General features: G+C 52.4%; 2 protein-coding genes across 6 annotated transcripts; both read left to right on the top strand.

Annotated features, from left to right (window-relative positions):
• The first annotated feature begins 12,494 nt into the window (after positions 1–12,494).
• LOC132249647 (zinc finger protein 135-like) lies at positions 12,495–25,649 on the top strand. Of its 3 annotated transcripts, none has more exons than XM_059725266.1 (6): positions 12,495–13,275; positions 13,368–13,578; positions 14,785–14,962; positions 16,146–16,272; positions 16,879–16,995; positions 19,582–25,649. In XM_059725266.1, the coding sequence occupies exons 3-6, from the start codon at positions 14,957–14,959 to the stop codon at positions 20,868–20,870; spliced, it is 1,539 nt and encodes a 512-aa protein (XP_059581249.1). In that variant the 5' UTR covers positions 12,495–13,275; positions 13,368–13,578; positions 14,785–14,956; the 3' UTR covers positions 20,871–25,649. The 3 variants fall into 3 exon arrangements, with proteins under 3 accessions (XP_059581249.1, XP_059581252.1, XP_059581255.1); XM_059725269.1 differs by having other exon boundaries at positions 13,368–13,837; XM_059725272.1 differs by lacking the exon at positions 16,879–16,995 and having other exon boundaries at positions 12,496–13,275.
• Positions 25,650–28,293: 2,644 nt separating this feature from the next.
• Positions 28,294–53,934, top strand: LOC132249645 (coiled-coil domain-containing protein 86-like). 3 transcript variants are annotated; one of them, XM_059725256.1, is made up of 11 exons: positions 28,294–30,250; positions 30,415–31,711; positions 32,315–32,380; positions 36,750–36,927; positions 37,139–37,254; positions 39,252–39,332; positions 42,881–43,062; positions 44,539–45,239; positions 47,817–47,885; positions 49,409–49,523; positions 52,520–53,934. In XM_059725256.1, the coding sequence occupies exons 3-11, from the start codon at positions 32,355–32,357 to the stop codon at positions 52,693–52,695; spliced, it is 1,644 nt and encodes a 547-aa protein (XP_059581239.1). In that variant the 5' UTR covers positions 28,294–30,250; positions 30,415–31,711; positions 32,315–32,354; the 3' UTR covers positions 52,696–53,934. The 3 variants fall into 3 exon arrangements, with proteins under 3 accessions (XP_059581239.1, XP_059581235.1, XP_059581244.1); XM_059725252.1 differs by having other exon boundaries at positions 28,294–31,711; XM_059725261.1 differs by lacking the exon at positions 47,817–47,885 and having other exon boundaries at positions 28,294–31,711; positions 52,520–53,933.
• The last annotated feature ends 15,708 nt before the right edge of the window (positions 53,935–69,642 follow it).

Genomic DNA, 69,642 nt, shown 5'->3' with positions numbered 1-69,642 from the left:
GGAACATGTGGGAATGGTGGCACACGGTAAGGAAAAGAACTGAGCAGTTTGTCATGAGAGCGGGTGGTAGAGGATGAGGTCAAGGTGGAAGAGCTTGAGGTGAATCTGTGCTCCAGTGCTGCTTAATGCCTCTGGAGTGGGGTAGGGCATTCGGGACTGAACTAGATGTCGTCAAGAGGGCCATGGAAAAGGGTTGCGTTTTTTTTCTGCTCATGTCGCATGGACAGAGAAGGGGAAGGGCTCATCCTGCTACTGTTGGATAGCCAAGTCCTCCTGGCTATTAAAAGGGTGCAGCAGTGCACTAGACTGCCGAGGGAAGCTGTGGAGCCTTCATCAATGGGGGTGTTGGAAAACGAGGTTAGATAAACACGGATCAAAAATGCTCTAGGAGTAACTATACCTATGCTCTACTCTGGCTCTGTCCCATTAGGCAACCAGCGAAGCCCAGAAGCATGCGGCTGGCAAAGAGTGGTTTTCTTACCCTTTGTGTGTGTTGTGGGAGGTATTTTCATTCCTCGGAAGCACTGGGTGTTGACTACCACCAAGGCTGGAGATTGTGCCAATGCTCCTGCCTCAAGTGAAAAGCAGAAGTCCATGGCTAAAGCGTCTTGGCCCCTTGCTCATGGTCATACTGATTTGCCACGTTTGGAGTGAGGAAGGAATATTAGCCCCTCATAGGGATTGACCCATATTGTGGGCATAGGTGCCTTCCTGTAGCAGGGGCACAGCCCTCTTGCTTGTTCATCGTTCTGCATCTTCTAACAACCCTTTTAGGAAAAGGACATGGGTTACTTGCCATGGCTTCATTTGTGGCGAGTTAGGGTTTTATATGTGGGGGTAGTTCTAGAAAATAAGGTGGGGATAGGCATGATCCTGCTTCAGGCCAGGGTTGGACTAGAGGACCTCTTGTGGACCTTGCCAGCTCTTTTACCTCCTTTTGAGGAAGAAGGGGTGCAGTGATCTGAATACGCTTGTGGAGGAAGGGATGATGGTTGGAAGGCGTGCAAAGATTTTACATGGGAGTTTGAGAGGAGGGAGTGGGGTGTGGTAAGCAATGGGCTACTGTGCCTTCGTGTTAAACCTGCTGCTTCCCCACTTGCTGTGGTGTGCTGTAATGGTTATTCTGATGACAGCCTGTCTCTTGCTAGAATATTGTGTGTGCTGTTCAGACTACATGAACAACTTCTTGCTCTCTACTAGTGGCACTCCAGCTTTGGTTCATACTGCTTTCAATTCTTTTCTTCTCCCTCAGTTTCATCAAGAAATAGTTGCACTATCCTTCTGCCTTCTGAACCCAAGGTGCCTTACCTTTAAAATAAATAAATAAAAGAGAAGGTCATTTTATATCTTCCTTTTAACGCAATTGACGGAGGTCTGGAGGAGAACCATTCCTCTTACTTGTGCACCTTGTACAGCTTCCTCTTAATGTCTTGCATCCTTGTCTATAATTCCTCTAATTCTTCAGTCCTCTTCGTCTTTTCCTGGCCCAAACAACCAGAAAATTCTCGTGGTTTTTTTTCTGAATCGTCTTCCACTACTCTAGCATTCTCCTCAGCATCTTCCATCCTTCATATAACTTCATGTTTCTTGACAAGCTTTCTCATCCTGCAGTATTTAACCATGCAACTTTTATATGCCTTTCCCACTGCTTGCACATTTGTGCAAGCACACTTGAATTCTCGGGATACGATCACTAAATGCAACATCCCAAATCTTCTTCCCAATCAAAATTCATTTTGATACCAGTACAACCTCTGTTCTCAACACCTTCCTCCCACCTGGTTCCTCTCTTGTGGCCACTTTCTCACCTGTGTGTGTTTTAAATGCATCTTAATTGATTATTTCATATAACGGGCTCGGTGAGCTCAAACATCCCCTCCCCTAACACTTTTCTCCAATTCATTTAGTTTAAGTCCCCCACAGTGTCCCCTGTCTATCCCCACCTACATTCCCTTTTTGGGGAGACAAGGACCCCAGAAGATGGGTAAAACTGCGAGTTATAGTTACTCTAGTGCAAGTAGGGATTTGTGGGGCCACAACCGTGGGCAAAGTAGAGTTCCTCTACTGTTTGAAGATGGCAAGATAGATCCACGGGACTCGAGTGTTGTTATAGCCCATGATAATTTCAAACTGTGGATTGTGACTTTTTTTCTGGAAAAGAGGGGCATATAAAGCTCTCTGGCAAAGATGTCTGTGAAAATAGCTGATTGGGCTGAGATGAAGGGCTTACGTTTTTGATGCTGGAGAAGGAGCACCGGAAAGGGTGTTTTCCCCCTCCCCCATCCGCTTTGAATGGCTACTGATGTGTTGGAAATGGAGGACCTGGAAAGATAGCTGGAGAATTGGGTGCAAAGGATGTTATGGGTGGAAAGGTTTTTTGTAAATACAAAATGTGGATGGGGTCTTGGTCGGTGAGGGTTATGTTAGAAGGGAATTTTGGCGGAGCGGTGCATCACTTGCTTTCCATCTACTAAATTGGGTCCACACGGGGGGGGGCGGGTATGTGAATTACTATGGGAAGCGTAAGTTTTGTAGTAAATGTTGGGTTGGGGGTAATCTTGCTGCTTTTTTGCATATATACAGTTGCTTTCAGTGTGTGGAATGGGGACACAAGGTGAACACTTGTATGAGGAAAGTTTGAATGCGTTGTTCATGGAAGGGAGGGATGCACTTGGAGAGAATGTCCTTTACCAGATGCCAATGTTGCATGGCCCAAGGGGGATAGGGAGGAGGATGAAATAGAGGAAGGTGAGAGCGAGTCACAGCCCGCTATAGAGGAAACTCCCCACGTCCGAAAAAAGGCTTCCATATATTAAAAGAAACGTGGGGTGGTGGGGGAGACTTTTGAGGTGAGGAACAGTTTTTAGAACGATTAGGGGAGGCGGGCATTTTATCTACTACCTCAGTGGGATAACTTGATGGAGCAAAAAAGAGATGGGAAGAAATCTGAGAAGGTTGTAATTGGAGGCGGGGGGTACAAGGATGGAGGGGGTATGGGAAGGGAGGGATTTTCTGTAATGAGCAAGCGTCGAGACATTCCACTGGGACGAGGCCAACAGGGATTAGAGAAGATATCACAGAAGAGAAAGAAGGTCAAGGGTAGGAAACTGGAAGATTAAAAACATCATGTCCCCTCGTGTCTTGGTTATGGAAGAGCGGGGAGGGAAGGAGGCTGAGATGATGCTTGAAAAAGGGGGAGGGTCAGAAGGAGGGAGGGTTTTGAGCCCCAAAGCCACCTTAACTAGGGAGGGGTCTAAAGGGAGGACTACTAGGTCTTGGTCTAGTGACTTGGTCATTTGACTTGGACGTGCCCCCCGCTCCACTGCTGTGGCTTTGGTCATCGATGACGATGCTCAATGAAGGCAGCATCTGGTTTTAAGTGGCCCTGCAGGCGGAGCCAGGTGGTGGGGAGAGAGGCTGCAAGGCCTGCCGGTAGCGAGGAAGGCCCCGGCCTGCCAGCCTCCCGGGCTCTCTGGGCACTGCCGTCTGGGCCGGGCGGGCTCCTGGCCCGTGCCTCTTGCCCACGCGCTGTGACCAAATCATTTAACGGTGCCCAGAGGGCCCGGGACGCTGGTGAGCCAGGGCCTTCCCTGCTACCAGCAGGCCTTGCAGCCTCTCTCTTCCCCATCCCTTAGCTCAGCCCGCAGGGTCGCTTAAGACCAGACGCTGCCTTTGTCCAGTGTCGTTGTCTTTGACAATGACCAAAGCCACAGTGGTGAGGCGGGGGGCACGTCCAAGTGAAGTCAAGTGAAATGAAGGCGGTAGACGGAGACCCGGGCGAACTGAAGCAAGGAGTCAAGTTGAAGCAGCACACACCTGCCAGCCCCCGCCCACACGGTGGCTTTCCCGCAGGAGAGCCAGCCAGCCAGTGAGTCAGTCGCCATGCCATAGGACCGGCCGCTGCCCCCAGGGGTCCCACTCCCGCTCCGGCCCTGGGCAGGTTATCGCTTTTCAGCCTCTTGAAGGCTCAGATCTGGGGGCGGTCGGGCTTAGGTCTGGCTGCTGCCTGGTCGGTCCTCGGGAGGCCGGGTGCCGGGGAGCATGGTGGAGATGGCGAAGGCAACGGTGTTGATGGAGGAGGGGAGAGTGGAGCGGAGGTGAGTAGAGCAAGCGAGGGAGCAAGATCAGAGGGAGAGCAGAGAAAGCAAACATGAGACAGGAGGAGGAGGTGAGTGGAGCAGCAGCCTAGGTGAGCAGACATCAGAAGAGGAGGGATGGAGCCAGGTGCGATGGCACGGGAAGCTCCAGCCGGGAGCGGGGCAGGGGTGGGGGAGAAGGAAGAGCCCTGAAGAGGCCGGACCGACTGTAGTGGAGGGCAGACGGCAGGAGACCCCCAGGCAGGAGAAGGAGGCGGCGGGGATGGTGGAACCTTCCAGGCTTGAGAGAGAAGATGGAGGGTCAAAGTGACCCTGTCCCCTGAGGGATTCAAAGGAGCAAAGGCCTTGATTTGCGTGGAGTTTATGGCATGGGTGTTGTTGTCCACGCTCAACGTGGACCCAGTGGACTTGAGTTGTGTCATTGCGTTTGACAATTGTAAACAATGGCACATGTCCTTTTGGCACGCTAAGGCTTGTACAGCCTTTTGGGAGGCGCATAAGGCGGCTGCGGAGAGAGGGGAGCTGGAGGCTTAAATTTCGAAGTGGGCCAAAAAGCGCGGGAGCCGGTGCTGTTTGTCAAGATGTACAATGATGTATTGGAGGAGGAGGAGGACATGGTACATTGGTTGGAGGAGAGGGTGCAGAGAGTGTTACATGTGGAGAGGGTATTTGACCGGTGGAGGGTTTGGACCAGGTTGTGGACAGCACAGGTGTTGCTGCACGAGGAAGTGGGAAGCCCTGGGGGAGTGCGGCATTTGCTGCCCGTGGTACAGATTGGGTCTCATAGAGGGTACGTTATGTATTACGATCAGCCCAAGGTGTGCAGTAGATGTGGGCTGGGGGGCACTTGGCAGCCTTTTGCCAGCTTACTGTTTGTTTCCGGTGTAGGGGGATGGGGCACAGAGCCCAGTTTTGTAAGGAAAAAGTGTGTACCGGTTGTAGGCGGGAGGCTTGCATGCAATGGGAGTGCCCATACTCTTATGCTAATAGAGTACAGGTGCAGGAAGACCAGGAGGAACAGAGGAGCGGACGGGGAGGTGGAGGAGGAACAGCTGGAGCTGTGGTCAGAGGAGGAAGAAATGGTCATAGAGGAAATACCAGATGGGGAGGAAGGGCAACAGGGTATTGAGGAAGTGGTGCTAGATTTATCGGAGGAAGAAATTGAGGGGGAGGAGAAGAGGGAAGAGCAGAAGGGAGAGGGGGAAGGTGGGGATCTGGTGTTGAAGCAGCTGAGGGGCATGGTGGAGCAACTGGGGACATGGGGAAGCCCAAGGGGGAAGACGGGGCAGAAGAAAGCACTTGAGCAAGGACAGGAGGGGGATTTAAAGGAGAGAGAGAAACAGTGGGGTGGGAAAGGGGGTAAAAAGGAAGTGGGAGTGGAAGCGGAGGAACTGGGGGAGATGGGGGGGGGAGAGAGGGAGGGGGAGAAAGATGGAAAAGGGGAAGGGGAGGAGGGGGAGGGATTTGAGTCCTGGGCCAGTGAAAGGGTTGGTAGCATCTACTGGGATATGGAGGAAAGGGATTGTGTCCCCAGCCGAGTTGTTGGGGAGTGGAGGTGAGGGGATAAGGGTTTTTACAATTAGTCTAAAGTTTGGAAAAGGAAAATGGTGCTGAGGGTCACTTCACTAAATGTGCAGAGTCTGCTATCGAGAAGGAGGTGGGTGAGAATGGGGGGAGTGTTTGAAAATGGTTACAACAGATATTATTTGTGTACAGGAGTGTGGGGTAGGGTGGGAGGAAAATTGTGTTTCTAAGGAAACGATGGGGTAAGGGGCAATCTTGGTGGGCGGGGGTGAAAGGGAATAGGGCAGCGGGGGTGTGAATTTTACTCAAGGCACGGGTGAGGGTGCTTGCTGTGAAAACTCTGATAGAGGGTTGTTTGCAACACCTGGAGGTGGGGGTGGAGGTGGAAATTTTCAATGTTTATGCACCTGCGGCAAGGGCGGAGCAATGGGAGCTTTTTCGTAGGTTGGGGATATGCAGGGGTGGGGGAGGGAATAAGGTGTTTGTGCGGGATTTCATTTGTATTATTGCAGAAAGGGATAGGGAAGGGGGTGTTGGGGCGAGGGAACGTTGGATAGTATGGGGAGGTGGCTGAGGAATTGGATAAGGGAAGAGGGTTTGAAGGATGTTTGGGAAGGGGAGCAGTTGGGGAGGAGAATTGATCCAGGGGGGAAGAGGGTGTCCCGGATGGATTTTGTATTGGTGTCAGATGGGGTGAGGATGGAGGGTAAGGAAGTGAGGGAAGTGGGTTTTAGGGACCATAGGTTATTGTGGGTGGGGGAAGGGGCGGGAGGGGGAAGGGAGTGTGGAGGTTAAACAGGAGAGTGTTGGGGGATGAGAGGTTATGTGGGGCTTTTCACATGGAATATAAGGGGTGGTGGACATTAAAGGTTCTGTTTCAATCAAGCTGGGAGTGGTGGAGGGTGGTAAAAGAAAAGGTTAAGAGGTGGTTTATAGGAGTGGGAAAATGCAGGGCTTGGGAAAAGAGGGAGTTGGGGCAGCTTAAGGGAAGGGTGCAATGTTTGATTTGGGAGGGCATGGGGGGAAGGGAAGTAAAACGGGAGTTGGGGGAGGCGAAGCGAGCGGTGGAGAAATAGTTTCTGGAAAAGGAACGCGAAAGTATCTCTTTGGCACGAGCACTGTGGGTTGGGGAGGGAGAGGGCTGGGGGAAATACTTTGCGGAAAGGGTAAGGAAGGGGAAAAGGGAAGTGGGAGCGATTGTCACAGGGGAGGGAGTATGGGTGGAGAAACAGGGAGAAGTGTTGCAGGAGATCACAGGATTTTATTCTGGGTTATATAAGAGGTGGGATGTAGATGGGGGGAAAAAAAGGAGAGGTTTTTGGGGGAGTTGGAGAGGAAGGTAGGAGAGGGGGATGGAGCGGAGTTGGAAAAGGACATAATGAGGGAAGAAGTGAGAGAGAGTGCTGGGTGGGATGAAGAGGAATAAAATTCCTGGCTTAGATGGGTTGCCAGTGGAATTTTATGTGTGGTTTTGGGAGGTGGTGGGGGGGATGTGGTGGAGGTATTCAGGGAGATTATGGAGACGGGGCGGTGGGGGAGGGGTTTGCGGTGGGGGGTGGTTTTGTTGCATAAGAAAGGGGATCAGGAGGTGCTCCAGAATTGGAGACCAATTACTTTGTTGAACGTAGATTATAAACTGTTCACTCAGGTGTTGGCTGGACGGATGGGGAAGGTATTGGGGGAGGTGGTAGGGGGAGATCAGACATGTGCAGTGAAGGGGAGGAGGATCACGGACACGCAGTGGGTTCTGCGGGATATGTTACACTGCGGGGGAGAGGGGCTGGAGGGTGGTGGCGGGGAGCGTAGATTTGGAGAAGGCATATGATAGTATAGAGCACGAGTTTTTGTTTGGTGTTTTGGAGCAGATGGAGTTTTCTGGGAGATTTGTAGGGTGAGTGAGGGCACTGTATGGAAGGGCACGGAGTAGGGTGTTGGTGAAGGGATTTTTGGGGGACGAGTTTCGGGTCGAGAGAGGGGTGCGACAAGGGTGCCCCCTGTCGCCGGGTCTATTTGTTTGTGGGATGGAGCCGTTGGCTCAGTGGGTGAGGAGGAAGAAAAGGGTGAGGGGGATACTGGTACTGGGGGCAGGGAAACTACGGGTGATGTTATATATGGACGACGTCACCTTTGTGGTTCGGGGTGAGGGGTCGGTGAGGAGGGTGTTAGAAGGGATCAGGGAGTATGGGGGGCGGCAGGGCCATGGGTCAATAGGGGGAAAAGTAAGCTGTTGGTGGTGGGGGAGTGGAGGGGTTTGGGGGAGGAAGGGTGGCAGGTGGAAAAGGACGGGATAAAAGTTTTGGGGGTATATATGGATGTAGGTGGGAAGGGGAAACGGGCATGGGAGGAGGTGAGAGGGAGGGTAAAGAAGGTCTTAGGGATATGGGGGATGTGGAGGTTATCATTTAGGGGGAAGGTAGGCATGATTAAACAGGTATTGCTGCCAATGATATTTTTCGTGGCAGTGGTGTACCCGCCAACCTGGTTGCAGGTGCGGCAGGTGCAGAGGGAGGTTTGTTTATTTTTCTGGGGAGGGAAGACGGAGAGGGTGGCAAGGCGGGAATTATACAAGAAGGAGGAGCTGGGAGGGTGGGGATTACCGGAGTTGGAGGCTTTTGTTTATGTTCAGTTTTGGAAAGCTGTGGTACTGTTGGCAAGGTTGGAAGGGAAAGTGGGGGAGTTTTGTCGGTATTGGGCAGGGACATCTTTGAGGAGGCTGGGATTGTACGGCGGGCGGTGAACAGGTTTGTGGGCGGAAAAACCTGCGAGGTGGTATGTACAGGTGTGGAACTTTTTGAGGGCAAAAGGGTTGGAGGGGTTGGGCTGTGAGGGTTTGGGGGAGGCAAAGAGGGTGTTGAGGGAGATCGGGGGAAAGGATGGGATGGCGGACATAGGGGAGTTGTCCTGGGCACAGGTGGGGAGGGGGTGGAAGGGAGTAGTGGGGAAGGGGTGGAAAGGGGAGCAAGAAGATTTCACCTGGCGGGTGGTGTGAAGGATTTTACCGGTGAGAGCGGAGCAAAGGCTGTGGTGGTTACTTCAGTTGGCGGAGTGCCTGCGGGAGCTGTGCACGGGGGAAGAAACAATCTATCGTGTGCTGTGGGAGTGTAGGTGTGGCAGAGGGTGGATAGGTTTTGTAGCGCAGTTGGGTGGGGAGCGTGTGTTACTTTTGAGGGGGCCATGTATGGGTTAGTAAATCACAAGGAGAAGGAGTGGGAGATCAGGGTTTTGTTACTTTGTACACAGCTGGCCGTGTGGAAGGTGCGGTGTTTGTTGGTGCAAAAGGGTTTATTTTTTACTCGACAGGAATGTGGCTAAGCGGTGGTGAAGGAGGGACGGGGTGGGGGTGTATAACCAGAAGCTTCTTTTGGGTGGGGAGGGGGGTGGAATAAATGCGATGGGTTGCACAGAGCTATGTACGCGGACAAAAGATATGGATTGTACCTGGGAATGTATGAGATTTGTGTTTGTTGCTTGGGTGTTGGAGTTCTGTATTGTTTTTGATACTTTGTTAATAAAAAAGGCCAGGCACAAGTCTGGTTGTTCCTCTTTCTGTCAGACGGGAGGTCGGGGAAAACGGAGGAGATGGAGAAGGATGGCAGGCGTGGTAGTGATTTGCCTGTGCAAGTGAGGGCAGAGCAGCAGGGGGTGACTGAGAGGATTGTGAGAGGAGAGATGGAGCCACAGACGGAGATGGTGTGGGAGAAGGGTGAACTGGTCGAGAGGGAGCGGAGCGAGTGGATGACTGATTGCGGGACAGAAGCGGAAGCAGGACGAGTGGAGCCGTTAGGTGCGAGAGCTGGCGGCGGACGAGAGACGGAGTCACCGGGATCTGATGGCGGCAGGCAGAGAAAAAACATTGGAGAAGAGGACTGCGGCATAGTTGGATGAGGAGGAGCAGGAGCCATTTTGGGGAAAGGAAGATTTCCTGCCCCCCCCCCGAAGGCAAATGAAACTGAGAGTAAAAGTATTTTTACTGAAAGAAGGCTTTGCAGGAGTGACTTGGCTCACGAGAACTGAATTTACAGAAAAGATATTTTTTAAAGATATTGGATTGAACCATAGAGATTTAAGTGTTGTAATTGCTCATGGAAATTATAAAGTGTGAGGGTTAACTCCTTGGAGAAGGAGAGCCTATGGTCACCCTTCCCTTCCACCTCCTAACCTGCCTGGACCCCGTGGTAAGTACCATCGCTGCCAGCGCCCTCAGAGGCTGCCTACGAGGGGATCGGGAGGCAGCCGACTGGATGTGACTTGGCCACCTTCCTCAGCGGCTCGCTGGAGGGCAAGTTCAGTAGAGATGGCGGGACTTTGCCTCGCTGTGGATCCAAGCCTGCAAGGCCACGCGCCGCCTTGGGAAATGCATCGGCTGTGCCTGGACCTGGAGCAAGGAGCCCGGAGTTGGGAGTCTCCTTGCAACCAGCCCCGTAGGCCGACCCTGTGACGCCCTGCACAAGGACCTTCCTGGAGAGGTTCCTGAAGGATGCCGTCCGCAACAAGTACGCCGGCGACCTGAGGGCCAAACCCGACCAGGGCAAGGTCTTCGACTCCAGCACTCTCCTCACTTGTGTAGATGCACCCTGTGGGGGGAAAACTGGGCCCTTTATGGCCCCATCCCAGCGGGGCAGAGGGCTGTGGCTGGCTAGGGGCTGTAGTGGGCTCTGCGGGCAGGTCTCTGGTGCCTGAGGGGCAGGAGGCTTCTCCCTCTCACTCCCACCTCCACCTGGGCCCCTGGGGTCTGCCCCAAGGGTGACAGGACAACCAGATCCACCAAACCCTCGTCCCCAACCAGGGCTGCAGATGACGGGCTCCTTTCCAGGCTCGAAGGTTCAAGATGCCTGAGGACATGGATGATTTTTCCTACCTTCCCAGAGGGCCCCAGGGGAAAACTCTGACATTTGGGTGTTCACCTTCCCCTCAGGTAAGGGTGGGAGGGACACGAACCACAGTCCTGTATGCGGAGGTGGGGGTGATGCAGAGGAAATGTCTCCCACACCAGCTAGATGCGGCTGTGCCCGGGCAGCGAACATTTGTATGGCAGGACAGGTGCTCTCCCAGGGCCAGGGCCAGGGCCTGACAACCTGCACTCTCACTCCCATGTTCCCCCTTGATGGACGAGGGTAGGAGGGGGGTTGGGAGCTAACTCCTGGCTTCGCATCCTATCGCGGATGGGGTTGCTCTGCTCCAGTGCATGTTACCTGGCCCCTGAGTGGTGGAAAGCTGGACCCCTCCGCTGGTGTAAACTAATTGCTTGGGTGTTTTTTGGTTTTTGTCCCCATCACAGCAACGAATGTGTGAGGTCTCAGGCAGGTCCCCTTCTCCCCCCCCCGGGCTGCTGGCCAGCTGCTCCTAGGTGCCTGCACCCTGCAGGGGGCTCGGTGTGGGCACGGGGGCTCCTCCTCCCCGGGGGTCCGCCGGCCATGGGCTGGCGGGGCTGGGAGCTGTTTGCAGCCCGCACGTGTGCTCGGTCCGGGCTGCGGCCGCGTCCACACCGGGCTGTCACGTGCGTCTGCGCCCCGCGGGCGGAGGGTAACGCCCCCCGCCGGTCTCGTTTACATGCGATTTGCATATGCAGATGAGGGCAATGGTGAAGCTGGTCTCTACCGCGGTCCAACGCGCTGCCGCCGCCTCCACGCGCGCCGGGCAGGGCTTGCAGCGCGGGCGGGGAAGGGCACTCCCCGGGAAGCGGTCTCGGCTGCGAGCAGGTGCCCACCCCCCGCCGCGGGCTTCCCCCGCAGTGCCGGCGGGGCGGGGCGGGGGGCAGGACGTACTGACCCGGGCAGGCGGGTTCCTCCCGTCCCGCCCCGTCCCGTCCAGTCCCTCCTGCTGCTGTCGCCCGCCAAGGCCGGCCCGGCCCGCGGGGGCAGCGCTAAGGGGCAAGTGAGGAGCGGGGCCCTTGCGGTGCGGGGCACCAGAGGCCCTGCCCGCCCCCGCTCCCCGCCCCCGCGCGGAGATCCGGGCTGGCACGTGCTGCCCGGCGCCGCCTCGCTCGGGGGGAGGGGGGGCGCGGCTTTCCGGCCGCCAAACATGATAAAGTAACTGAACTTCTTCGTGTTGAGGGGGCGGGGCGGGCGCCGGGCGTCTTCTTGTCATTGGCCGGCCCCGCTGCGTGTCCCGCCCCCCGGGAAACGAGAGGCGGCGATTTGCTGCTGCCTGCCCGAGGGGCGGGGTGGCTGGCGGTGCGGTCCCAGGTGCAGGTGTGGGCAGCCGGCGGGCGGAGCGGGTCGATGCTGGGTCCCGCGGGGAGGGGGTCGCACACGGTCCGCCTGGGCTGTCTTGACCCCAGAGCCGGGTGGGGGGGGCGGCAGTGCTGGCGGGCGGAGCCGCCCGCGCACTCACGCACGCGCGCACAGGCTGCACAGAGAGCTGGGCTGGCGCGTCCCTCCCCCCAGCGGACCTGCCCGGCGCTCCATCGCCCCCTCCCCACTCCTCCCCTCCCCCCGAGGCCTCCGGCCACCCCACTCCGCCCCCCAAGACCTCTTCCCCCTCCCACAAATGTACCTGCAGGGAGCTGCTCTCCAGCCTTCCCCACCGGATTCACGGCCGTGCGCGCGCGCGCGTGTGTGTGTGTGTGTGTGTCTGTCTGTGTGCGCGCGTGTGTCCGTGTGTCCAAGTGCCTGGTGCCCCCTGTGTCCCCCTTGCACGCCTGAATGCTGCCCGCCTGCAAAGGGAAACCCACGGTTTCCCAACCCCTCTAGACACTGTGAATTTGGACAAATGCTGTCCCGGGTTATGCAGCCCAGGACGGGGATTTGAGGTTCCTATTTGGGCACTGTCCCATCCAGCCAGGGAGCGGGGGTCACCCTAAGTGCAGGGCTGGGGGGAGGGAGCAGCTGTTGGGCTGGGGAAGGGGTGGAGAGCTGCGGCGGTGCCATTTCTCCAGCCAGCCCGGTGCCCGCATCCTGCGCTGGGGCTGGAGGGGAAGTGGGGAGGGCTCCAAGACTGCTCCGAGTGGGGTGGTCGGGAGCATCAGGGCTGGGTAAACCTCAAGCTGGGCCAGGGTTCCGGTCCCGGGTCTCGGATCCATGGTCAGATTTCTACTGTCTCCTTTCCCACAGGCGCCGTGCACAAGCGTACAGAGAGCGAGAGCCAAGGCCCCCGGCTGGGTGAGATCCCTCCTGGGGAGACGTGGCTGCTGCGCTGCAGCCCGTGGCAGCTGCGCGCCTTCCCTTCGCAGCAGGAGCTGGAGGAGCAGGGCCCAGGAGGTCTGCAGCCAGGGGCTGAGGGTGCAGAAGTCCCTCGTGTCGTCCAGACCAGAGCTGGTCCAGCACAGAGAGATTTGGGGGCAGGACACAATGCAGGCCATGCAGCCCCCTTGTGAGGCCAAGCTGCTCTCCACGACCCCACAGCTGGCACTGCAGGATGAGCTCCCCACCCCAGAGCCCTGGCGCGCCAGCTCTTCCACGGCCTTCGCTACCGGGAAGCCGAAGGCCCAAGGAAGATTTGCAGCCGCCTGTGGGAGCTCTGCCGGCGCTGGCTGGAGCCCCAGAGCTGCAGCAAGGAGCAGATCCTGGAGCTGGTGGTGCTGGAACAGTTGCTGGCCATCCTGCCCCAGGACATGCAGAGCTGGGTGCGCAGGTCCCGCGTGGCGACCTGCACTCAGGCTGTGGCCCTGGCCGAGGGGTTTCAGCTGGTACAGGTGGAGGACGAGAAGCTCCAGGTGAGAGCGTTTGGTTGGTGCCATTTGTATTTCCACGTGTCTGGGGAATGTTGCTTCCCAGCTCCCCAGTGACACATTTATCTCGTCCCCAGGTCACAGTGCATGTGAAGGTCGAGGAGGTGTCCTCAGACAAGATGCAGCCCACTGGGGCTCTGCTGGAGCCTGGTGATTCCTGGGTGCAGCAGCCAAAGGCTCATTGTGAGGACAGGCCTCTGGTGGAGGCAGGAGAGAGAGAAACCCCAGGGCCCGAGGACAAGCTGCCTCATGTCGCCAAAGAGGAGCCTCCACTTAACCTGGAGCCAGGTCCTTACCAGCCTTTTTGATGTGCAAGATTAACGTGGGCTCAACACCTAAAGAGCAACAGTTACCTCCCTCCACCCCCCGCTATTATTAGTGTTGGCTACTGGGTTTATGCCAGTTGATTTTGGGGGACAACTAAATAGAAAACAGGGACGGGAGTGAGGATGCAGGCTCCAAACAAGTGCTGCAAGCGGGGACAGCGAGCGGAGCAGAGCGGACAGTAGCTGGTGGCTCTTGAATGACTCCAAGGAGCCAGGGGCAGGTGAGATGCGGGATGAAGTCCTGGCTTGCAGTTAGGAGCCTGAGCGACTGTCCTGCTGTTGGGGTGAGAGACTCCAATGCCTGCCCCTGCCTGGGACAGGGCTGCAAAGTTGGTAACTGTGTGGCTGGGGTGGGACAGGGCTCTGGTCTCTATGGGTGGTCCAAGGCCCAAGAACTTTCTCACTGCCTGCATCGCTCCTCACAGAAAGATGCTTTACATGACTGGCTCTTGCCGTGCTGCCACGGTCACAATCAGTGATCTAATTGCTGTTCTAAGATCAGTGTTGTAATAATATCAATCAATAAGAGGCTGGTGCAGGTGATGAGGAAATGAGAGTCCCCAGTGGCCTCTGGCTAGTCCAGGTGCAGTTAACCCAGGCCTCTGTCCTGCTGCAGATCCCTGGGACAGGGGAGCCCTGGGAGCTGTCGGCATGTGGAGGGTCCCCAGGCGGGTGCGCCAGACCAGGCCCTTCCCCAGGCGAGGTGAGGAGGAGTGGTGGGTCTCCCCTTTCCAGTGGCAGGAAGCCTTGTCCCCCAGTGTAGAAATCTCTCTGCCAGAACCGTTTGATGGGTCCGTGCTCCAGCAGGTTGGCGGCTCTTGTTCTCCCGGTGCCCCTGGAAGCATTTCACGCGTCCTGGAGTAGGCTGGCCCTGCATTTCCCCCCCAACCCCGACCAGACATGTGGACGTGACACAGCACCAGCATCTCTCCAGATCCTTTCCCAGGGAGCGATACGATGTCACGGTGCTGTGATCACCACCTGCGCTGGGACAGTTCTAGGGGCTCATCTCCAGCCTCTTGCCATAGGATGATGAGTCTCCCATGTTCCGTCTCTTCCACACACTGAAGCCTCCAGCTGCTTTCATCCCAGGCCAGTCCAGGACACTAGTAGGGCTTTCGCCATGCCACCACCTCAGGGCTAACCTGTGCACTCTTCCCACCCGCAGGTGCTGGGACCCTGAGCAGAGCAGATCAGCAGCCTCCCAAGGAAGGGCCTGTCAACCTGGAGCTGCAGAGACCCTCTGCAGGGAAACGGGGACAGAGCAGCTCCCTGACACCTGGGCCAGGCCAGCTGCAGAAGGGGCGGGGCAGGGCAGGCCTGCAAAGCAGGGGGAGAGCATGGAGGTGAGCAGGGCACCAGCTCCAGGTGGGGGTGGGAATGCAGCTTGGGCAGAGCCCAGGAGGAGCCAGGGGTGCTGTCAAGAGTTTGGGTAGCAGAGAGACCTGAAGAGTGAGGAGTCTCTAGTGATGGAGATTGCAAACACCCCAGGCGGCATTAATAGCAGCGTGCTCCCGGGTGCAGAGCCAGGGGTGCTGGCATGGGAAGGTCTGGTCAGAGTCCAGCCAGCCAGCACCAGGAAGCCTGGGGTAATGGTCTCTACAGCTGAGCCCAGCAAGTCCTCTTCCGCCTGGCTAGGACCGGGGAGCACAGAGGGTCTCTGCCACTGATGCCAGCAGGGTCTCCCCAGCCCATCAGTTTGGTATGAGTGAGCAGCACACCTGGCTGCTGATTATCTGTGTTAGTGTGAGGTGAGGCAGAAGCCAGGATGGATTTGCAGCTTACAAACTAACTGAATCGGAGGCACAGCAAAGGTTTTTTCAATTCCATGCTCATTTCATAAATTGAAATTAAAGGATATGCACAGACCAGACTATTAAATAGAGAGAGTCTTTTGAATACCAAGTCTAGGGGGGCAGCGTGGTGGGAAGGTGGACAGTGCTGGGAGAGGGGAATGTAAGTAAAGACCCCCCCCCCCCCGCACAAAGGGGACACAGCAGCGAATCTAGTTAATTGGATAAGAATCCCTGTTTGCATTTATCCTAATTAGATAAGGTCCCAATTATCGTAATTGGATAAGGTCCCTGTTTGGGCCGTGCTTAACACAGCCCAGCCACCAGATGATTTCTGGTTGTACAACTCCATGTTCAGGTTTGTTTTGAAGTGTTTGGTCCAAGAACAGCTGCTCTGAGGTCAGCACTGGGAAGTCCAGTGAGGTGAAAGTGTCTTGCCACGAGCCTTTGTCTCTTCCTGGACCAGATGTCACCAGCAGGACCAGGGGCCTGTGGGGCACCAGCATGGGGCGGGGGTTGGCTATGGGTTGGGAGCAATTTTTTCTCTTATGAGAGAATTTGCAGTTTTTAAACAGACAAAACCAGGATCCTTGCATATCATGTGCCAGCTGAATAGCATACCCCCGCTCCTGTCATGGCTAAGCTTGCAAAGCACTGTAGTGCAGAGTGAGTGCAGACAGGGCCGTGGGGGCAGCTGGGGCAGGAGATACTGATGCTGTAACACTTGTGACTGCAGCTCCGGGAGGTGTTTGAGGACGTGGCAGTGTATTTCACATGGGAGGAGTGGGAGCTGCTGGAAGAGGAAGACAAGGAGCTTTACCGGGACCAGATGCTGAAGAACTACCAAGCCCTTGTTTTCCTAGGTAAAGCTCTGGTTCTTGCTTTGCCTTGGAGCCATGTGAGCTCTGAAGTGTTGTCTTCTCTCTGGTTTTAACAGTCTCATCCTCATGAACTTTTGGCCGGTGGCTTAAATCCCTTTGCTCCCCACTGCTCTGTCCATGATCAGACCTCTCACATTTCACACTTGTATATATTCCTCCTTCATTTGATCCAGCCACCTTCCTTGGAGTCTTCCCCCTTGATAACATGATTTCCCTTTGCCTTCTCACCATGCTCATATCATTTGCCATTCATTGGGCCTAAAAATGCACTAACAGCTGTTCCTTGGGCAGTTATTCTGAGTTCCTCCCTCTCTTGCCTAATGTGTCTTGTCCAAACTCATTTCCACTCATTTGCCTGGAATTACACTGGTGTTTCCTTTCTTGTGACCATATGTCCACTGCCTGGATGAAAAAGACCATCCTCTTCTCCATGCTGTGCCTTCCCTTTCATCCTAAATGTCCATCCTCCCTTGTCCTTCAAGTCCTTAGTATAATCCTTGAGTTCATTGGCTCCATTCCCCAAATTTCAGTTGCTTATTCTGCATCCAGTACCAGTGGATAAACTCTCTTTCAACACTGGCCAAACAGGATATCAAGGTCCCACACCTGACTTACTCTGCCGCATCCAGTCAGGACAGGTGCAGCTCTGGGTGTGTGACGATGAGGACTGTGGGGAAATCTCGAGGTCGGAGGACCTGCTGCCAGGTGAATTGTGGCTGTTCCCTCCACCCAACTCCCCTCTCACAGATGCTGCATGCCCAGGGTGAAAGGGAGCCTGGAAACTTCAGACCTGCTCTGTGCTGACATTTCAGGGTGCTGACCTCAAATCGCTTATGTTGTCATGTGTGCAGACAGGTGTTGTTCCACTCCTTAAAATTCAAACTGTGGAAACTGTTACCAACAGGATTCTTTTTGTCAAAGACCCCCAAGGGTTGACATGGCCCCTTGCTGATTTAACATTAAGTAAACTTTAATAGTAATTATTACAAGTGTCCTTCCTGTACTACGACCCAAAAAGTGGCTCCCTTAGACATTACAGCAGCAACCTTTGGTGGTGCTGGCCTCGTGTCCTCCGCTGAGTGTGGGAGATGTTTGTTTCTGGCTTTCCCGCTGTTCAAGTAAAAATTGCACGACTGCCCCCCAACTCCCCAGGCTAACAGCATGCACACAACACCCCGTTCCTTTGTCCATTACTTGAATAACTTTCTCGTGCCAAATTGCCTAATCTCCCCTTCCTTACCAACCAAACAGGTTTTCACCAGCGATAATTATGGGTAAGTTTTTTAATCTCTTCCAGTACTCACATGATGGTTTTCTTTGATATTTAAGATGGCTTTTTAGATCAGAGAAACATCCCGTGATCAGAGCTTTTGGGGTCCAGACATGTTCTCGGGAATTCTGTCCCTTCTATATAATGGGCAACGCTTTCCTTGTTGTTTCAAATGGATTGCTTGTGCCATTGGAGCACTACCAGTGCCCCTCTGCCCTGCAAGATGCTGGAGAAATGCTAAGGGTCAAAAGAAAACCAACAAAAGGATGAGAATAAAAACACAGTCAGTCCGCCCTTTTCGATCTTTGGCATGACTGATATTTTTGAGGCCCTGGAGGCCATACTCCAGGGATGTACCATTTTCTGTAGCCACTTTGCAGATATTCCAGAACCCATCCAGACGTTCTGCTTACATTTCATTGTCTAGCATAGTTAACACCACAACCACTTACAGCAGTAACGGTACACAAACACTGCCGAGCAAGCAAGACAATTACTATGCATAACACAATGAAGCTCGAGTCTTCTTTGTACCAAGTGAACTTCTTGATGATTCACTGCTGGTCCACATCCTGGAAAATGCAGACAAAAAAGGGAAGGGCTTAACCCCTAACGTTCATGTCATGGGATCACTTTTGACACTGTGGCTGGCCCTGGCCCTGCTGGAGCTCCTTCACAGATTCCCCTCTTTGCAGCTTGAGGCTGCTTTTTTAGCAATCTTTTCTGCTTCAAGTGACGGCTGCTGCAAGGTCTACCCTGCCACGCAACTTCCCTTCTTGGCGTTCACCAGGGGTTTTTCTGTTTGGGTAGGCTCCCCCTGTCCTTTTCCCAGCAAAGAGTAACCCACAAAGCAGTGGGAACCAAGGTTTTCAGGCGCTCTGAACTTGCCTTTCTCGGGTGTCAACATGTGGCATTTTGTAGAGACTGCCCTGCCACAAGTAGCCCCACCACACTAACCAGTCCCAGGAGGGTGTCGTTTTCAGGACTTAACCAGGACTAATCTTTAGGCTCTTCTGCCCTGGTTATCTTCATCCCTCATGGGCACAGCCTCTCACTTCTGGGTTTTTTGCGCCCCCCAGCCATTCTTGTTGGACAAGAGAGAGTCTGGGGCTGTCCCTGGTGTCTCCTGGTAGGAGTAACCTGGAGCACAGGATGTGTGTAATCCTGGTCTCAGGCTGCATGAAGTGGGTCAGTGGAGTGGGTGGGATTCAGAAGATTTCATGTTGTGACGGGAAGGGAATACCCCACTGTTTGTACCAGACTCTTCCCTGTGCCGTTTCCTCTCTGGAGCCCTGAGTGTCACAAAGCCTGAGGCTCAGCCCAGAGTCTGTGTGCGGGTTCGTGCCAAGGCCTTTGTCCCAGTGCAGATTCCTGTGATGTGGAGGCTGCCTGGGGTTCATTAGCAGAGGGAAGCTCCGTGAGATCATTCCCTGCATTAGACATTGCCCCAGAAACAGGCAGGAAGCAGATCACTGCTCCTTCCAGAAGGGAGACCACAGCTCTCAATCCTCCACTTCCAAAACATTTCTTGGAGGGATAATGCATGAAACATGATGGCTTTTGCTACCAAGCAGTGTAAGGCAGTGCTCACCACACACTCCTGGCTGGTGACAAGTCCCAGAAATGCACCCCGAGGCTGTTCACCTTTGTACCCAGATGCTGCCTTCTTGACTGCCAGAGATCAAGGGCAAGCATTGCAGATGGGTCTTGCCAAAGCACTGGGGCTTCTGGAGTGTGTCAGCCCAGTCAGGTGGAGGGCTCAGTGTCATCTCCCCCTGGACCCACCGGTGCTGTGGGGTACAGCAGCCCTTTGAGAGCCTCAGTTTTATTCATAGCAGATCCTCCTGGTCTCATCCTTAGCCTGTTAAAACACGATCCTATTCAGGTACTGTCCTTAGCATACATGTCCCACACGTTTCTTGGAGCAGGGCATGAGGTGATGGGGCTGGGAGCTGGCCCAGAAACTTTGAGAGTCTGGCAGCAGGGCAGGAAGTAATTTGGTGTTTCTTCCTCCCATGCAGGACATGCCTGGTTGCTGAGCAGAAGTGAGGAGCAGGCTCCTGAGGAAGGGCCTGGAAAGCTGGAGCCAGCCTGGGCTTCCCTGGGGAGTATGGGTGAGGTGGATTCCCTGAGCCCAGCGAAGGACCAATGGCACAAGGATCAGGGGATGCCCCAGAAGCAGGAGACTGTAGCAATGAATGCGGTCCCATCTCTAGTTGGGCATTGGAGTGAAGAAGGGAAAGAAGCCAGAAAAAGCCCAAGGTGCAGGGAAGAATATGTCATGCTGAGACACCTGAAGAGGCAGAAAGCAAAGGTCCACTGCAGAGAGAGACTAGATGCAAACCAAGTCAGTATGGGGGGCCTCAAAGGGAAGCAAGAACTCACTACTAAGCCCAGGGGGAGAGCCCACCCCTGCCCTCAGTGCAGGGAAAGTTTTAGCTGCCCCTCACTCCTGACTCTGCACAAGATAAGGCACTCTGGGGAGAAGCCCCATGTATGTGCCAAGTGTGGGAACAGTTTCACCTGCCTCTCGACCCTGGCTGCTCACCGCCAGATCCATTCTGGACAGCTCCCCCACCGCTTCACCAAAAGGGGGAAGAGCTTTGTGCGCAGCTTGGAGCTGTTCAAAACCCAGGATGTGCACAGGAAGAAGTGTCAGTACCGCTGTGTCACATGTGGTAAGACCTTCACCCATTTCTTCTCCCTGGTTCAGCACCGTCGGATGCACTTGGGAAGGAAGGCACACCGCTGTACCAAGTGCAGGAAGAACTTCATCAGCTGGCAAGGCCTGTTGTACCATCAGTGTGTGCAGAGGGGGCAGCAGCCATACTGCTGCACGAAGCGTGGGAAGAGCTTCAGGCAGCTCTCCAGCCTGACCAAGCAGAGGTGCATGCACACAAGGGAGAAGCCATATCAGTGCTCTGAGTGTGGGAAGAGCTTCACCTACCACTCCCACCTGGCCAAGCACCAACATGTCTACACAGGGGAGACGCCATATCAGTGCTCTGAGTGTGGGAAGAGTTTCAGCATCCCCTTCTGCCTGGCCCGGCACCAGCGCATCCACACAGGAGAGAAGCCACATCAGTGCTCTGTGTGTGGGAAGAGCTTCACCCAGTCCTCCACCCTGGCCCGGCACCAGCGCATCCACACCGGGGAGAAGCCATATCTGTGCTCTGACTGTGGGAAGAGCTTCACTCGGTCCTCCTACCTGGCCCATCACCAGCGCATCCACAAAGGGAGAAGCCACATCGTTGCTTTTAGTGTAGGAAGAGCTTCACCTACTCCTCCAGCCTGTTTTGAACACCAGTGAGTCTACACAGGGGAGAAGCTACATGGGTGCTCTGAGTATTGGAAAGGCTTCACCCATCTCTCCCAGCCATCCTGGAATCAGCACATCCACACTCAGAAGCATCCCTAATTCTGCCAGCAGTGCAGGAAGGGCTTGGAGATGTCTGCCTGCTCAGCACCCACCAGTGGCCGCATTCAGACAAGCACCCTCATGCTGGTGGACTGCAGAAAGAGTTCCCCCAGGCTTTGTCCCTTGTAGGGTACAGTGGGAGTCCAGAGCCCGGAGGCTGGCCCCCAAGGTACGATTGTCAGCGGGGGGGTGTTAAGAGGAAACACCTCAGACAGAGGTCAGCCCCGATGTGGGGTGAGGAGGAGATGATCTTTGCATCAACCTTGGAGCCTGTGCATTCCCCATCATTCTCTAAAAGTACTCCCAGGGGAAGAAGTGCCTTCATGCTAGGGTGCCCTCCCCCAGACAGCTGACTTCAAGTGACACCCGGGGACTTTTCTTGGCTGCCTCCCAGCTTTCTCCTTCCTCCCAGTCCAGGGGTTCTGGTATATGAGCCCCTGAGTTGCAGGGAGGAGTGCATTTATGGCTGGGGAAGCATTCCCTACCCTCCTCCCTGACCTCACCTTTCCTCACCACCACATCTCCCCTCTCCCAGACCTGCCCATGCCCAGTGGGCTCTGCAAGGAGTTGCTTCTGCCACTCCTGGAGCCTTTTTGGCCTGTTTTGCTTTTCAGCCTCTGCAGAGCTGTGCACCACAGGGTGTGTGCTGCTCCCCTGCCCTCCTCCCCTTCATTGTATTCTCTCTCATGCATTCCCTGCTACTAAAGCCCCAGAACTGAGCATACCACCCCTGTGGTTGATCTCTGTGTCCTCTCTGGAGCTGTGCAATGGGAACAGACCCAGGCGCGCAATCCTTTCCAGGGCAGATCTCTCTGTGACTTCCCAGCCCCTTCCCTTTCTAAATGATTCACCACAATCCAGAGATTGTTGCTAACCCTTGGGAGCAAGAGGTGGTCTGATCTACCCACCCTGCTGCTTCCTGACTGGCTGCTCCCACCCCTTTTGCCCTCTTCCCACAGCAGGACGCAGAGCTGGGTGAGCCAGCACCACAGCGTGAGCAAGTCTGGGCGAGCAACTGGCCAGTGGCTCAACAGGTGCCCCAAGCCAGCACCGTCTGACCTGTTCTTGCCCTCACCCACCACAACCACCCATCTGCACCATGGAGGTGACGGGAGGAGTGGGGGGTAGTCTGTGCATGGTGCCAGCTCCAGTGGGGTGTCTCCCCACCCTTGGGAGAGCAGGTTTTCCACAACAGTGACAGCACCCCTGCCAGCATGCCTGCAACATGTAATGCTGGGGCAGGTATTAGAGTCAGGACCGGTGGTGTGTGCTGGGCCTGGGGTGGGGCATTGGGCACAGCTGTCCAGCCAAGCATGGGGGAATCAGGCTGAGTTTGTCCCCTGTGGGGGTTGGTGGGTTGCACCACCTGGCCTTGCAGAGTCAGGCGCAGGGCTGGAGCTGGGGTCATTACTGCCATGCCCTGCAGGGCAAGGGGCACCGGATGCAGGGGGGTGGGGGAGGGACTGCACTGACCTGATGCAGATGCTGGTGTCTGTCCCAGACCCAGGGGCTGTGGTAGCTGGCAGGGGGTGTTACACCCTCACGCCCGCTGCAGGGAGCACTGCAGAGGTGAGTGCACATCCAGAGCCAGGTCGAGGAGGTTATATTGCACTTGATGTGTAGGGGCGGGGCGGGGGGGTGGTAATGCCCTCAAGCTTCTGCAGTGAGTGCTGCAAGGGTGAGATCTGTGTTCACCTGGGGCAGGTGTGAAGGGAGCCGGGGTAGGTAGGGGTGATACCTCATTGCCCTGCAGGGGGCATCATCATTGGGGGGGCACAACTCCACCTGTGGTATGTATGAGGCACACCTACTGGGGAGACTGGGGGGTCCACACTTACCTGGGGCAGGTGTGATAGGGGCTGTAATGGGACAGAGGGTGCTATACCGCCATTTTCCAGCATTTTCCAGGGTGCTATGGGGGTGTCTGCTCACCTGGGGCAGGTATGGGGTGGGCTGTCATGGGGTAGGGGGATGGGTGGACCTCCATTTCTTCCTCTCTCTCCTTCTACTTAAACTCCCCATCCTGTGCCCAAAAAAGCCCAAGCCCAACCAGTGACCACCCTCCCTGCAGCCCTGGGGGATGTCCAGGCTGGCCTGGCTCCATCCCAGGGATGCCTCCTGAGCACCAGGATGTGTCTGAGCCCCCTGGTCAGACCAGTACAAACTGGGGAGCTTTGCCTGCCTTTATAGTGTGATCCCGGCCTCTGCCTGGGATCCCTGGAGTGTAGATTAACAACCTGTCACAGCATCCAGAGGATGAGCACCATGGCCCCCTGCTTTTCCTGGGGCAGGATCAGGTGCGATGTCTGCTGCTGTGTCAGGCTTGTGGCAGTTTGGCTTAGAAGTTCAATGATGGGTTTGTCTGGGCTGGTTTGGACAGGGCTAATGCTGACTCAGGCAGCAACTGGAGTGGAGGTGACCTCTGCAGGCCCCCTCAGCCCCTCTGTTCTAGGATTTCCATGATGAGAACGTCTCCTAGAGCTGTGGCTCCCAACCATTTTAGACTGCGGACTGGCAAACTGCGGACCGAAAGCAGAACCTTTCATAGAAGTAATTGCATAGACATTAGGGCTGGAAGGGACCTCGTAAGACACTGGGTTCAGCCCCCTGCCCCGGGGCAAGAAGTCAGCTAGGGTCAAAGGATCCCAGCAAGAGAAATGTTTCTTGAAAGTGTCCAGAGTAGATGATTGCACCATGTCTGGGGGAGCCTATTCCAGGCCTTGGGGGCTCGGACAGTGAAGAAGTTTTTCCTTATGCCACCCTAAAACAGTCTTGCAGGAGTTTGTGACTGTTGGACCTTGTCATCCCCTGGGGTGGTGGCAGTGAGCGGGGAGCTCCCGCAGGCAGCCACAGTGGTGTTGGCAGTGTGGGGCGAGAGGGAATGAACATTGGTGGTCAGCAGTGGTGGTGGCCAGTGGTGATCAGGGACTGCCTGCAGATGCTGCTGGAGGTGATGGTGGCGATGGAGGGGGTGGCAAGCAGCAACAGCCTGCACGCACTGCCAGCAGCATCAGCAGTGCTTTTCACAGAGGGTGTACCGCCAATCTCAGTCCCATAGCTCGGACCCTCTCTTCATAAGGCCTGTTCTCTGCCCTCAGATCATGCACGTGGCTCTCTTCTTTCCAAATTTCTCCATGTCCTTCCTAAATTGTGGACCCCAGAATTGGATGCACTACTCCAGCTGCAGCCTCACCAAGGCCAAGTACAGCAGGAGGATGACTTCTTGGGTCTTGCTTGAGATGCATCAGTAGATGGAAGCCAGAGTTTTATTTGCTTTGCCGGCTGTGGTATCGCATTGGCGGCTTATATTCATCTTGCGGTCAGTCATAATCCCCAAGTCTCTTTTGGTCATGGTGCTAGTGCGTGTAGCATTGCTGAGCCTGTAAGTGTGATGCAAGTTTTTATTCCGGAGGTGGAACACCTTGCATTTGCCCATTTTGAATGCCAGCAGGTTTTCCTCTGCCCACCTTGCAAGACTGTCAAGATCAGCCTGGATCACCAGCCTATCCTCAAGTGCAGACACTCTTCCCCAAAGTTTGGTGTTGTCAGCGAACTCGGCCAGTCTTTTGACACCAGTGTCCAGATCGTCTAAGAAGACATTAAACAGTACAGGTCCGAGAACGGCACCTTGGGGGACACCAACCTGAGCAGACCTGGTCTCGTTAGCCTCTGTTCATAGGGAAGGCCCTCTGTACCGTTGTTCTCTGGACCTGCTCAAGTCCCCCTAGATCCTGCCAGACATGCAGGGACCAGACCTGGGCACAGGATTCGAGGTGTGGGTGCACCATAGATTCATAAAGGGGTATCATGATGCTTTCAATCTTGTTCACAATTCTCTTCCTCATCAGCCCTCACATTTTCCATTGTTTTCTTCATGGTTGCTAGGCATGGAGCTGATGCTCTTATTGAACTCTCCACAATCACTTCCAGGTCTCCTTCCTGTGTCTGGTTCGGGACCCCACACTTCCAGGAGGAGGTGGGCAGGTTGGACAGAGGCCAGCAAAGAGGGACCCAAAGGATGAGGGGCCTGGGAGGCAGGGGGAGAGGCTGGAAGAGCTCAGGTGATTGAGTCTGGAGAAGAGAAGACTGAGTGGGGTTTGACCCCAGTCTTGGGGCAACAACAGCGCAGATGGAGACGGGCATTTCTCCGTGAATGTCAGGGACAGGACTAGGAGCAGTGGTCTCCTGCTGCAGCAGGGGAAACTGAGGCTAAAGAGGAGGAGGAATGGGCTGGTAGTGCCCTGCTGGAGCTGCAGGGGGGTGGGAATGAACTCGGGAGCTGCCAGGTAGAAACCATGCCCCACTACAGGGGACAACTGGCCCTGCTCCCCCTCTCTGCCCCTGCTCACCACGTCCAGCACTCCGGGAAGGGTGTGCACACGCTCACCTCATGATGCCATACAGTGTGCACCCCACCCCCTATGCAGGAGGGTGGGCATATAAACACACGCACACCCTGTGCAGAAAGGGATGCATGTGTGCATGCATACACCCCATGCAGGAAGGCACACGTGCACACACCTGTGCAGCAGGATGGGCACACACACCCCATGCAGGAGGGCAAGCACACCCACATGCACACCCACATGCAGGTTGGGCAGGTGCACACTCACCCCCTCTCCCACAACTTGTCCCTGGGTGGGTGCAACTGGACAGTGGGGCTGAGGGAGGGGAAGGGGAGCTGAGGGAGGGGGCAGGGGTTGGGCACCAGGCTGCCACCTTCGCCTGCTCCTGCTGCCCCCAGTGCAAGCCCCACTGGGCGGGCACCACCCCCTGCTGCTGGGAAAACTGAGGCTGGAGAGGGGGAGGAGGGCTCCGTGCTCATGTGGAGGGGTGTGCAAGGGGCAGGGGAGTCCAGGTGTGGAGAAGAGAAGGTGTGTGCTCTGCATGTGCAAGGGGTAGAGGAGTCTAGGACTGGGGGAGACAAGGTGTGTGCTCTGCACGTGCAAGGGGCAAGGGGTTTGGGCCTGGGGAAGAGAAGTTGTGTGCTCTGGGTGTGCAAGGGGCAGGGGAGTCCAGGCCTGGGGGAGAGGTGTGTGCTCTGGTGAGGGGAAGCTGGCACGTGGATGTGGAGCAGACACATCCGAGGCACAAGCAGGGGGCCCTGTGGTGGGAGGGGTCCGTGCCCTGCCCCTGGGCTCTGGCAGGTCGGTGTGAGGCATGTGGCTCCCCTGCTCCCACAGGAGCCCCCAGACCCTCCTCTGCTGGGCTGGGCCTGGATATCCCCTGCCCTCATGGTCTGTGGACAGCTGGCCTGGGGCAGCCCCAGGCCGGGCAGCCCCTGCCTCATGCCCACCCCCATGGCAGGGGGGCCTCTCCCCTGCTGCCCTGGGAGGCAGCGCCCAGCAGCTGGGCAAGGGCCTCCTGGGCCTGGGTACCATGTGGCAGCTCCCCAGCACAGTCCTTGGTTCAGTCCTGCTCCCTGCAAGAGGGGAAGCCCAGTGCTGCAGCCAGCCCCAGCCCAGCCCCAGCTCCCGCGCCCCTTAGCACCAGCAGCTTTGGGTGCCGGTGCTGCTTGTCTCTAGTGGGTTATGGGATAGAGAAAATCCCACACAACTTACTGATTCGTTTGATGCACTGGCTGGGGAAATTTTTAGCTACTTGCACTATTTCACAATGATTACACTCTTAATTCATACAACACAATTTTATTTTAAATTTCTTTGCTACACATATAACACTGCTTAGCTTTAAGACATACCACAAACATTAAGAACACAATAACTACATATATCAGAAACAATGCTCCAAATGCACTTCCTTCCCAAAGAATGCTATAAGAATTAGTATTACAAAAACAACTACAATTACAACTCAAAGTTAAATTTGAATCAATACTATTATTTTTCATAATATACTTACAATCCTAGAATTCCGAGAAACCAAATCCCCAGGTATACCTTCATTCTTTAGTTCTGGTTTTAGGGTTGGTCTTAGCAGTGATAGGAACAAGTCCCCTTCTTTCAGTCCCTTTCGGGTGCTCTGCAGCTTCGTGTTCACAGAGAGGGTGGTTCAGGTGATCAGTCTGATCCGGCCCACACTTGCGATTCTTCCTTCGATGTTCTGCAAGTGAGGTTACCTCCAAATTGGGACAGTAGGTTACAATTTTTATTGAGCGAGTTGCCGTCCTGGGCTCCTCCTACCCAAACCTGTCATTACTCCCAAATTTGGGCTTGGATCTTACTTAACAGATTCTTTTGCTTGGTAATCAGTTTCTTTTCTTGACCATTTTAAGTACTTTGGGGAATTTCCATGTCATTGAGTTGACTTTTATTTCCAATCTTTTAAAAGTCTCCTAGGGTTTGATCTCTCGGAATGTGGGATGTTTGCTTAAGGGTCGTTTTTATGTTAACTTTGTTATAAAGGCCTCTAAAGATAAAATTCAAGAGTTAAGACTTTGAGCAAAGCTAGGACCTTCCACACGGACCAAAACAATGGCCTAGATAAGAAGATAAATCTTGTCTTCTTCCTAAACTGGCTAATGGGCAACTATTACAAACATTCAAACTATTTCATTCAATATGACAGCTCTGGGTCAAAGAAAACTCATCTCAGTGGTACTAGTCAGTCCTGGTCCTCCCAGCAGCTCCCAAAAACCCACCAAAACCCCCTGAGATTTAAACCTGAGCTGCTCCTAACCACCCCCGCCAACAAAATCCACCGCGGGGCAGAACGGATCGTGCCCACGGGCAGGACCTGACCTGCTATTTCAGTTGACACCAACACAGTAAAACAGGAGGTAGAAAGAAAAGCAAAGCCCTGAACGCACCAGACCAGAGAGAGAAGCCAAGCATGTCTCGGTGGGATGCTACAACGCGAGGGTGCAGCGGGACCAGAGGTGCTGCCCGGCTGCCCCGGCCCAGCCCCGGGGATGCGCAGGACACGCGGGGACCTGCCTGGTGCGGGCAGCGCAGCTCCGCCACGGCCGCCTGCCCGCGCCCACCTCGTCCTGCCCGGCCCGGCCCGGGGGCACTCGGACTGGGACCCGGATGGGACATGGGTGGAGGGGGAGAGATATAGATACAGATCTCGGTACCTTGTATACAGAGGCACCTATGTCTACTCCAATATAACAACACGGGGTCTGTGCCTGTCTGTCCCCACGTCCCGGAGCTGCAGGACAGGGCAAGGAGGCGTTTGCAGCAAGCGGGGAGCTGGGGGTGCAGCCAGGGGCGGGGGCAAGTTTGCAACGCCCCCCGGCTCCCACCGGCGTGCCCGGTCCGGGGGCTGCAACCTCGCACCTGCTCCCGCAGCCAGCACTCCCCACCCCACTCGCTTTGAACATAATACCCTTCTTTAAATTGCATGCATTGCCCATGAGACAAAGCTGAAGGATCCTTAACTAAAGCGGTGGAGCATTTACACTGCCTTCTCTCTCATCAGCATCAAACAGCCCTGGACAAACCGAACAAGGGGCCTGGGAGCGGCGTAGGGGAGCCCCTCCCCCCGCAAAGTCTGTGGCAGGACACCCCGCACGCGCAGATGCCCTGCACTACTAATGTGCAGCGTTGGGGGCTGGGATCCCCACCCCAAGAAGAGTTGGGGTGCACACGGGGCAGCGCGCGCCCACACCCGGAGCCCGGCCCGAGCCCGCACCCCCCACCCCCGGCACTGCGGGGAAGGGCGTTTGCAGCCGGCCGGGCCGGGCCGGGCCGGGCACTGCGGGAGGCGGCGGTCGCAGCCCCGCTTGGCCCGGCCCGGCCCGGCCCGTGCGCTCCCCCCGCGGGGCCGGGCTCCCTCCCCTCTGCTGCCCGCCGGCTGCGGGGCTCGGAGCGGGGCAGCGCCGGGGCCGGGGCCGGGGCCGGGGCCGGGGCCGGGCAGGAGGCGGCCGGAGCAGAGGGGGAGCCCGGCCGCAGCCGCCCCGCCGCCCCCGGCCCTGCGCCGCCCGCGACCTGCCGGGCTCTTCCCGGCACCCCGGGGGCTCCGGGCCTCCGCCGGCCGCGCTGCCCAGGCTGCCCCGGGGGGTGGCGGGGGCCGCCCGCGCCGGACAAGGACCCCGGCCTGCGTGTGTGCGCGTGTGTGCATGCATATTCCCGCACGCGGGCACGAGGGTGTGCGTCTCTCCATTCTGTATGTGCATGTCAGTGTACATGTGTCTGTGCGTGCATGCATGTGCGTGTGTCTGCGTGCATGTGCGTGCATGTCTGTGCATATGTGCATGTGTGTTGATGTGTGTGCGTGTGCATGCATGTGCATTTGTGTGTGCATGTCTGTGTGCACTCATACATGCATGTGCCTGTGTGCATGAGTCTGTGTGTGTGCATGTGTGCATGTGCCTGCCTGCGTGTGCATGTATGCTGTTTGTGCATGCGTGCATCTCCATGCATACATGCATGTGTGTTCATGCGCTCCTCTGCATGTGCGTGTGCCTGTCTGCACATGTGTCTGTGTTCATGGCAGAAGAGTATATTTGTGTCTGTGTCCATGTGCAGAGAGTGAGTGCCTACAGTGCGCTCCTGTCTGCATGTGTGCGTGAGTGCATGCATCTGTGTTCATGGCATGGAGAGCGTGTTAATGTGTCCTCATGCAGAGTGAGTAGAGAGCACACCTGTCTCTGCGTGCGTGCGTGCATGTGTATGTGTCTGTATTCATGGCAGGGAGAATATATGTGTGTGTCTGCGTGCCCACGTGCAGAGAGATGGTGCGTCATGAAGGACACGTGCCCACGGCGGTGACGGGAGCACGACGGTGGCGGCGGGAGAGTGGCGGTGCTAAGCGGGAGCTCCCGCAGGTGGCACTGGTGCTGTCAGCGGTCGGAGGGTGGGGGGTGGTGGCGAGCACTGACCAGGGGGCAGCAACACCCAGAGACCTTGCCAGCAATGTCGGCGGTGCGTTTTTGTAGGGGGTGCAGTGCCACGCTCAGGGGGGGCATGTGTACATGCGTGCATCCCTACACATTGCCCCTGTGGTAAGTAGAGTCACACAAGGAAAAATGGTCACAAACTGACAGAGAGCAGATTTAGGCTAGGTATCAGGAAAAACTCCTTCAGAGTAAGGGTGGCCAAAATTTGGAGTGGGCTCCCAAGGGAGGCGGTGCTGTCTCCCACCTCGGGGGTCTTTAAGAGAGGGCTGGATAGGCACCTGGCTGGGGGCATCTGGCCCAGCGCTCCTTCCTGCCCAAGCAGGGGGTCGGACTCGATGATCTGTTGAGGTCCCTTCGCACCCTAGCATCTGTGAATCTGTGAATCCGTGCTTAAAGTATACCATTTTGTCAGCCTTCAGACCTAGGAGACTTCACATTTTGTCATGAGAGCACGCTACCAACATCCAAGGTGGTTAGCACGTGGGCACTGCTTTATAGTTATTTTTTTTAATGTTTGCATGAACTGATCTCCCCAAGCTCACAAAATGACTTTTTAGTCTTCTACTTCACTTCCCTTTCCCAAACAAGGCCACGGAGCCACTATAACAAATGTATCTTGTGTTTCACTCTTAGTGACAAAAGGGATTTATCTAATCTTCTTATGCCGCTGCTTCTGTCCCTGGAGTAGCACACCAAGAGAGCATCGAATCACCAACTATGGGACTGGAAGAGACGTCGGGGCCGTCTAGTCACCCCCTACTCAAGGCAGGAGCACGCCCTACAAACCCGTCCAGCCAAGCATCAACCCTGCTCGTACGCATTGGTAAGCATGGAGATTGCACAACTCTCCGGGTAGCCCATTTCCGTGTTCCAAAAAACCTAAAAAAAATCACCCTCATATAGAGCGAAAGGTCTTATATCGAACCAAAATATCCCCTGCTGCAATACTTGATTTACTCTGAGTCTGTTGCTGTGGCTGAAGAAAACAGGGCACGTCTCCATCCTCTCCATGGCCACCTCTCAGGGATTTGAAGACATCGAGCTCTCGAGGACTAATCTCACAACACAGTCGTTCAACCAAGATACGTCCATCTTCCAGTCCGTTCATCCCAAACGAAAGAGATAGCGCCATTATCGTTAAGGAAGCAGGCAGGAAAGGTAACATGAGGATGGCAGAGAAGGAGCATTACCTCAAGGCGCAGTAAGCACATGATATCCATGAAAGAGCCTCTTCAGCCGCAGCTCTGGTGAAAGGGCTGTTTGTCCAAAGGCAGAAGAGGGAGATCCAGGGCACGGATCTGGTTAAACATTTCGCCCTCCAGAAAGGGAAAGGGCTTGAAGGGAAACTGAGGGAAGTTACCCATGAAAGCGGTGCAATGCTGAGAGACTGGGAGGATCCACACCGTCAAAGGGCCGACAGTAGGCAGCAAGTAATACAGTGTATTTTCCCACAGCTCAGAGCTGGGAGCCAGCGGGAGCCCCCCGGCCTACAGAAATAGAGGTTACGTCACTGCAGGGAACACATGTGAGATAGACCTGGGCCGTATGTTCTTGTGCACACACAATAAATGGTGTTCGTTAGGAGCTGTTGTTGGAGTCCCTTTCCTCATCCGCTGTCACAGTGCCCTGGAGGGAAACCCTTGCAGGGTCCAGGCCTGGTTGGAGTCCCTCCTTGTGAGTACCATCAGGTCGTGTGCAAGCCAAGCCCTGTCTCACACCCGGTGGCTGATGCAGCGGTGCGGCCGGACACGGCCGAGACGTGCAGGTGGGCAGACCCGGAGAACGTGACACGCATCACAATGGCCCCTTCTAGAACCGGCTCGTCGCCGTGCGGCTCTTGGAGACGCACACAGCAGGTCAACTGCTCCCGACCCGACACTGGTTGTTGTCAGGTCACACCCGTGTCCTTGCGATCACCCTGACCGCAAGGGTAAGTGTGGGCAAATGAGGGGCGTGTTTGCACCCACACTTGGGGAGTCCTAGGGTGGGTGACTTGTGGCTGGGGGTATTGTCACTTTTATGCTTTCGTTTCTTTCCTAAACATGACTTCAGTCCGCTCCAGTAGCAAGCCAAGGACTGAAGACTAGGTGTGTTTGCCTGCCATGGGGGGAGGCGGGGGGAGTGCTTGGAGCGATGGTGTTTGGCGGGGCAGGCATGGTGAGGGGTGCAGCGGACGGGGCAGTGAGGATGTGGATGGTTGCTTTAGGGTTTCCATATTTCCAGGTCCAAAATGCAGGACACCTGTCACATGGCGGAGGGGGGACGGGGGGATATGACAGCGTGGGGGCAGGGACATGCCAGTGCCCTGTCACTGCCCATGCTGTTGCCCCTCAGTGCCAAGCCACAGCCCCCGCCAGCCCTGCTGCTGCCCCTCACTCCCAACCCACTGACCCCAGCCCTGCCAGTGCCCCTCACCCCCAAACTGCAGTACCCTGCCCCCCGGGCCATGATGCTGCCCCTCACTCCAGACATCAAGTAACTGGGAATTACTGGTTGTGGTTTCAACTTGCTCTTCCTTCTTTCTTTCATACAGCTACAGAAAACTGGAGAGCTTGTTATCCCAGGATACAACCATGGGATCCTTTGGAGACACAGGAAGGTAAATCAAGTAGAGATGTCAATTCTCACTGTTATACGCTCTTTTTGCCTCGCCGAATTTGAGAGATTCAGGTGTTACTTGAAGAATGCAGTGCTCAGCAGATCTTCACAATGCGTGGTAAGGAAATGAGTAGTGCGTGTGGTCAAACACTCCTGTCGCTGTTGACAGCAGCACGTGATGTTAAATGTGATTAATGCCATCTCCGTGTAATGACTCTGTTTTCATGGCGAGGGGAAGGGCAGAGAGCTGCACTGGAAAGAAGATGGCCCAGCCAGGTGTCTGTGCATAGCGGTGGAGTGAGCTCTGGAGCAGGGCCAGAAAAGATCCCCTGAGGCCCGCAGACGACAATGAAGCCTTACTTCATTTTCATTTCCCCTCTTTATTCTAGGGAAGGAGAAGATGCTATTGAGGCTAACTTGGCCCTGGTTGAACACTGAGGAAAAGGGCTGAGGGCTCAACCCAACAAGAACAGTTTTTCTGTTGGCTTTTTTGGTAATTGAACTGACCCCTAAATTCTGCTTCCAGTTTCATTGGTTGCCGTCCATTGACTCTGGGGGATTTACATAAGCAAAACCTGATTATTAAAGTGTTTTGTGTTGGATGATAGCCTTGAAGGGTCTTCTTTGGGGTCTTCTTCTTTAATGCCTTAGTAGTCCCATCGATGCACTGTTTCTTTTCCAAGTTTCCTGCTTTAATCTATTTTAAAAATGTATTTCTATGTGTTTAATTGGGTGTCCAGCCTGGAAGAAACTCCCCGCAGTGGTGGTTCATAGCTTCATAGATGTAGGGTGGGAAGCGACCCGAGCAGATCATCGAGTCGGACCCCTTGCCCTGGGCAGGAATGAATACTGGGCTCATATGAGCCCTGGTACGTTGAAGCTCATGTGACCCAGCTGGGTAGTTATCCAGGCTCCTTGGAAAGACCCCCAAGGTAGGAGCCAGCACCACTTCCCTTGGCAGCTGGTTCCAGATCCTGGCTGCCCTGACTGTGACCCTGAGGGGTGCAGTCACCTCCCTTGGAAATCTTCAGGAGGAGACGGGAATGTCACCGCGCCGCGGTCACTTGACCCCCTGTGTCTTGTCCTGCCTGGTGCAGGGGTGGACCCGAGGATCGACAAGGTCCTTCCAGGCCTGACAGTGCATGAATCGACGAACAGTTTGCTCCCCACGTAACATCCTGGTCTCCCCTTCTCACGCTGGACTTCAGGCTCTGTGGGCTTCTTTTGGATTTCAATTTCCATTTTCTAAATGAGTTGATGCAAACAGTCTCCTAAAACTTGCTATTTAATATCATAACACTTTTCTTTCATGCCTTCCTGCTTCCTTTTTTTGTTAAGAGGTCTGGCTCTGTGGCAGTGTGCTCATGGTCCGTGTCTCCATTATGGCATGCTTTTGAAATTAAAGTAAGGATATACATTTATTTAATTTTAACTTTAGGATCTTCCCCATTTTTCTTTACACAATTCCTCTTTCTAAAACACAAGACCACGGCACTAAGTTGAAATATTCTTCTTTATGAATCCTGTGGTATTAATACCATTGGACTAACTCTGGGTGTCCGTCTTTCTACTGCCTGCTGGAGCGCGGTGATGTCCAGGCTCTGGCAGACTCGGTTCATATAGTTTGCTCCAACGTGCTGCATTTCCAGCATGTCAGAGCAGGCTCCCTGCCCGCGTATAGGAGCTCATAGTGACTCACTGAAATAATAGAAAAGTTTTTGCATTTTGCTTTTAGTAATGCATGCTTTCAGCAGTATTGTGCTCACCTTCTGTATCCATTTCTTCAGCTTTCATTTTAAGGGTTTTTGTCTTAAGAATGATACATTTCATCTATCAGTTATCAAAATTAGACTATATGCCATTAAGAAGAAAACAGTATTCATTCATGAGATGCTGCAGGAGATTTTCAATCGAAGACAGAAACATACTGTGTCCTAGGCAGGCATTTCTAATTCGTCATCCTCTCAGTGTTGCCTAGGCGCAAAGCTCTACTTTATAAATCCTGGGGGAATCTCACATCTTCCAGCAGTTTGGATGAGAGGTTTTTTCATGGACTCCTCCGCTCCAGGTTGCTGTGGCACAGGCTGTTTCCCTCCCGTCCATGTTACCCCCTTATGGTAATTCAGACCATTGCTCACATGAGAAAAGATGATCAGGACAGTGGTTACTAGAACTTTATTTCCCTGCAATGCAAGAAGTGTTTTGTCCTGCCTACAATGGAAATGCAAAACACGGAAATCTTCACCACTGTTTAGTCTTCCTGAAACTTAATTCAACATATCTCAGATCAGAGGACACAGAGTAAAGTAGATGAAATGAAGTTAAGTTAATAATCCTCGCATTTTCTTTTTAACTTCTCCCTCTCCCATTGACATGGATCTTCTGCCACCTTGGCTGCAATGCTTGTGGTTCCCCTGTCACTTGTTGTGCACATAATTCAGCACTAGTCCTTCACTCCTGGAGAGACTGTCCCATCATTTCAGACCTGTCCCTCGGATAACGTCTTTCCATCGTTCCCCCTCATTCTTCTCCCCCAGGCCCTAGCTATCAGGTGTGCTACGTGTCTGTGTATCTGCCGGGGGTGGCCGAAGGTCAGTGGTATGTCCAGTCTGTGTTTTGGGAAGCACTTTGCAATCTTTCAGGATGAATGACAATGCATGGATATAAAAGCAGGGCACAGTCATTAGGCTTGTGTCTCCACATGCAGGGGCATGCGGTTGCCACAGCAAAAATAGAGGTGACATAAATTTCCTTTATGCTGCGGTGCAAGCCCTTGCACATGGGATTGGTGCAGGGCAAGCTGTCTTGGGTGGGGGTGGGAGGCTGGAGCCAGCAGCTGTGCTGGCCCCAGCAACTTGACTTGGGGCCTCCCAGGGCAGCAGTGGCAGCAATCCTGCTGCTTGGAGCCTGCCCAGGTGCCAGAGCATAGCTCTGTCCAGCCAGGCTCTGTTTCTGGCAGCACACGTAGGTGCCATGTGCACTGTGCCACCTTTGATTTCTTTTGTTTTTTGACACCAGGAGCTCCCAGTGTCAAATTTGGGCACCACACTATAAATCTGCAGCATGGCAAAGGAGTGCATATGTGCCACGTGTGGTCTATGGGGCCTGAAACGGGTTTGAAGTACCACAAACTGCATGTGCACACTCATCGGGACACGATTGATGTGTGCAAAGAAGTGGCACAATGCATGTTGATTTATTTTTCTGTTTTTGTCTCTCTGATTTATTTTTGTTTTCTTTTGAAAGGTATAGATGTGCTTAGCACCCAGAGAGTGGCGGTAGCCGGGTCGTTCTTGGCCCGGATGGAGGTGGGCAGTGGGGTCTCGTGGGGTTTGGTCCTTCAACTGGTGTCATGTAATATTTTCATCAGCGATTTGGAGGAGGGTATGGAAAGCACCCTCTGCAAGTTCGCAGATGATACTAAGTTATGGGGAAAAATTAATACACTGGAGGGCAGGTAGCAGATACAGGCTGACCTGGACAGGTTGGATCAATGGGCGGAACAAAATAGGATTTAGTTCAACAAAGATAAATGCAGGGTACTGCACTGAGGCAGGAGGAATCCCCAGCACACCGCCAGGTTGGGGCATGACCTCCTCAGTGGCTCAGAGGCTGAGAGGGATCTTGGAGTCACAGTTGACTCCAAGATGAACATGAGCCGGCAGTGTAATGAGGCCATCAACAAAGCTAATCGCACCTTGTCTTGTATTAGCAGATGCATGAGCAACAGATCGAGGGAGGTGATGCTCCCGCTCGATGCAGCACTGGTCAGGCTGCAGCTGGAGTACCGTGTCCAGTTTTGGGTGCCCACTTCAGGAGGGACACGGAGAATCTGGGGAGGGTCCAGAGGAGGGCCAGTCGCATAATTAGTGGTCTCTGTGAAAGACCCTGTGAGGGGATGTTGAGAGATCTGGATTTCTTCGGTCTTTACAAGAGACGGCTGAGGGGCAGCCTCGAAGCCGCCTATAACTTCATCAGAGAGGATGGCAGGGAATTGGTGATGCGCTGTTTACCAGAGCACCCCAGAGAGTAACTCAGAATAATGGGTGCAAACTAGCGGAGAGTAGATTCAGGTTTGACATTAGGAAGGCATTTTTTATAGTAAGGGTGGCCAGAATCTGGAACTGGCTTCCAAGAGAGGTGGTGCTTTCACCCAACTTGGAGGTTTTCAAGAGGAGGCTAGATAGGCACCTGGCTGGGGTCCTCTGACCTCGGCCCTCTTTCCTGCCGAGGCAGGAGGTCGGACACGATGATCCTTCGTGGCCCCTTCCGACTCGACAGTCTATGAATCTTAACACCTAATCATCTTGGCTCCTTACACTACTGGAAGTAATAACTTCCAATTAACCAGGTTTTGAACTCCTCAACAGGGCAGAGCAGGAGGAGGGCTATGGGTGCAGCTGCATCCCTCTGCCTTCTTTCCTCCAGCGCCTCCGCACCCGAGAGCCGAGGCCCCGAGCAGGCAGCCAGGAAGGGCAGGAGCAGCTATTTGACAGCGGAGACTGGAGGACCTTGCAGGCTCAATGGAGGCAGCAGCTGCAGCTGCAGGTAAGTCTGTGGAGGAAGGGGACAGGGCCGTGGGTGGGGGGCAGATGGAGGCCCCAGTAGGGCTCTGGGGATGGGGGACAGCAGCCACTCCAAAATTCACCATAGCCCCCCGACCCCCCACCCAGCACCACTGCCACCCTCCCCGAGTTTCAGAGCGGGGAGACTGCTTGTTTCATGACTGATGTCATGATTTTCTTCTTTTGTTTCACAGGTCATGCAGAAAAATGTAGATGCTCTTCTGGAGGATTTTGGGAACATACATACATTTTTCGCAACATACAGGACCTTTGCCTCTCCTGGTGAGGTCCTAGAAATGCTCCTCAGCAGGTAAGAGCCAAGAGCTGTGGAGGAAGCTGTGATGGCCTTTAGAGGTGGGACGTTGCAAGAAATGATCTCAAATAGTTTTGAAGATGGCATACTTAAGAAGTTAATGCTATGCATGTATTTCTAACGAGCTTGAAAAAGTCAGTGTTTCAGTTGAAACAGGGTTGAAAATGCCTCCTCAGAGCTGAGTACTTCCTCAAACAAGGAGACCAATAAGTAAATTGGACTGCTTGGTTCCTTAGTGGAAAGAGAGGACAGCTGGAGGCAAGCAGTCCTCCAAACAGCTCAACACACTGCTGGGAAAATCCAGAGTTAACAAATCCAGGCTGTCGCTGTCCCTGTGCGTAACTCTTTGCTGCATGAATCGGCCTGTGCTGGATCAGGACCTTTCTATCTCGTCCCCCTGCTCTCTGCAAGTCCGTTCATAGTGTCTGAGGAAGGCCAACAAAAGTCTGTAGCTCTCTGAACAAGTTATTGTCTCAGTGCCACCCTGCCCTGCCTCCTGCCTGCCCCTAGCAGTGGTCTCCAGAACAGGTATAAAGCATACCATTAGGAACCATGTCTCAGCATTAAATTCTCCCACAAGCATATTTCAATGGAAAATGTGGGCAGCCTTTAATATGTATAGATTTGCAATGGCCAAGTTTTTCCCTACAACAGTCGGTAAAGAAGACTTCTATTTTTCCTAGCAGCAAATAATTAACATCTTTATTTTGCAACTAATTCTTCTAATGTAATGTCACACGAAAGGGTGGGCCAAATTGTACCATTTAGTTGCTGGAAATGCCCTGGTGTAGAAGGAAGCAGAAGAGGGAGGGGGACAGGGCTAAGACTTGACCTCCTTCCTGTCCTCTTTGTGGTGATATGCCACTGAAAGGTGATATCCATCTGAGAGTGAACAGCGAGAGGAGTCTCAATACTCTCACGACTTCAGAAAATGCGACAGCCCCTCTCCGCGTATGGAGAACATGAGGGGCGGAGGGGAAATCTTATCACAGCAGCCCTTCCCCAAAGGGCAGTCTCAATCTGGTCCTCAGCAGGATGAGGGTGGGCTGACAGCCGGAGAAGAAATTATGTTAAACCAAAGTCCTGTAGAAAGAGACTCCTTGGGGCACAAGGGTGCTAACTACAGGGGCTGCCTGCCTCCTCGCTCCACTCTGTAGCACCTTCGTGCCCGGCCAGTCCCTCCATTGCCCAGTGCTGCCCCCGAACTGGGACTGATGCTCCCTTTCAGCCTGGGACTCTTCTGCCCTGGCACAAAGTGCTGTGGTCCTGGGTGCACGTGCAGATGCTGTGCCTGGGAGCAGTTGACTCTGGCGCCAAGTGCACCAGAGTTTATGGCTCGCCTTAATGTCACGTGTAGATGCACCCGATGTGTAACAGCCTCTCTTTGGTGCTGGACTAAGCCAGCAGCCCTGGGGTGGGAGCAGGTCTAGTTATCACCGATCTATATGCAGTCTTCTCCTTTCTTCCAAGCCCTCCCACCTTTCCAAGGACAAGGTCTGCTAATCTAGCTCTTCCATTTAACCAGATCCCCCCTTTGCTGTCCAGCCTCACTATTAGAAAAAAAACATTTTATTTGAGTCTCAGTGAAAGCGTGATGTAGCCATGATAGTCCAGTAATTATGGGAAAGGCAGGGATTTCTGAAGAAACCTCTCACATCTTTTACTCTGCTCAGGGTCACAACGTGATCCTTGTCCCCCCAAACTGGCCAGATTTGGTTTCCTCTCTGACTTGGGGAGTGGTTTTCCTGCTGCTCTTTTGTGCTTTTGCAGACTAATCAGAATAGTGATAAGAACGTAAATGGATATGACAAGGACATTTTACTAAGGCGTAGTTACGTTCTTGTCCGTCATGATCTCTGATCACACCTGCTGGTCCTATTACCCTGATGGGCTGTGCAGTCTAGTGGTGCTGAAGAGTCTAGTGGTGCTGCCCTTCCAAGTATGTTGAGCTTGTTTATTAAATAACTCTCTAAAATATCCATTTTGATGTTTAGGCATGGAAAGCTGGAGACCTTGAGCTGCAGAGGAGATGAAAGTCCAGATTTCTCAGCGGACTCCAGGGCAGTCCTCAGGAAGTAAGTGTGCTGTACAGCAAAACCTCAGTCAGGATTCAAGGGATGTGGTAAAACTAATCATCTTTCATATATATATATATATATATATATATACACACACACACACATGCACACAGAGCCATCCTTATTGGTATCAGCAAAGAATTCACTGTATCATGCCTACATTAATTGACACAGATTGGGATGCTGCCCCAAAACTGAACAGAAACTGTCCTTTATTTTGGGGTCAATAATTTCTGGGGGACAAACAAAGCATGCTTGTTGCCCTTGCTTCTTTTCACCACATGTTATGCAAATATGCATGTTATTGTCTGTTGTGGATTTCATTTTCTATTCTGGAAATGCCGACATACTTTAGGGGGGATGTAGCCCTGATTGTGCTTGCATGTGATGCATGTGTGTATGTCTGTGAGCATGTGTTTGTGCATGCATGTGCCTGTGTGCACACGTGCATGTGTACATGCATGTGTGTGCACACATTTTTGGCATGCACAAGTGTGTGCTTGCATGTGTCTGTGCATACACAAGTGTGCATGTATCTGCATGCATGTTTCTGCATGACTGTATCTCTGTGTGCTTGCATGTGATGCATGTATGTGTGTATGTCTGCGTGCATGTGTTTGTGTGCATGCAGGTGCCTGTCCCCCAAATCCTACATGCTGGAATTGCTTAAGCATTGGTTAATTGGTCATTTGATTAATCATTCATCCTTGTGGATTTTTAAATTGTGTTTACATTTGGATGCTCAAAATGGTGAAACTGAACCTTTCTTAAATGAAAAAAGAAGATGTCTTCTTCTGCCTCTAGTTCCATACGGACCATTACTTAGTTTTTAAGAGGCAGGAGTCTAATGAACCTTCCCTCAGCACATCTATACATTGTCATCTGCATGCTCTGAGGTTTGGTATGCACTGGCAGTATAAAGGACTTGAAGGATTATATTTGATCCCCCCCTTGCTGATCCCGCTGACTCCCTTCAGCTCTCGGCAGTGAGCGTATGGCTCTGAGTTTCTCTATAAGAGTGCTAGCACAGCTTCCGGCAAGTAAATTAACACAGCTTCCCACATTAAGTAAATTGTCTTAACTCCCATGATCTTGCTTGTCAATGATTGGATTTAAGCAAGGGTTCAAGTAGCTTCAATTCTTTCATTTCTTTTGGGAAAAAACAAGTTCCACATCCTTTTCTGTCATGTGCCATCTCGTCAGTACCCCAGGACTAGTAAATCCAAGACGAGAGTCTAACTTCCAAGCCCTTACACAGCATCTTCCCTCCCAGAAACAACCTTTCTACAAAGTTTCATGAATAGGGTTTTTAGTTTTCCGAAGTTTAACATTGCTCATTCCTAAGACATTCTGGCAGGGGGGTGTTACAGAGAAAGCCACAGGTTTTCAAACCACACTACAAAACGATTATTAATACTTACCATTACACGCTATAAAATATCTGACCTACCAGTCCCACCATCGGGAAATCCTCTTAACTGGGTGGCTGTGGGGTTGTGAAGTGCGAGTATGGCATGTTCTGGGAAGCAGCAGCTGTTGAGTCTGGACCTGAGATGGTTGAAGCTCGATCTTATCTCTAAGTCTGATGTTAATAAAGTGCTGAATAACCTGCTTGTCTTTGGGTTTACTTGGGAAGAAATATGAATTAGTGGCTAAAGTAATGGCCTTGGAAACCAGGACTTCCTGAGTCTACTGGCCACTCTGGAACAGATGTGTTTTAATCCCCTATATACTTTGCATAAGGCTTTATCAGAGCCTCTGGAAACTGCAGCGGGGAGCCGCAGCCAGTCTTGGTCCCAGTCCTGATCTGGATGCATGGGGAGGGGCAGTTTGGGTCAGGGCAACTCCAGTCCAGATGTGTGGGGGAGGGGAAGGGAAGAGTGGCCTGGATATGGGGGATGGGGGAACAGCTGGATCCTCCCCCTCTATGCAACACTTGTCAGGCTGCAGTTGGAGTACTGTGTCCAGTTCTGGGCGCTGCATTTCAGGTGGGACGTGGACAGCATGGAGAGGGTCCAGAGCAGGGCCACCCGCATGATCCGGGGACAGCAGGGCAGACCCTATGAGGAGAGGCTATGGGACCTGAACCTGTTCAACCTTTGCAAGAGAAGGCTGAGGGGGGACCTGGTGGCCATCTGTAAACTTACTACGGGGGACCAGCGGGGTTTGGGTGAGACCTTGTTCCCCTGAGGTCTCCCTGAGTAACAAGGAATAACGGCCATAAGTTGCTAGAGAGTAGGTTTAGACTAGACATCCGAAGGCACTGCTTCACAGTCAGAGCGGCTGGGATCTGGCACCAACTCCCAAGGGAAGTGGTGCTGGCTCCTACCCTGGGGGTCTTTAAGAGGAGGCTCGACGTTTACCTGGCTGGAGTCATTTGAGCCCAGTTTTCTCTCCTGCCAGGGCAGGGGTCGGACTAGCAGATCTACAAGGTCCCTTCCCACCCTACATCTATGAATCTATGAATTGTAAAGTGGGTTTGCGTTATGCAAATGTGACTGATGTGCCGTGCTCCAGGAATGCGTGTAGAGAAGAAATCGAAGGAAACCTGTATTTACTGTCTCCTGATACAAGAATTTAGGGCCACCTCATTAAATGATGAGGCACCAGGTTTGAAACAACCAAAAGGGAGCACTTTTTCACACCTCACTAATTTGTGAAACACATCACCCCCGGATGTTGTGGAGGCCAGTACTATAACCAGGTTCAGGAAAAGATTGCAACTACCCTTTCAAAAGTTGTCAATCTGGGGCTGTCAGTCATAGGGCTTAGGGATGTCCACGTGCGTGGTGACTTAGCAAACATCGAGACGGAGGATGCATCTCTCTATTCACTTTCTCCTACTTGTCCTCCAAAACATCTGCTCCTTACCACTTGTGGAGACAGTGTTGTGAGATAGCGGGGCCTCTGCTCTGAGCCAGATTGTGATTCTTACGGTCCTATGTATCATGTCTGTACAGGAGAATGGGCATTATTCCTGCCTGTCTGTGGGAGAGCAAGGGGAGAGACTGGCAGACCTCAAAAGCTGTAGTAGTGACTTAGCTGAAGTTTACCCACTCAAGTAGGCATTTCTTCTTTGTGTGACACTAGGAGAGAAGCACTGCAGAAAGTGGCCCAAATGTAGCAAGAAAAAAAGAAAGCAAGAAAAGTAGAAAGTGAGAAAGCCAGGCAATTTGTGTGTTGTGTAAAGGTTGTGTTTGGGGCAGGATGTTCGTGTTTTCCTGTGTCTCTTTTACTTTGTTTGCTGTAATACTAGATCAAATTGGAGGATGGTGATATCGCTAATAATAGTTATAATTGTCCTATATTTTGCATCTTGAGGATACAATTCAGTGTTCGTTCACTAGTTTGATGAGTAATTAAGAGTGGTAAAATGTGTGTCAGTGAGTTTAGACCAGGATTACGGAAAAAGGTGCCCAGATCAGAATGCCTTGCTTGCTCATAGCAGAAGGAATAGATTCATCTTTTTATACAAGTTTGAATGACAAATATCACTGTTACAAAGACTGATTATGACTGGATTTTGTCAATGTATTTCTTTTCAGTCCAATCATCTTCTTCTTGAAAACTTGGCTGCACTTCAGCCCTGAAGATTTCAAAGAGCCGCCGAAGTACCACACACTGCAGAAAGTAATAGCACACCTGAACAAGAACGTCCCTGGCTGTGACGTTGAAATGGAGGCCAAACACCTCCTCCACCAGTTTCAAAACGAAGCAGAAAATGAGAGTAAGTTATATTTTTTTTCAAGCTATCACTTCATCATCTCCGAAACTGCACTAAAGAATTGCATTTTGGGAGGTAAATGTTAGCAACAATTATATTGCCAGGGCCTAATCCTGATATCACTTACACGACAGGATCAGGCCCTGTAGACTTTTGGGTTTTTCTGGCTCTGTCCCTGGTGAATCTCTCCTGGGAGAGTGGGTAAAGAGTGGGTAGAAACACAAATCTGCAGTGGGGAATCACAGGCCTGGTCGTGTGGATTGGAAACTGGCAACTTGGCATTTCAGAGAATTTGCCAGCGCACAAGAGTCAGAGCAGCAGCCAAGAGGCAAATTGCCTTTGCATTTTCAGCACCTTGGAAGTATGGCCAAAGCTGCTCTCTACCTACTTCTCCCCTTGCAAAGAGAAAAATCTCATCAGGTGTTACCGTGCTCTGACCAAAGGCAGCTTCAGGCAAAGCCTTTTTGTCGTGAAGCATGTCTTGCTAGTGACCACCATAGCACAGGAAGTGCGTGTGACTGTTGTTTCCTCTTTGAGCGATGGGCTTCTGACCTCCAAGGACAGAGAAATAACTTACATTCCAGGTCAAAGACCTGCTGAAACAATGGTGAGCTGTGGCAATATAAGAATGCTATATGTCCAGCGTCAAATTGACACACGGTCCTTAACCCAGTTAGAAACTTTCCTGTGGCAAATCACTTGCTGGGTATGCTTCTTGGACCTGGTGCAATGTGCTAATGTCTCGCTTTGGCACAGAAGTGAAAACAAATGATATATGAAATAGAGGATACAAAAGCAAAGCAGTATTTTAACCCCGTAAACTTGACCTGGTGGATGTTCCAGAAAGAAGGTGTTATTTTAGAATTGGGTTCACCGCCAGATAAACTCAGGCATTTAAAGGTGGTTAAAAGATGCATTGCATCCCTCAAAAAGGGAGTTCCCCGGCCAACTTTTTCTTCAGCCCCAAAAACATTCATATCTCCAAGGTTGCTAATAGGTGTCTAATGAGGTTCTGTCCTGGATTTGGTTCCAGTGGGCCAAGAAAATGTTCAGGTCTATGTTTCGATCCAACTCTTGTTCAAAGCAAGCAGAAGTTTCCAGGGGTTTTGTTCTTGCATTTATTTCTTGTAGTAATATTTGAAAAAGGTTCTTAAACTTTGAGTGACAGACACCTCACTTGACTGAGAAGTGTCAATGAGTTAGACTATAGGGGAAATGCCAGTGGAAATTAAGAGGTTAACATCTTGTAGAACAAGATTTAGAGTTGATTTTACTGAGTTAAGATAAAGAGAGAGAGAGGGGAGATGCCAGTTGGGGAGGGAAGGAATCAGAAATGGAGGACAGAGAGCTGATTTTTGTGAACAATTGTTAAAAATTCTATTTATGTGGCTTCTTTTCATAAACTATCCATACATAACTAAGGCTGGTACAGCCATTTTCACTCACCTCATTTAGCTCAAAATAAACTGGTGTATCTAGGCCAGCCTGAGGACCAGCCAGGAGACCAGCCAGGGGACCAGCCCAAGGGCCAGCCCAGGGAACTGCCTGAGGTCCAGCCCGGGAAGCAGCCCAAAGGCCAGCCCGGGGAGCAGCCGGAGGACCAACCTGGGGTTCATCCCAAGGACCAGCTGGGGGACCAGCCCGAGGGCCAGCCAGGGGCCCTGTCCGAGGACCAGCCCAGGGACCTGCCCGAGGTCCAGCCTGGGGAGCAGCCTGAGGGCCAGCCAGAGGACCAACCTGGGGACCAGCCCAAGGGCCAGCCCAAGGACCAGCCCGAGGCCCATCTGGGGGACCGACCTTGGGACCTGCCCGAAGTCCAACCCAAGGGCCAGCCTGGAGAGCAGCCCGAGGTCCAGCCCGGGGTGCAGCCCGAGGGCCAGCCCGGGGAGCAGCGGGAGGAACAACCTGGGGACCAGCCCAAGGGCCAGCTAGGGGACCTGCACGAGGTCCAGCCCAGGGACCTGCCCAAGGTTCAGCCCGGGGTGCAGACCGAGGGCCAGCCGGAGGACCAACCTGGGGACCAGCCTGAGGGCCAGCCCAGGGACCAGCCCGAGGACCATTTGGGGGACCGACCTTGGGACCTGCCCGAGAGCCAACCTGGGGACCTGCCCAGAGTCCAGCCCAAGGGCCAGCCCAGGGACCTGCCCGGGGACCAGCCCAGGAACCTGCCTCAGGAAAAGGTATGGTCTAGAACCTTTTGTTTAAAGTATTCAATTTGAAAAGGGGATGAGGAATTGCCAATATTTGTATTATAAATGAAAATTGAATTTCCACATGCATTGTTTACTCCTGTCCCCCAGAAAGCTGTTCATAGCTGTGACCAAACACAAGCGCACGGCTGCAAACAGCTTAAATGGCCCACTGGGTGAAAATCTGGCCCCTCATTGCATGTGGTGTCAGCTAAAGATGTTTCAAAACGTAGTGTCTTGTGTAACGTGTGTCTGCTGGGGCTCCCAACCTGTGGGTGTTTTCAGAATGGGAGGGGGGCAAGGGAGCAGAAGGAGTTGAGTCTTAGGGTTTTTCAGCCCCCGCTACAGAGTGGGGCCAGTGTATTACAGGCCCCCCAAAGTGGGGTGGCTCCAATTCACCCACTCCACCCCTCAACACCAGCTGCAGAGCCCCAAGAACGAGCTCCCTCCACTGCCTTTCCCCCCTCCCATTCTGAAACAGCCAACACTGGCACAGAGCTTGGCCCTTGTTGTGGAAACCTGCTTGCAGGCTCCCAGCGGGCAGCTAGATCCCCACCCCTCCAGACCAACAGTGAACTTCTGTTTGGTCTCAGGCAATGTAGGAACTCAGAACGCTTTGCAAAAATCATTCTGAGTTAGAGCTGGGAGCTCCACTTCTCTCTGCACCCTTACGGCACGTCCACACATGTGTGCTTGCAGCAGCTCAAATAGGAGCGGCATGTATTTGAGCCGGGGATTTCTGGCTCACCAAATGCCTGGCCACACCCTTTGGTGTGGGGCAAGTTGTGCCATCTGGGGCAAAATAAGCCCACCCAGCTCCTTCCAGATCTGCAGCGAGGGGGAGATAGAGCCTGGGGCCAGCAGCTGCTTGCAGGAGTGAGGTGGGACAGGGGGTGGGGATAGGTGTGGGGGGATTGTGGGGGGGCTGTGGGTGGGCGGGGACTGTGGGAGGATGCTGCTCAGGTAGGGTGGGTCCTCTGCCCCCCAACAGGGCATAACTCCCTGACACAGCACATGGACTGCCGCCCCCAGGACCACAGCATTCCCCCCCTGCCAGGCCCACATGCCCCCTGCAGGGCCCACAGCTCCCCCACATAACCTACCCCCACAATACCTCAGCCTCCCGTGCACAGCCCGCAGCTCACTGGCAGCAGCAGTGAGCACTGGGGCATTTGGGGCCTCCTGGCACATCCCCCCATGTGGCACAGCAGCGCGGCTCGGCACTGGCCGCTGCTCTGCCACATCACCTGGGCCCACTCCCGGAGACCACCTGTCATGCTGGCCCAGGTCCTGCGTGCATGGGCACCACGTGCCATCGGGTGGGGCCTGTTTCATGCACGCAGGACCCATCCCGCCTCAACACACAGTCCCCGTGAGGGGCACGGGGCACCCGCAAGTGACAGCATGAGTGGCCCAGAGCTACCCAAAAGCTCATGGTGCTATACTAAACCAGGCCAGGCCTCGACTGAGTTGCACTGCCCCCCAGTGAGGAAGGGATTGGGGCGGGAGCTAGGGCTGAGGCTGGGACAAGCTGCCCAGCTGGGGCAGGGGGATGTGGGACTTGGGGAGGGGGTTGGGGGTGGCGCGGCTTGCTCTGGGTGGAAGGGGGCAAACAGCAGCAGGGCATAGCCCCCACTCCCGGCACTGCTGCACTTGCATCCTGTGCCCCCTCACCCCGGATGGGCAACTGGCGGGCGATGCCCTACTGCCACTTACCCAGCCGGGGCAGAGAGGCACGGGATGTGGGCACAGCAGTGCGGGGAGTGGGGTCTATGCCCTGCTACTGCTTGCCCCCTTCCACCTGGAGCAAGCTGTATTTGCATTGTGCCCCTCCCTGCCATCCGTCCTGGCTGGGCAAGAGGCAGCGAGGCATATCCCCCACTCCCCGCACTGTTGTGCCCGCATCCCAGGCTCCCCTGCCCTCCTGCCCCTGTCCCATGCCTCCCTCCCCAGCTGGGCAGAAGTCAGAGGAGTCTGTAAACACAAAGGAGTGCAGAAGATGGAAGCAAAGTTTCCAGGGTTTTGGAATATTACTTTCCATATCACAACCTTGCCCAATAGGTAATGGCAGAGAAAGGTCAGTAGGCGCATCTGCCCTGCAGGAGCTCCTTCCTGAGCAAAGCACATAGTGCAGTCAGGAATGCTACCGTTTCTTTCAGCAGACAAGGTTCTTTGGGTAAAAGTGCTGTCTTTTATTAGACCAACTAAACACCCATTTCAAACGGCAAAAATCGATATCTTCCGTGTTTCAGGGGTGTTAGTTGTAGATGGAATACTAAATATGAATACTTCATTACAAATACCAAACCAAGTTACTCCTGGAGGTAGGACACCACCACTAACAACATTCAAGAACCAGGCATAGACCCAAAATACCTGCTTCTGGTTCTGCTCTTTCATCCCTACTGCTTCCATCATGTTTCTGACTTTTTCCCTTCATTTATTTTTCATTATTTACCTCTCTGAATGCTCATTATCTCCTTCATGCATACCTTCCATGGCTGCGTGTTCATCACCTCCTCCTTCCTCCACCTCTGATCTGCTCTGTCTGCACCTTACTCCCAGAAGAACGAAGACGCCTACATCATTCACTGCTCAGTGCCGAACAGTCAAGGTGCTGTGTACAAAGGCATTCTGGTAAGTGATGTGGAAGAGCTGTGTAGATTTATTACAGGATGTGTTTTCACTCGGGATGACAAGTTACATGTAAATTCTCTGCTGCTCTGATTCACACCAAGACAAAGCTTTGAAATATTAGGGGCCACCTCATGCCCTTGATTCTTAGGTGAATTGACATTGTTATTTTAGTAGTCAAAGTACATTCCACCTCCCAAACTTTTCTCTGGGCTTTCAGCTGGATAATATCCACCACTTGTCCTCAGTCATTGACTAAGGTACCAAGAAACCATGCACGCCATTTGTATGAATGGGCGTGTGTGCACAGGTAGGCAGACAGATACACTGAAGAGCAGCTTGGAGGCAAGTCACCGAAAGATGCTGTATAGCACTAGAAAATTAGGATCCCAAAGGGCATATACTTCTAAATATCATAGTGTATTACCCCTCATTTTCTCTTATAGAAAAGTAGAGCTGGAAGAGACCTCAGGAGGCCATCTAATCTAACCCCCTGCTGAAGGCAGGATGATTCCTAACTAAACCTTTCCACTCAAGTTATGTCTGACCTATTCTTAATACTGCAGAAACCAACCTCCCACACAACTACTATTCTCAATGCCCAAAACACCAAGAAGAACCATAACCCGCTACAGTTAAAGCAAGGAGGCGGAGGTCCAATCCCAAATGTGGTGCTTGGTAGGACCCCAAGCAGAGAAGCAAAACCCAGGAACTTGTAGGTTTTTTTAGTTCTAACAAGAGCAATCAGCACACCCGAGTCCAAATCCCCAGCCAAGAGACACTGTTCCCAGTGCGTTTGCTGTCCTTCCCAGTCTTGAGTTCTCTGCAAATTTGCTCAGGAAGCTCTTTATTCCTGCATCCAAATCATCTGAACAGCAGCGGAGCCAGGGCAGATCCCTGTAGAAGTCCACTCAAAGCCTCCTGCCATTCCCACCTGGATCCATGCAGAATGACCTTTGCTTGTGGCTGCTGAGCCAGTTGTCTATCTGCTTTGGAGTCATTTGCTTTTCCCCATGTTTCTCCCAGTTGTTTGTGAGAAGGTTGTATGGGCCTTTCCAGTGAAAGGGAAACCGTTTAGAGGGAAACCCTGGGCCAGACACATGGTGAGGGAGATGCTGCTTGTGCCATCTCACTGGCCCAAGGTAGATTTAGGCAAGTAAAGCCTTGATGGCATAGGACCAGCCTAGTGGCTTCTGAAACTCTGCTACGTGTGGGTGACCACGCTGCAATGAAAGATTTCCGAGAGACAGAGGCAAAATAAAAGAACATGCATAGTGGTCTTTTTTACACTAGGGACAAACCAAATCTAGAGACGCAGCTTGGTAGAGTAAAATACACACAGAAACCGTCACCCTTTGCTAGGATGTTCTGTGCACAATACTATTTCCATCTCTCTGTAATTTCCATTTGTGCACTGTCTGTACCTCAGCGATGAGACACCAAACCAACATGCCAGATAGATAAAGTGAAAACAAATGTCAAGAAACAAGGAAGTAAAATTATTCACTGCAAAATGCTTTTTCCAGTTAACGAGCCAAGACACAACTAGAGATGTGATCTCAAAAATTATGAGAAAATATGATCTGGACATGGAGGAAGCTGGAAACTACCAACTTGTGCAGGTCATTTCGGAACACAAAGGTAAGAGAGCAAAACTTTTTGCTGGTTCAAATATCCTCCTCATATTTGCAGAAGAACATGCCTATGAATCCATTTTAGAAATAGTGCAGTGCTTCATCTCATAGCCAGGTGGAGTAGACCTCCCTCTTGATTACCTGGTAGGAGTCAGCACACCTCTACTCCCCTTTGGGATGTCATGCATGCAGCTGGGGAAGACTGACAATTAGAGATCCAGCGCTGACATGTGTCCCGCTGTCTGAAGTCAGGGCCAAATGAAACAGAAGAAAGGTCTGGGAGCGTCACCTGTACCCTGACTGGTGCCCAGAAAGCCACAGGGACGACACAGTCCAGATCCACTCCCTGAAATCCATCCTGCTTGAAAAAATCTACGACCTCTGCACCAGGAATTTGTGATGACTTGTGTAATCTCCGCATCACGGTATTAATTCTGGTGCAGCACAGTACAGCCTCCCTCTCCTCCAGTTAGTTAAGTATTGTCTGAAGCCGTTTTTTGTCCTGATATGTCCCGTCTCCTTGTGAGTGATTACATCCTTGACTTCAATAACTTCCTGGAGAAGACTGAAGTTTACTAGATGTTTCAAATGGGCACAGCTCCTTTCTTCCTCGTGCATGTAAACTGAGTCACAGGGCTATATCCCACTTCACCTTGTGTGCCTAACCAGCGTGGCCACAGCCACATAGCTGCCGTTTTGGATAGGGTTGTGCTGCAGCTCAGCATGTTTGGAGCCATGAACAGGTCAGATGCGCTCACTAGGCCGTACTATAAGTCATGACATTTTGGCTGGCCAAAAGCTCATTGGAGAGGTGGGAGGAGAATGAGGGCCCTCCCATACTTTAATGTTCAAGCTAATGGGAAGGCTACTCATCCAGGGAGCAGGACACCCAGGGCCTAGCCCCACCTTCCAGAGTTAGGAAGTATTTCCTCATTTCCAGCTTAAATGCCCCCTGTTGCAATGGAAGCCCGTTACTATACCTGCTATCATCACAGACAACTAGAGATCCTCTTTACAAGTAACAACCCTTTCTGAAGATTTCTAACACCCCCTCCATTTTCTCAGGATTACATAATCCAGGTCTTCCAACTTTCCTGTCTAGGACAATATTAGACCCTTCCTCATTGTTGCTGCTCTTCTCCAGACTCTTTCCAGTTCATCTGTTTGTCGTAAAGCACGATGCCTTGAACTGGCCACAGTTTTCCAGCTAAGGCCTCCCCAATGCTGAATATCATTGAAAAATGGTTTCCCCTACTTTGCACACAACATGCATGTTAATACAGCCCCATATGCTCTTGTTCTTTATCAGTTTTTGTAAGAATATTGCAGTGATGACTCATATTTAGCTTGTGCTCTACTCCTGTAACTATTATACTATCCTTTCATTAATTTAAGACCATTTTTTCCAATTGGTCAAGGTCATTGAGAATCCTCAACCTATCTTCCAGATCATCTGCTGTCCTACCTCGCTTGGCATCATCTGCAGATTTCCTAAGTGTATGCTCAGTTTCTTGAGACCTCTAGGACACATTTTATGTGGACTGAGATAAGAGGTCATTAAACACACTGCCTTTTCCGTATCGAGCAATTTTAATTCCCTTTCCCCAGTCAGTAATGGACCTACACTTCCTTTGGTCCTTGACATGTAACTTCACAGGATGCTTGTGTGTCTCGGACTAGCTGTATTGCAGTGCCTTGGTCTGCCTGGAGTTTTCCTTTCTTGTCATCTGTAGTATTGTAGCTATGTTTCTACATTTGGAGAGATTCCTTGTTAAATTTCAAGTCACAAAAGCATTTGCTGTTTAGACAAGCCAGTCCGCTGATGTGATTCTTAACCTTCCTTACACAGGGATGGCATATCCTAGTGCCCTTAATATTCTCTCGAAGGTACAACCAAATTCCCCGATTCCTTTTTCCTTTAAACTTACTGTCCATGGGATCCTGGCCACCAGTTGTTTGAGGTTTTGCATGCCCACGCTAATCTTTACTATTTATTTGAACTATTGTCATGCCAAAAGCCATACTTATGGTCAAAGACCCTACTGGGGAAAGCACTGTATAAATCCAGAGCATCACCCACAGAATAGCTTCACCTTCACAGAAGGCTATTTGATTGTAGGCATTGTACTTGCAGTGTTTGGCAAGCCCTAAGCCTGCTGAGTATCTTGAGTGGCAGGAGGAGAGTCTACCATCAGTCCCTGACCATTGCGAGGTCAAACTATCATCACCATCAAATCAGCAGCAGTATCAGGCCCTGCACTGGATTTACAGCCCTCTTTCAGAGCCAGTGAAGAGAGGGAGGATGCAAAGGGAGGGGAGAAAGCCAGGTTGAGCAGGTTTCTTTCTGCTCGCCTCCGGGAACCAGCAACCCAACACCCCAGTGTCCCCCCTCCCCACACAGGCACCTTTTTGGAAAACAGCTGTCTCCCATTGCTAGCAGACAGGGACCTGTGAGCTCAGGGAGCAGCAATCTCCTCTGATGCCAAAAGGCAAAGTTCAATCCCTGCTCTTGGTTAATGATGAGGTAAAGGGGTTGTTTCAGCTGAATGGAAAAGAATTTGCCTTGACCTTTTTGTTGAATAAAGGACCCAACACATGCAAGCCGTAGAAAACCACACATGGAAATGATGCATTAAGGAAGCAAGTCAAATGATTGCCTTTCAACCTAAATGTACAGCCCTGTGTGTATACGTCATGCTACTGTCTGTAGTCAATGATCTCAGAGCCAGAAAACTGTTTCATGTAGTGCACAGGTAAGTTTGGTGTTATCAGACTTCCAGAAGCATAATTTTGGACGGTACAACATCTTCTCATACTTTTGCTGGTGGGAAAGGAGATGTTATAATTAGTAAAAACCAAATTAAAGAACCTTATTTAGACTTCTAAGTGGCACGTGTCCAGCCAGCATGCACCTCTGAATGCTCACCAGTTTTCTATGCTTGCTTGCAGTGCTACTATCCAGAGTCAATCACTCGACGCTTCTTTGCTTTTCTCTTTCTGCAGAGCTAGTCTTCCCACAGGAAGCAAATGTGCTTTCTTATATGAACAGCCAGGGGAACGCAGACATCAGCCAAAGAAGAAAGCCAGCTTTCCGTGCCTCCCCATTGTCTGCTGCAGACAAGAAAAAGAGGAGGCGCCTACCTCGCCTCTTTAGAGGCAGCAGGGTCAGACCCGAATGAGAGCATCCTGACAAGGAGCTGACACGAATACCATTCTCAGGCTGGGGGAGACTGGGAACCTGTGGGGGGTTGGGGTGCAGGCATGGGAGGGATGGGGTCAGGTGGGAATGGGGAGCAGAAGGGAATATAATTTATGTTCAGGAGGGATGTTGGGCACAAGGAGTGGGAGGGAGAGGGGGAAAATGGGAGGGAGGTTTGTTACAAGGCGGGGATAAGGGTAGGGTTTTGCAATTGCAAGAAAGCAGACCCCTGGGTGGGGGAAGGGGTATATACCCTTCCCCTTGCCCCCCCAGCCCTGCCGGTGCCCCTCACTCCCAACCCACAGCCCCTTTCCCACCCACCCCCATACCTCCTGGTGCTCCTCCCTTATCCTGCAGAGAATGAAAGTAGCCATCAATCCCTTCTTCAATTGCCCTGATCCCCCTCAGCCTGCTCACCTCTGCCTGGAGCCCCCTCACCTGCCCCTCCAGGGCCTCAGTCCGGGCACAGGTGGGACAGGCAAGAGACTCCCGGCCCCCACGCTACCCCCAGGCCTCAGAGGTCCCGCCAGGCAGCCCCCGCAGACAGGGCTCAGGGCACTGCCCACCCATCCAAGGGGCCTGTCTGGGTGGAGGCCTCACAGGAGCTGCGGGCCGGAGGCAGCAGCAGGGCAGGGGCCTTGGCTGCGCTCCGTGTCACCACCCCATAGTAGCACCCCTCCTCCTTCACTTCCCTGAAGTCTCTGGCATAAGCCCCCACGTGCTCCTGCCCATGCCTGGCCTGTGAACTGCAGTCAAACTGCTCCCCTGTTGGCAGTCCCTGTTCGCTGGCTCCCTGGTCACAGCCTGGTCCCCAACAGTTTGTGATGCACAAACACTCTCGGGAGACGAGGTTAGTTATATGCTCAAGACCTTTCCCAGCTTTCATTGGCATGCATGGTTTTCAAACTGTTTTGGGAAGGCTTCTGGATCATCTCCATGTTTGTTGTGAGGGGAGATTGGTGTGTTCAGCCTGAGGGAGCAGCTGGGGCTCGCTAAGCGCCTGCAACTCCAGGGTTTGACTGCATCCTGAGTACTGCGAGATGGTGTTTACACTTGAACCTGGCCTCTTGGCCACCATGCTCATGCTGGCGCTGGACCTCTTTGTGCTGGTGCTGGGCCTCCTTCTCCACCATCTCCATTCGCTTCAGCTCCAGGTCATGCTTGAGCTTGCGCTCCTCAGCTTCCAGCTGCAGCTGGTATTTGCACAAGTCCCACTCAGAGGATGGCCCCTCGGGTTCTGCCTGCACGTGCAGAGGTGATCTTGCAGGCGGTCATCATCACACAGGATCTTAATCAGGTCTTCTCTCTTCTGCTCCTTCCTCTCTCTTTCATCACCTCTTTCAAGTTGCCCACAGTCATGTGGTCATACTCGTCAGTCACCCCAGCTATCTACGCTGCCCACTTGACCCAATGCCAAACGAGAGATTGTTTGCTCAAGGGTTTCCAGTGACTCTGTTCCCTTCCCCAAATGATGCCTTCAAGACAGCAGGTTGTCGGATCCCACAGCTACCATCACACGTGGTGGGCCAGTGGCTACTGCTCCTGCGCTGAACCACCCACCTCACTGAGCCTGACCACCTTCCAGGCTCTAAGTGCGTCCCTGGGGGCACCTCACGTCCAGGCACCCCCACTCCTGGACCACACCTGCAAGGCTGGGGGAAATGAAGGCACCGTTCTCGATCTGGACTGATCTTGGCCCTATGCCCAATGGGAAACAAAGGCCTAGTAGCTTTTGAAGGTATTTGATCCACTGCAAGAACTTGGGGTGCTTCCCTGTCTGAAGCAGAAATAGAGGTCCCCCTTACTCAGCCAAACCAAGGGGATCCCAAGGCATAAACTACACCCTCTCCCAACAAGTCTCCCATGCTCCCATAAACTACACCCTCTCCCAACAAGTCTCCCATGCTAGGAGAAATGTATTAGTTACAAGGAGTAGGTTTGCAATATGGCACAGGATTGAGCAATATCAGAGAAATCCCTTCCAGCAAATGGTGGCATGGTAGCCTTTGATCACGCATCTGAGTTAATGCAGGCTATCTATTTAGTTAGTGGGGCTGTGCAAAATTTTGCTGGGTTTTTCATTTCAAAGCTGTTTCAATGCATTTCGCACTCAAAACAGTGAAATTGAAACAAAACAAAAGGATTTGAAACAGCTTCGAAATGAAACAAGGGCACTCAGAACATTTCAAAAGTTTCAAAATATTTTAAGTTTCGAAGCTGGGCTTATTCGGGTTCAGCACCAGTCACAGGTGACAGGGCAGCCTCCTTTCATCCAGCTCACAGGTCTGTGGCTCGCATCCCTGGAAGGAGTCCAGCACAGCCTGGCAGCCTTCCCCGGGGTACAGGCTGCACCCAGCACTGGAGATAAATGCTGCTGCTGCCTGTCCCAGGCAGCAGCTGCAGCCTCCCCTCATCCAGCACAGATACGGGAGCTTGGTCCCCCAAGAGTAGTGTGGCAAAGACCAGCAGTCCTCCTGGGGTGCAAGCCCCTGGATTTCTGCTGGGCATGGAGTGTACCCGGCACCAGAGAGAACTGCTGCTGCCTCCTGTTCCAGGCAGCAGCTGCAGCCTCCCCTCATCTGATACACTGATCTGGGCGCTCACACCCCTGGCAGGGCTGCTGGGCTGTGCCAGACTCCTCCCAGGTATGCAAACCCCTAGATCTGTGAGCGGGATAAGATGAGGCTGCTGCTGCTGTCGGAGACCAGCGCTGAGGCCAAGTAAGCCCTGTTTCAAAATTCAAAATCAGTTCAAGCTTTTGAAATGTTACAAGTGCCCTTAGTTCATTTTGACTCCTTTAGTTGTGTTTCAATTTCACTGTTTTGAGCTTGAAACATTTTTAAACAGCTTTGAAATGAAACAGCTGGCAAAATTTTGCACAGCCTCACTAACTAAATAGATAGCCAGCATTTACTCACATGCGTGATCAAAGGCTACCATGCCACCGTTTGCACTAAGGGACTTCTCTGATATTGCTCTATCCTGTGCCATATTCCAAACCTACTTCTTGTAACCAGTACATTTCTCCTGTGTACCTAGCAAGGGAGACTCACTGGGAGAGGGTGTAGATTATACCTTGGGATCCCCTTGGTTCGGCTGAGTAAGGGAAACCACTATTTCTGCTTCAGACAGAGAAGCACCCCAAGTTCTTGCAGTGGATCAAATACCATCAAGGACTACTAGGCCTGTGTTGCCCATGGGGCATAGTGCCAAGATCAGACCAGATCATGGTTGGTGGCTTCATTACCCCCAGAGAAGCACTTGGAGCCTGGAAGGTGGTTGGGCGCAGTGAGACACATGGCTCAATGCAGGAGCACCCTCTACTGGCCCACCATGTGTGATGGTAGTGGTGGGTTCTGACAAGCTGCTGTCTTGAAGGCATCATTTGGGGAAGGGAACAGAGTCACTGGAAACCCTTGAGCAAACAATCTCTCATTTGGCATTTGGTCAAGCGGACAGTGTAGATAGCTGGGGTGACTGACGAGTATGACCACATGATTGTGGTCAACTTGAAAGAGGTGATGAAAGAGAGGAGGAGGAGCAGAAGAAAGAAGACCTGATTAAGATCCTGTGCGATGATGACCAGGCTACAAGATCACCTCCTTGATCCATCCAGACCCTGAGGGGCCATCCTCTGAGTGGGACTTGTGCAAATACCAGCTGCAGCTGGAAGTTGAGGAGCACAACCTCAAGCATGACCTGGAGCTGAGGCAGATGCAGATGGTGGACAAGGAGGCCCAGCGCCAGCGCTAGCATGAAGCTGAAGAGTCCGGGCTCAAGTGCGAACATGATCTCTTAGGAGTCCAGCACAGCCCAGTAGCCCTCCCAGATCTGTGCCCTGGATGAGAGGAGACTGCAACAGGAAGCACAGAAGAGAACATAGTCTGACAATAGTCAGAGGGATGGACAAGCCTGGGGATTCTCTCCACAACATCTTGGATGCGGGCAGCAGGGAGACAGCAGACCTCTCGGGATAAGTGGTCCAGATGGCAGATAGGTCCTTCTGTGCCCCTCAGCAGAGAGTCCCCATCCCCACCCCCTGTATCCTCCTCGGGGTGGGAATACTTACTTCCTGAACACTTATCTCCTCCTCTGGCGTCTCTGTGGGAGTCTCCTCCTGCATAGTGCGGGGAGCTACCTGATGTGCCGTGCCGGGGAGGAGTGGCCCCAGCTCTGCATGCTCTGGACCTGGAGACAACTGTTTTCCAGGTGGCTGCAGGGGGTCTTTGTTGCCAGTCTTCTCTGTGGCCACCTCCTCCCCCTTCTCCTGCACATCCTTCCTCTCTGCGCCGTTTCCCTGGAGTAGGGCCCAGCGGTAGATGTCAGTGTAGCCTTCATGGGCTCTGATGTGCGTAGCTGGCGTAGCTCCTGCTCAGGCTCCCGCACTCGGCGCTCCAGTTGCTCCACCAAGGAGCACATCCCACACGTGGGGGAGCGCCTGTGCTCGGGGTCAGCAGCCGCTGCCACCCCAGGCAGACCCCGCAGTCCAGGGCCAGGGCTGCACGCTCTGTCTGGGTGGGGTCTCGGTGCGGGGAAGCTGAAGCTGACGGGCACAGCGAGTCACTGCCACGGCTGTGAGCTACTTCTCATACTTACCTGGTCTCAGCAGCTGCTCTTCAGGCCTCTGGGCTCAGGCCGCTTGCTCGGACCAGCCCTCTGGGCGCCTTCTGCGCGCCCCTCTGCACGAACTCCCGTGCAAACCGCTGCTCCCTAGTTGGGCTGCGCCTGCTTGTGCGCTCTGTTCGCAGGGCTCCCGGGGGGCTCAGCTAAAGAGGGACCTGGGCGGGGGGTTTTCCCTCCCGGGCTCCACTCAGCCGACATGTCCTGCCCGGCACGGCCCCACACGCACACATGCACACACAATCTCGCACACATGCTCACACTTCCTCAGCCCCCTACAAGCTCCCCTGTGCTCACTCACCCTTTCTCTCAGCCCAGCTCCTACCTCCTGGCTCTTCACTGGGAGGTCCGGGTCTTTGGCTCCCAGGAACACTATGGGCATGAACCCACGTGTCTCCCCCGGGAAGCAGACCCAAGAACAATTTTGACTAATGTAGGCCACTGGATGTTCCCCCACCTCCTGTGTCTGGGACAGCACCGCACCTAACGCCACGTTGGAGGTATCCGTCTGCCATATAAATGGCTTGTTGAAGTCTGGTGTACACCCCTGGCTGGGTGCATAGAGCATTTTTAACTGAAAAATGCCTGCTCCCTCTCAGGTGTCTCAGGTGTCCAGCTCCCTGCTCCCTCCCAGCCCTCCCAGCATCCCTCGCTCCTGAACTCCCCCAGCCCTGCCCGTGCCCCCCACTTCCAACCCACAGCCCCTTTCCCACCCTCCAGCCCCACTGGTGCTCCTCATTCCCAACCCACAGCTCCCTGCTCCCCCCGGTAACCCTAGATAGGGGGGCATCGGCAGAGGGGCGGGGGGCAGAGGGTGTCTGCAGGGGGGTGGCGGTGGGGGGGCAGGTGCAATCCATGGGGGGTTGGGTGGGGAATGGGTTGGCACAATTTGTGGGAGGATGCGGGCTAAGCACAATCCATGGGAGGGTTTATGGGGATGCAGGATCTGCAGGGGATTTCTGGGGTCTGGGAAGGTTTGGCAGGATCAGGTTTTTAGCCCCCAGCCTGTGTCAGTTCCAGTTTTCGTCTAAACATGGCAACAGCACGGACGTGCACCCGGACAGTGTCTGCAGAATGGCTGTACAACCTCCATTCCTGAGATGACAAAATGTATATAGTTAAAACGTTTATGTTCCTATTATTTAAGACAATTAAATATTTATTAGTTAAAAAGTCCTGGTAAAGGTCATCTTTTTAAACAGTTGTACTCTCCTGAACAAGATGTCTTTTCAAAAGGCAGAATGCTTCTTCGATTCAACATTTATTAATATTTTACTGAAATTATGATAACATTAGGAATTAGCTGGTGTTTTTCTACGTGCCTGGCCCTGGGATGCTCAAGCAGCCGTCAGGTGTTCAGACATCCCTTGGGAAAGTGAAAATAATTGCTAGGAAAGCAGACAGTTAGCTCTTGAATGACTCCGGCATCAGGACCCCAACCCGCTGCTCAGAAAACTGCAGTAGGAAATGAAGAAAATAGAGAACCGTTTTTACAATTTGTTCCTAATCAGATTTGTCACAGATAACACTTGGTACTGGGGAAACAAGTCCAGCAGAAAGCGGGCATGGAGAACGAGCAGCCTACTTGTGAGACTCTTCAGAGAAATGAATACCCAGCGATTTCCAATTCATTTGAGTTTTCTCCAAAATTCTTTGGACCATTACGGAGGATATAGATATAGCTACAGATACAGATATAGATATACTGAAGGTTGAGTAGCGAAGGGACTCCCAGCAGGAATACAGCTTTACAAAGTAAGACCTAGTTTTGGAATGAGTAAAATCGTCACCTTCCCTTTCTTCTGTCCCCACCACATCATGTCCCTTTCTCATCTATGAAGTGTCTGGAGTGGACATGTTGAACTCTTAAGCCACCTCAAAGTTCAGCTGACCTCTAAAGTGTGGCCTGGTTGCTGCACCCACCCACAATTCCCAAATACATGTCCTCATACCTGCACAAAGGCTCATCCTTGATTAACTTTGGTGCTTACATGAAGGTCTCTAATGACCAGAACCACAGTCCAGGCCCAAAAGACTTGCTTATACCAGCTATTGCAGGGTGGTATCTTCTATTAGACCAAGTAAATCGTTGCAGAAAAATGTCTTTATTTGTAAGCTTTTGGGCTCCCTCACCCTTCCTCAGGCAAAGGAGAACGCACAGATTGTACCACTTCTCCCAGGTAGAAATGTCCCTGTCCTGCATCCTGGCACTGCATCATCACTGGAGATGTCCCTGTTCCCACTCGGCTAGTAGATGAACTAGGGAGAAGTATAGGAAGAATCGGTGCCGTTCTGCAGGGAGAGGTGGAGACGCACTGCAGGATTTCCCTAATCAAATTGCCACAGAAGAAGTGCTTTTCTGTGTTAAATTATACAAGGTTAGATCTTTCATTTTCTGGCATTAAATGGGTCCCATGTCCTTCCCGTCCTTGTAATGGGAATAGGGAACAGACATTTCTCAAGGATCATTAAAAGTTCTGTTTTTAAGAAGGCACTACTGCTTTAAAAGCTGAAACACTACAAACAGCTATAATTTTATGCTTAACTAAGACTCCTCACCCATCTAAGAGCTTGGTCTTTATCAATCTCATGTTATCCCACCTTGTTTCCCTTCTCCACGTGAAGTGTTTTACATGCAAAGGCAGGTACACCATGTAGCCTGGGTTTTAAAATGTGACTTGCCAAACCAGGGGCCTCCCATTCTCCAGCACGTTGAGCAGACCATGGTGGGAAAACTCTGCCTTGACACAGAGCAGGGAGCTCAGTCGTGCTCCATAGGTTATTGTGTGTGCTGTGTGTGTGAGTGTGTAAGGCAGGTACTTACATCACGGCCAAAGAAATGACCAGGCAGTTTTCTCTGTTCTCTCACCTGTATTTAGTACAGCCCACACAGTGATGTTGCTGTCTCACTAAGAGCCCCATCTTGCTGCCTGACTCAGGTAAAACTCCCACTGAGGGTGAGCTCTGGCATCAAGCCTTAAAAGGGGCATGAATCACTGTTGTACATCCACGCACAACAGCAGCCATCCTTGTGGAGCTTGTCTCCTGCTGTGCAGGAACTGGGGGACCGACTACGTGTTCATCATGAACCTGCCCCTGGGGTCTTGGTGTTCAGGACAGGGGTTGACAGCCTCCAGCATGCTCAGAGCTGGGATCCAGCCTGCAGGACCTGGGGGGCACTGGCAGCACATGGCAGCAGGGGCCGCTGAGGTGGCACCCCAGGGTCCTTCTCCTGCTGGGTGCCATTCATTGCAGTACATGCCTGTGCCATGCTTCATCTCTTGCCTGCACAGCCCCTGCGGATACCCCAGCCCTTCCTGCCTGTGTCTTAAGCTCACCAGAGAGTGGATCAAACCGTGGGAAGCTCCGCCAGCCTCAATGCAGAATGAGAAAAGGGAAAGTTGAACTGAAAAATACTGAAGGTTGACAGTGGTTGTTGCAAAACATTGGGAAATGAGTGCACATAGCTTAGTCTCCACTGGTTGCAAAGCAGTATCTGTATGTGCACTGTCCTATGGCATATAATTTGTTAAAGCCTTCATCATAAACATTTCAACTTGGGGCTATGTCTGTATGGCACTTCAGGCCTGAGCTGTCATCAAACACAGTGAGAAAAGGTAAGTGGCTAGGGAAGAATAAGAGTTACACTTGACTCATATGTACTCACAACAGCAGCTGCTATATTCAGAGGACATGCTGCTTATCTTAGAGCAATGGTTCCCCAGACATGATCCACAAATGCAAAAAAACCTCCTTCCCTGCCAATTAAAAGTTTCATGATGAAGTGAAAGGTGAACTGAAAAATACTGATGGTTGACAGTGGTCATTGCAAGGAATTTGGAAATAACTGTCCTAGGGAGCAGTGGGGAGAGCACTAGACACCAGTCTGTTTTCTTCACTGTCCTCAAGAAGGAGATGTGCCAGGACTGGACATGTACGGGGGAGATGTGTCTAACCTACAGTGTGTCCTAGCCTTTGTTCCCACCAAGAGCAGCTTGACATCTGTAGCCAAAGGGAATGGAGATGGTCCCAATGTAAAAGGTGCTGATCTCAAGATTTCCATACATGTCCTGTGCAAAGCCACCTACATTGAACAGGCATCCCATTTCTGAGGGAAATCTGAAATTAAGTGAAATATTTGTGATGCCATATTCATACCTACAATTCTGTGCAAAAAAGCTGAGTTCTGCACTGCTTGCCCCTTGTTTTGGAGGCTATGATCTGTTTTGGAGGCTATGATACCTCCCCGTAGTTTCAGCTCCCATTCGGGCTCCAACCTGACATTCTGGTTCAATGCTGCTAAAAAGTGGATGGCACAAAAATGCCTCCATCCTCTCTTCCTGAAGACCACGTTAAAATTCCTACTGATTTCATGCAGGCCCTTTCTGATGATTAGCAAGACGACTAACTTCAATTTCAGTTTTCTGAATAAATGTTCATGCTTTTTGGGTTCTCTAATACGCTACAAGGCAAGCTGTTTATTATTGAACACTGACAGCTGCTCCCTGCCCAGGCTGTAAATGGAGTTGATGCAAGCACAGCTGGCTGAAAAACAGAGACCTGACTGTGGCTCTGGAGATTTTCCCAAGGGGAACCCCCTGCCTCTCCAAAATCATAGCGGACGGCCCAGGGAAGACCCCCTACTCTTCTGCCCCGTGTCAGCAATTCTCAGCTAAGGTGCCAGAAGATCCTGGGAGGGGTCTGGAGGGTGACTCAGTATTACCACACTTAGTTGTGCAGACACCAGCACAGGAGCAACCCAGATTTCAAATAGGAAATAACAGCGGCAAAAGCTTTCTGACCAGCTGTGCTCTGTCTGAGGTCTTTACAGGAGATTTGCTTTTTCTTTCCATAATCAAAGCATAAGCTGAGATTTTCCAAGGGGTGACTTGAGTCTAAAAAAGCAAGCAAATTTCCTAAGAGGTGACAAGCACACTGGATCTCTAAATACCTTTCAGTTCTAGTAAGCAAAGGCATCGGTTCTCAAGCTAAGGCATTGGCTCCAGAGCCTGTACACGTGTTTCAGGGTTTTCAAACACCTTCCTCCTCCCCTGGGTACGTGGGATTCAGCAATATCTACTTTTACAGGAAAGAAAACCTGAACTGGGGGGAGGGCACACTACAGACAAAGCTGAGAAGTGTTGGTATTGACACAGAGGTGGCCGCTTTGGCAAGTCATGTTCGTCTTCACTCTGATCCTTTGAAAGGGAAAAAAGAAAGGACGCCCCACTCCCTCTTGCACGCACACACACATGACAGCTGCAGCATCTTGCAGAGACAGGGGCACAAATCCCACAAACCTACAAGACTTAGTGTTACACAGCAGCATGGTAACAACAATGTGGAAAGGTGTTACGCTTGTCCACCCATAGCCCCTATATATTCATCTTTACAAATACAGTCTTCTACACAAGGAATGGCAGACAGTCGTCATTCAAGGAATTGCTGTGATTATTCCTGTAAGGGAAGCGTGCCGTGGAGCCAGCTTCCTGCCCCACGGCAGTGTCGCCAGCACAAGCCCACGTGAGGACGGACTGCAGTTTGCCTTATGCTTTTTTAGGCGTCTCTGTTCTTCTGCCAGCCGGGAACATTTTGGCTCAACTCCAAACCCATAAAGAGGAGGCCAGGCCCCACTCCACTTGCTTTTGCATTAAAGATGGTAAGAAGGAGACCATGGGAACAGCTCTCCAAGCATCTAGGACAAACCTCAAGTCTGAAGCCAGATCGGCAGTGGTTAGAGTCACACACCAAGGTGGGGAGTCCTAGCTCATCCCTCAAGGAAGATGTGCCAAGAGATGGTCGCTCTTGGAAAAAATGACCTTTCCGTGGTCAGATAAGGACAACCTTGCACTGAGGCATTTCAGAAACCAGACACTTCCCCATCCGCTAATCACCACCCCTTTCTGCAGGGGGACACGGCCTCTCTTTCCACAGTCTGGGCAACGTGCCATGAGACCGGCACGGCTGGAAGCAAAGCTGTTTATTGGCTCCGTTTGGAGAAGTATTTATGGCAATGGAGACCTCTGGGGCAGTGCAAGTTGTCAAAGCCTCTGGGCATGCAAGTTGGCTTCTGAATCCTTTACATACATCCTCAAATGACCTGTGTATGGGATTTCTAAAAGAAGTGTTTCCACTGAAGTAAACCAAGTCTCCCAGGACTGAGACTGAGACCAATGACTTCAGGGGAAACCAAGAAAGGCCAGCCCTGAAGGCTTTCAAAAAATCCCCTTGGAGAAAGCAGACAGAAAAGGCTAGAGCTGGACAGATGGGGTTAAAATTGCCTCCCACTACTCCCTAGCGAAGCTTCCTGATGTTAACAGTAGTGTAAATGCTGCCATCAACTGTCTGCTGGTGTTTTTTAGTGACACATGTGCTAACCTTGCTTCCAGGCAGTCCAGACAACCCAGGAGTAGCCTGACTTGCTCCCATCAGAGGAACTGTTCCTGGTGTAGATAAGGCCAAGTGATGCACCCAGCCAATGTCACATGAACCAAATACCCAACAATGGGCAGTAGGTGTCAAAAGGAGAACAACGGCCTGTCCTAGACGTGCTCTGAGAAGACAAAAATGTGTGGTCACAGGGACAGAGCTCTACTTGTTGAGAAGAAAGACCACAGATGTGGCACTGCATATTGTTTGGGTGAGACGTCTCAGTGGGAGCATTATGGTACATGAAAGAAAATGTCTACAAAATGTGGACCATCCTTAAAGAGAGTCCCCCTGCCCCTTCAGACCTACATCACGTCCCAAGACACTTAGACAGCCTGACTGCCTCGAGATCACAAAATGCACATCCTGCACACACAAATGAGGAATGTTTCCAACTCTGGCTGAAAGTTGGTTCACAGTCATGACTACTCCTGTACACACACACACAAACACACACACACTTTGCAATAAAAACACTGAACACTGTAGCACAATGAAATCAAAAGACACCCACAAGGACTTTTATGCCTGGGTAGTTTTTTCAATGCTCTGGTTGCCCACAGATCTTGTCCAGGCCTTGTGGGCAAGGTGAGGCTCAAAACTAGGTATCACCTACATAACCTTAACCCCCTACTGCTTCATTTACTTTCAACTGAAGACCAGATTCAAAATCAATTCAACAATCTCACACGGCTTCTCTGAGGTAGGCATTTTTATACCCATTTCACAAACAACATCAATTAATTTACCCAGCTTTTGTATCCAAGGGCCATGATATCCTAGAACCATAATATCCAGTCCCCTTCTCCACCAACTGGGTCAGCATGGAGATGTACTATAAAAATGGCCACATGGCATCCAATTCAAGATCCTCCAGCCAGACACAGTGCACACAAAGCCGGTAGGTGTCACAAGCTGAAAGCACGCTTTACTTGCACCGGGCGCTGGCAGGAATCATCTACAGGTAGCACCTTGCGGAAAGGTTCAGCTCAAATCAACTTCCAAGCCCCTTGCAACGAGATTACATATCCCCATGTTCAGTAAGAATAATCCGCTCCCACAAGGCTCATTACATCTGAATTGCCTTTTCAGGCCATTCTCCCTGCATTGTTTTCTGCCTGATGTCGCTGAAAGGGAGAAACTGAGGGCCATGAAAATAAAGGTTGGCTCCACGGTGCAAGTGCACAATGCCAAGCACCTCAGGCCTTCCTGCACCGTCATTTCACTGCAGTGCATCTCCCAATGCAAGGGCAGCTCATGGGATTTCCTACCACATGACTGGCCTCGGATGAATCCAGGGAAACACAGAGAAGACAACCCCCCTTCACTGAGATGTGCCCAGTGATATAGTGGGGACTGTCTGGGGGTTCCCAGGAGCTTCTGGCTCCTGGTTCGTGGGTCAAGTGTGAAAGGGTTGCGGCACAGGACAGAGATGGTTTATCCAGAAACAAATCTCTTCTTGCCTATGGTATGCAGCAAGGATTGCACCCAGGAATGGCTGTGTCCCCAGGGTGATGGAGGGACTTTGATAAAAAATGTCTTGAGAGAGGAGCAATTCTGTACAGTCTTCAGCTTCTTCTTTACATGATCTAGTGCAGAGCCTCTCGCCAGGAGATTGCACGCTGGTGCTGAACATCGCTGGCAATGAGCTCAGGCTGGAGCAGGTCTCTGTCAAAGTGCATTTGCTGGCTAGCTTGCAGCATCCCCCTTGATGATCTTTGGGAATTGGCTTTTTCTAATATGACTAAACAAAAGGATTCAAACCCTCTCTTCTTCTCCCAGCCTTCCAGTGAACAAATGTATTCCTGTCCTAAATGGACATTAGCTTAGGCCAAAGTGGGAATGCTTCAGTAGGAGCTCCGCTCCTTCCTGAGCGCCCTCCTGTAGCACAGGATGCAGCTCTTCGTTCAAGAGGGCAGTCCTTGCAATGTGCTTTGTTTGATCAAAGTTGTATCTACACAAGCCCCTTTGAAGATGAACCCGTTTGCTGACTGCAAACTTATGTCTCCAGTGTGCGCTCCCAGCAAGCCACAAGCAGGCGTCTCTGATTATAATTCTGATTTGAGCTCTGCTGCATTTGCACTATGCACAGGACTGGACAGGGGAAGCGGGGGAGAACTCCCTTCTGGTCGGCAGCAGTGAAAGCTCTCCAAGCAAACATCCCTCCCACGAGCTCCTGGTCTAGCTGCGCTTGTCGCTCATCATCCCTCAGTGTCAGGAGCTTCCTCTTGAACTGATGCTCCAAGCCCACATCATCTTCAATAATGAGCGTCTTCTCCAGCTCTCTCTTCACCACCTGAAATACACATTTTCCAAAAAGGATTGCTGGGGCCCAGGCACTACCAAGCGTCCATCCCTGCACCTCCTGCAGTGTTGTGATGGAGGGAGCAGGACCAAGCCCTGAATTTGGCTGGCTGGATATGGCCCATGGGCCATATTTTCCCCACCCCTGATCTAAGAGCTGACCACAATGTGCCAGATGCTCATAGCCATCTATGGATGAAACACACTGAGAAAAGCTGATGCTACATGTTAAGCAGAAACTTGCTGTTAACACACAGCTCTGTAAAACACTGCTATCTATTTATTGCTGCTATTTATTGCTATTTGTCTTGATGTCTGAAATTAGGAAACTCTCATCCTATTTCCCACAGCTTTATAAGGCATTCAGATGAGTTATACAGCTATAATACAGAAAGGAGGGTAAAGAAGAGTTCAAAAGATCTGAATGGACTTCTTGAAGAAAGTCTTGTTATAAGGGGCAATTTCTGAGAGGGAGGAAATCATCTCCAATTGCTTTCACCTGCTTCGTGTTTATTCTTCTGATGGCCCCGCTCTTTTCCTTAAATACCTCTTGCAATGGATACCAGAATTTCTGCTAAGATTTGACACAAGTCATTTGACATAAATGGAGGCAAAAAAATTGATTATACCCGTATGTCTGTTCTCAATTGGCAATGTTTTGTGGGCATTGTATTAGAAGAGGGATTTACGGACAGAGAAATGGCTTGGGAGAGTTGTGGGGGGAACATTATTCCAAACATGAAAGACAGAGTGCAAAATATGAAAGTCCTGGTGGGAAGGCAAGAAGAGAACAAGTGTGTAGTCAAGCTGGTGCTGATGTTGAAGGAGGCAACCGATGATGCAGTGAGAGAGCAGTCGTGGCAGTGGTGCCCAGAGGAGGAGGAGCTGCAGGGGCCACTAAGTAGCCGGGGCAGGCACAGGGCACCACACTGAGGGAGGAGAGCTTTTTCCTTCTCCCACCCTGGCCAGGTGGCATGGCACTTTTAACAGGATCCTGCAGCACCTGGTTAAGAGACACTGATCTAACCTGGATCTTCCTGCTTCAGGGGCCAGCAACCACTTAGGAGCGGTTTGGGCTGAGGCTGGCTGCTACCTGTAGCCACTTCCTAATGGCCTTGCTGCTGAATTGCCACTGATGTTCTGGCGCTGGGGTTTGGATTAAATCACTTGGGGGGCAGTTTGGGTTGGTTTTTAGTGTGTAGAAAAGAGGGGTCCTATAGTGGGTGACTAACGGATGCTTCGCTGAAAAGTTCCTATGTGGGGGCACCGAAACTGGAAAGGAGCATGTCCAAAGGGACCAACTGTCCAATAGTAGTTTGCATGCAGTATCGGAGCAAAGACGCTTGTTGACCTGCAGTGGAGGATGCAGAGCAGCCTTTTCCATCAAATGGTTACTTGGTGATTATTACTGAGCTCCTTCGTTTTCTCTGCTACCCTGAAGTAGGTCTCTTTATTGTGGGCTGTTTTAACTTGCTGTGCATCCAAGTACCACAGTGATGGCCTTATTAAAAAAAAACAAAAACTACAGCATTGATTATAATAAAAATAGCATGCCATTCAAATAGCTTCTAAAATCTGATTCATTGCCAAGGGTTTCAAGCTGCATTAAAAAAAAAAAAAAAAAAATGACAGCCCAAAGACTTATATGCTCCAAACAAGAGGTCTACATACCCACGCTGCAACTATGCCCCAAAGAACCATGGAATATAGGGTTGGGGGGGGGGAAGGGGGTCGTACACACTGATCCCTGGGTGTGCAGGCGTATGTGTCTGTGTGCATTCACACCTGACTGTTTGTAGATGGCGGTGAATGGCAAGACCTTGGTTTCTGGGGCCCATGCTGTCATTTGTATCTAGGTGCCTTGACAAAGCTCTGCTGGGAGCAAGGAGCTGGTCAGGGAGCCCAGGGTCAGCTGAGAGGCTGCAGCTGATGCCAGTTACCGTATCACCACGATCAGCACCCTCGTGTGTCAGCGTCCAGAGGTCACAACTAGGAACCTCACGTGTGTGTGTGTGTGTGGGGGGGGGGAGGGGGGGTCTTTTTCTCTGTTCTTCTCCCCATCTAGCACTTGCCTTCTTTCAGTCTCTTCATATCACCGCACCCCCATGGTGCCAGGGTCTTCTTCCCTGTGCTCTTTCACCCACTGCTCCACCCTGGTGCATTTCTGCTCCCCACAAAAGCAGCTCCTCCCCACCGTGCATGTCCCTGCCAAGAGGAGGAGAAGAGATGGTGAGAAGTAAGGGGAGCTTGAGCTCTGGCCACAGGGCTGAGCACCAGGTGGCCGGGCTCACCCCAGTCCTGGCCCCTCGGGAGCAGTGCCGGGATCAGTGGGATCTGAAGTGGTGCCTGCTGGACAATGTCTTGGCACTAAAGGCCCAGATGTGTGCTGACAGGCTTCACCTGTCCCCCAAAGGTAAGCATGTGTTTTCTTCTAGGTTGGCGGATCTCCTCCGGCGGGCTTTAAACTAGGCTTGCCGGGGGGAGGGGAAGATGAGGGCGGGGGAAGCTGTGGACCACCAAACCATGTGGCACCCACAAGGACAGCCCAGCCTGAAGAAAGAGAACATTGGGAACCTGCAAGCCGTGGGGCGGCCAGCACTATGGCACAGGTAAGCAACGAGAAGGTAAGAAATAAGGGGCCCCTTGGGACTCGGAGCGGGGGGGCAGCAAAGGCACCTGTCGCAGGGCTCAAGTGCCTACATACTAATGCTAGGAGCATGGGAAACAAGCAGGATGAACTAGCGCTCCTGCTTACACAAAACACCTATGACTTAATAGGGGAAACGGAAACCTGGTGGGATTCGTCCCACGACTGGGCGGTACATATTGAGGGTTATAGATTGTACAGAAAGGACAGGGTGGGGAAAAAGGGGGGAGGGGTTGCGCTCTATGTCAATGAGCAATATACATCAACCCTCATCAAGACGGAATCCAAGGATGAGGAAGTAGAAGGATTGTGGGTTAGGCTACATGGGGGGCAAGGAGAAAGGGATTTGGCGGTAGGGGTCTGCTACAGACCCCCACATCAAGGGGAAGAAATAGATGCGGGGCTCCTGAGGCAGCTCACAGAGACCATAAAAGCTAAAGAGGCGGTAGTCACGGGGGACCTAAACTACCCAGACATCTGCTGGGAGACACAGACGGCAAAGTCCCACCACTCACGCAGGTTTCTAACCTGTGTACAGGACCTCCACCTGACACAGGAGGTACATGGTCCCACTAGGGGGAACGCCATACTGGATCTGGTATTGGCAACAGGGGATGATACGGTAGGGGACCTACAGATCGGTAGCCATCTGGGGGACAGTGATCACCTAATAACAGAATTCACCATAAGACGTCGAGTGGGTAAGGTAACTAGTAGAGTGAAAGTACTAGACTTTAGGAAAGTTGATTTAAGTGAACTCAGGCGATTAGTCAAGGACGCACTGCAGAGTAGTTCTGAAATGATGGGAGCCCAAGAAGGGTGGCTGTGCCTTAAGGAAACGGTCCTTCGGGCACAAAGCGAGACGATCACCATGCGGGGTAAAAGAGGGAAAGGGGCCAGGAGGCTTCCTTGGCTGACCGCAGAAAT

Source organism: Alligator mississippiensis, chromosome 1, assembly GCF_030867095.1.
Source record: "Alligator mississippiensis isolate rAllMis1 chromosome 1, rAllMis1, whole genome shotgun sequence".
NCBI classification, from domain to species: Eukaryota; Metazoa; Chordata; order Crocodylia; family Alligatoridae; genus Alligator; species Alligator mississippiensis.
Note: the sequence above shows the minus strand (reverse complement) of the source record. Positions and strands in the feature narration are given on the sequence as shown.

Coding starts and splice junctions, on each gene's coding strand:
- LOC132249645 (XM_059725256.1), top strand. CDS start 32,355: ATGGGATCCTTTGGAGACACAGGAAG. Junction 36,928..37,138: donor GGCAGCAGCTGCAGCTGCAG/GTAAGTCTGTGG, acceptor TTTGTTTCACAG/GTCATGCAGAAAAATGTAGA. Junction 45,240..47,816: donor GGAACCTGCCTCAGGAAAAG/GTATGGTCTAGA, acceptor TACTCCCAGAAG/AACGAAGACGCCTACATCAT.
- LOC132249647 (XM_059725266.1), top strand. Junction 16,273..16,878: donor CCAAGCCCTTGTTTTCCTAG/GTAAAGCTCTGG, acceptor CTGGCCAAACAG/GATATCAAGGTCCCACACCT. Junction 16,996..19,581: donor GTCGGAGGACCTGCTGCCAG/GTGAATTGTGGC, acceptor CCTCCCATGCAG/GACATGCCTGGTTGCTGAGC.